Genomic DNA, 69,334 nt, shown 5'->3' with positions numbered 1-69,334 from the left:
AGCATTGGACGAGGCCCTTCCGTGCGCGTAACTTCTCGACTGTCACCGAGAGGTCATAAAACCTGGTGACTTGGTAGATTTGCCTGTTATCAGGCGTATCAGGCAACACGATCTCCATCAAAGGGATGGGGCGCTGGGTACCAGGCATCTTCATCCGGGTGGCTGCAGTGGGCGCGAAACCCATAGTGATGAGGCCGTCCTTAAAGGCGTCCGCCTTCATCTTCAGCGGTATGCCTCGCATGGCAACCTTGAGAACTTTGGGTCGGACAGTGGGGAAGGTGTAGTTTGGGATCCCACGTGCACCAACCATGTCCATGACAGCCACGTAATCTTCAGTAGTGGCGACTGTCAGCTTCAGACGGTCTTCGCCGCAGTGTTTGGCGGTAAAAGCGTTCTTGAGGTTGGCCTGGAGCCAGTCCCGAAGCGTCAGATAATCGTCAGGGTAGTCGATAACAATCGGCGGCAGCTTAGGGCCGGAGCGAGGTGTAGCATCGTCGGCGGCCGCCGGTGGAGGCTCGTCAGGATCTTCAGAGTCGGCGCCATCCTGTAGGGCGTCGTACTGATTGGCAGTAGGCACAGGGACAACGGCCGGGCGCCGTCGTGGAGCCGCCCTCTTCTTAGGTGGCGGTTTCTTGAATCCAGCGTCACTCGTACCAGAAGTGTGTGGGTCGTCACTGGCGGACGTGACAGCCGATCGCTTGCGCTGAAGCACCCTCTGCGGGGCGCCGGCAGCGCAGTCCTCACGGGGAGGGTCGGTAGAGTAGTCCATCTCATCGTCCTGGTCGCGCGTAGTCGTCATATACTCTTGGTCCTCCTGGGGTTGCCGGGTCGTCATAAGTGGAGCGTCCGATGGGGCCGCCGACGGCGCAGGCGCCGCCGGACGGCGATCAGACAGCTCCGGCGCGGCGGCGGCAGCTGCCGCGACCGCGCGCGCGTCACAAACGTCTTGCTCGCTCGCCATCTCGAACACGAGTGCGCGTGCGTGCGTGCGTGCGTGCGTGCGTGCGTGCGTGCCGGCGCAGCCGGGGTGGGGGTGCTTTATGGGCTCGGGTGCGGCGGCCGGTTGCGCGCGCGCCCCATTGGTCGGCGGCCGCAACAGGGCGAGCTGGTAAAGGTGCGGCGGCGGCTGGCGGCGGGTGCCACTGTGTGGGGAGACGCTGACTAGAGCGGAGCGCTTGCTACTGGTGTTGCTGCTGCCGTACGTTGGTTCGAGATGCCGCCCAAGACTAGCGGGAAGGCCGCCAAGAAGGCTGGCAAGGCGCAGAAGAACATTTCGAAGGGCGACAAGAAGAAGAAGCGCAAGAGGAAGGAGAGCTATGCCATCTACATCTACAAGGTGCTGAAGCAGGTGCACCCTGACACGGGCATCTCGTCGAAGGCGATGAGCATCATGAACAGCTTCGTGAACGACATTTTCGAGCGCATTGCGGCCGAGGCTTCTCGCCTGGCGCACTACAACAAGCGCTCGACCATCACGTCCCGCGAGATCCAGACCGCTGTGCGGCTGTTGCTGCCTGGCGAGCTGGCCAAGCACGCCGTGAGCGAGGGCACGAAGGCGGTGACCAAGTACACGAGCTCCAAGTAAGGAGGTGGCTCTGGAATGGAAGGAAGGAAGGATGGAGAAGGCTCCTCCGTTACGAGAGCGGCAAAACGGCCCTTTTCAGGGCCACCAACTTGCCTTTTGCGGGAAGGGCGGAATTGTTGTTGTTGTTGTTGTTGTTGTTGTTGTTTGTGTGGACGGCTGTGATGTGTGTGTGTGCATTTTGATTGTGGGTGGGGGGGGCGCGTCAAAGGGTGTTGCGGGGTACGGCCACGAGGTTGGTCGCCGTGGCGTGGTTTTTTGACCCATTGGTGTTGGTGTGTGTGTGTTACCTGTCTGCGAGGGGGGACAGTGCGATCGCCGACTTTTTGTTGTCACCGTAACGACGGCCGTTTGCGGGTTTGTTTTTGCACATCCATACATGGCGAGGGTGAAATGTGAAATGTTTTTATTTGTTTTGTTTTTTTTTTGTTTTTTTTTTTTTTTTTGTTTTTTTGCCGCCCACTATTCCCTTTGCTGTACGCCGAGTTTTGACAATGGTGCGACGTAACTGCAGCGTGGAGGTGTGTGAGTGACGTTGAAATGAACGTGCCACTAAGACGCATTGTTGTTGTATTGTACTGTACGTGTACGGCGACACGCACGATGATGTACCATTCGACTCTGATTTTTGATAGCCGTGTCTGACTGATTGCGTACGACGCACGCACACCGATGTCGTCATTCAAGATGCACGCGTGTCCAGTGCAGTACAGTAAGCGCGACGCTAGACGGCGGCGGCGGCGGTCGTTTTTGGCGAATGTCTGTACACGTGTTTGTCTGTGTCCATCCGGTGTGTATGTATTTGTTTGTTTGGAAGTGTTTTGTGTGTCGGTGACGTGGTCCGATCCGTCGCCCCCTGAGTAACTGTCGATCGGCGCGATAGACCGGCGTCACGCAACTGAACCGAAGTCTTGGGCACACCCGTCATACTGTTGTACGCCGTCGCGCTGAGAACGGTAACGAAAGGTTGACTTTGATCGGTCGAATGTCTGGGCAGAACGTGAGGAATGAGGCAAGAGTGCAGGAGGAAAGGACAGAGGGAGAGGGGGGGGGCAAAAGAGAGAGGAAGGGAAAAAGGGAGAAACGCATTCGCAGAGCAACGGAACGTTCCCGTGTCGGAGGCGTATTGGAGCCGCACTGAAATGCGTTTAACGGCGGCGCGGCTGCAAGTGTCTGCCGTGGTGAACGTTACCTTTGACGGCTGCATTGGGCTTTGCTTTTGCTTTCGCTTTCGCTTTCCCGGGTGTACGTAACGTTTGTTGATATGGTTCTGAGGAAGAGTGTATGACAGTGCCGTGCCGTCCATGTTCGTGTGCCCTCCCATTGTGTGTATGCTATTGTCTGTGTACTTGAATGATGTATGTAGGTGTTGGTGGACATGTTTTACCAGTGGGGGGAAATGGATCGTCGATAGTTGCCGTCACTCTGTCACGGTCGAGATGACGCCACCCTCCGTACAGAAAGGTGTCGAGAAAGTGTGTGTGTGTGTGTGTGTTTAGCGAATTGCGTCCGTGAATTGGCAGTGTTTGGAGGTGGGCTTGCCCTGCATGTGGCCCGGAAGGCTGTTCGTTTGGCTGGCGGTAGTGTTGTGTGGACAGGGGAGGGGCATGCGTAACGCTGCTGGCATGGCATTTCGGGAGATGGGAGGGGGCAAACGAGGAAACGAGGAGCGGCGGCCAAAGACACGGGGAGGGGCGCGGTGTGGGTGGCTTGCGCCTGTGCTCGGCGTTGTGGTTTGTGCAAAAGAGGAGGAGAAAAACAATGAGTTGCCAGGGAGGGGAGCGGTGTTGTGTTGTGGTTGTCGTGGTGTAGCCGCAGACGCGGCTGTCAGTGAACGTGGCGAGACGGACGGATGCGCGGAGGGGCGGGGGCGGGGGCGGGGGCGGGGGCGGGGGCGGGGGCGGGGCATTTCGCCGGTGCCGTGCCATGCCTGAAAGCCGCGTGGTCGCCGTGTTGTTGGTGGCGTGGGGGCGAGGAGAGTACCGTACGGGTGTGCTTGTGCGCCGGAAATGGCACACTGCGGCTGCCCGTCTTGGAGGCTGATGGCTGTGGTGTGGAAATGGGGCGCGGTGATGTTGAAGCAGTTGAAGAACAGAAAAGAAACCAAAAAAAAAAAAACGGAAGGGGGGAGGCATGGCGTGATGCGGCGGTGGTGGTGAGAGCGGGAAAAACAAAACAAAAAAAAAAAGAAGGAAAAAAAGAAAGAACAAGAAACAAAAAAGAAAACAAAAAGTCTATCAATATTGAAATGTAAATGGACCCAGGTATAACCTCCCCGCACAAATAGGCAGAGAGACCGATGATAATAAAAATGTGCCAGAATGTTAAGGTCCCTACAAAAGAAACCCAACGATAATATTAATGAAAGAATGAACCGTATGTAACATTGCAACAGACATAATGAAACCTGATGAATTGTATAAGGGCAGCAGCGTTGACCTTTGGCCCTGTATTCAGAATAAAAAGAGCCAAAGATCGTTACCCCAATGAAAAAGACACACGAAAGAAACAAAAAATTGCATTTATATCTGCTCCTCAATTGTAGATACCCCCCCTTACACAGCTGTGTGCAATGAATGAGTGCTGGCTGGTAATTAATTGCACTCCTTGGAGGGAAATGCCATAGGAAGTAGTCTTTAAAAAGTGAATGTTTTTCGTTAAAAGAAAGAAGTTACTTTAGAAAAAAGTAATAGTGGGGCTTGTGTTGTTGAACAAAATAAGTACAATTAACACACGTTATCAGATTTGCGCAATGCAGCTTCACACTACCTTTTTATTGCAACACAATATACTGTACATCGTCCCGAACCGTGACCAGAGTCGCGAGACGAGCAGAGCACGCCGCCGACGCCCGCTCAGTACAACCGTCCACCCGCTACTACTGTCGACTGACTACTACCTCTCCCGACTCGCGCTACAATAAATATATATAACAACTGTTCCTGGCGACTCGCTGCGTGCCACTACTGTCGTCTGGCGCGGTCCAAGCGCCGACCAGCAACGATAAATAACCCTCTGGTCAGACGGAGATGCTGTCATGCCTCGCCATCGCTCTGGTAATGAATACATACGTGTTGCAGCGTGCGTACCACCGGAACACGCAGTGGCGGAGCCCAAAGACTGTGTTGTCGAGGTCGAGTGCGTGCGGGAAGAGAGGCAGCGTCGGCACGGAGATGCAAGCGAGCGAGACGCACGGGGGCTGCGGCGTGGCGCGTTTGCGGTCGGCGCCTTTGGTGGCAACGGCCGGGACAAGCAGCGGTGTATGGTGTGGTGCGGGGCGGACAGGGGCGGCGGTGGACGGGGCGGAGGAGGAGGAGGAGGAGGAGGAGGAGGAGGAGGAGGAGGAGGCGGCGCGACGACGGCATGGGGGCGAAAACGGGACGGGGGACGGCGGATGTTGAGAGGCGTCACGCGCGGACAGGACACAGACACAGAGACACACCGATTGGAAAGGGAGGGTGCGCGGTAGTAGTTGGGAATGTGCGTACCGTGCGGGATGGGAGTGGGCGAGGAACACGGTCGTGGCCCCTGTTTTGGGTGCGTGTGATGACGTCGGTGTGTTGTGGGAAGGGAAGGGAAGGGAGAATATGCTGTGGCGGCGGCGCGTAATGGGCGTAGGCCGAAAAGAGAAAGGAACGTGGGCAGTGTGTTGGCAAGCGTCGGTTCGACTGCGACGTTGTGATGGGCAGGGCAGGGCAGGGCAGGGCAGGGCAGGGCAAGGCAAGGTAATGGTGGTAGGAGTAGGCGTGTGGGCGCAAAAAAAAAAAAAAAAAATCTGCTGCTGCAGGCGGTGCCGTAACCGCCATGGCGGGAAGGAGAGAGGGCCTAAGAAAGAAAGAAAGAAAGAAAGAAAGAAGAAGAAAAAAAAAAAAAACAGGAAGGGGGGGGCGAAAGTGGAGAGGCGGTGGTGTTGAGAAGGGCGGGGGCGGAAGGAAGGCAGGAAGGACAAGAGGCGAGGCGACGGCTTGCTTTGTGTATCGGTCGGTCTCTGGCCATGCTTCGTTTTCTGCAGCAGGGTCGGTGCGCGGCGTGGCTCGCGGCAGTGGGAACGCCTGGCGGCTGGACGGCCAGCAATGCGGTTGGATGGGCGGCCACAGCACCGCACCTGTGCCCGAGGAGGAGACGCTGGCGGCGGGCCCTGAGGTGAGGCCGGCTCGGCTCGGCTCGGCTGGGGCTGTGGATGTGTAGGTGTGCGCCGCTGCTGCAACAACGAGTAAAACGCGAGAAGAAGGGATGGCGGTAGAGAGAAAAAAAGGTCGGCACGGCCATTGCGCGATGTGGCGTGTTGTGTTGATGCGCAGGCAGACGCGTACAGAGAGACGAGCCCGGTCTGCAGCAGGGTGTGGCCGTGCCGAGTGCAGAGCAGCGGCGGCTCGGTTCGGTTCGGCCCGGCCCGGCGGGCCGCGCTGTTGTCGGCGGACGTGAGCGCCCCCTGGCGGGTGGCCGGAGGCGGCGCGGCGTGTTGGACGTGTGGCTGGTGGCAGTGCACAATTTGCGAGTGGCTGGCGGTGTGGTGTGGCGGTTGGCGCGTCGGGCGGCGGAGAGAGAGAGGAGAGGTAAGGTATGTGTTGCGGGCGCCCTTTTGCTGCGCTGCGTCGTTGCGTGCCGTACAGGGCGGGCGCTTGTCGACTGTGTGGGCGGTGTGGTGAATTGGCGTGAAACGGCTGCCGAGAGGTGTGGTAGCGAGCCGGTCGGTGTCAGTGCGAAGGGGAATGTGCGTGCGTTTGGCGTGAGAGTGGGAATTAGTGGGGCCGGCTGTTGTGTTGGGTCCTTGTGTCTTGTGTCGTGTAGGTAGCTTGATGGCAACGTGGAAGGACGCCGGTTTCGTTTCGAGCCTTGCGTGTGGTTGTCGACGTTGACTGGTTGGCGTGTGCATGTGTGGGTCGCGAGTGCGTTTTTGGCTGGCTGTGTGTGTGTTGGGGGGAGGCGGTGGTGAAAGTGCAGTCGTTGCCACGGGCGTCGTCGGGTGGGGCTGGGGCTGTGCGTCGTGGCCGAAAGGTGGTAGGTTGCGGGAAGCGAGCCCGTCGTTGACGGTGTCGCGTGAGTTGTGAATCGAGTGGGGCGCGGGGCGCGGGACAGGAGCAGCGTGCCGCTGCGTCGTGGTCGTCAGCAGAGGCTGTGCGTGTGCTTGTTCGTTTTGTGGGCGGTTCGTGCGAGGCGTTTTTGTTTTGTGTTGCCCTAGTTGTTAGTTTATTTTGTTTGTGTTTTGGTTGTTGTTTGTTATTTTGAGACGACGACTGGTTGGTGGGTGGCGTGCGCGCGAAGTGGCGGTGTGCGCTTCCCGTGTCGTTTGTGTTTTAATTTTTTTTTTATTTTTGTGTGTTTTTGCACTGGGCCCCGGTGGGTGGGTGGGTGCGTGCGTGTCGATTGCCGGCTGGCGAAAGGTGCGCCATCGGCGGGGTGGGTCGCCGGCACAAGTAGAGGCGGCGGCGTTGTTGCTGTTGTTTGTTTTGTTCGGCTGTGTCGGCGAGCTGTGTTGCGGTGCGTGTGAATGGTGGTGCAAAAGTGCTGGCGTTGGGGCTGCGACTGCGACGGCGGCGAGCCGCGGGCGCGCATGATAGTGATGTTGTGTACGGTAGTGGTGGTGTTGTAGCACGACGTGCGTCCGGGCCGGCGCGGAAAGCGCAGTTGCGGGCGGTTGCCCTTCGGTGCCAGCCATGTCGCGTGAGCGGCGGGTTGCTCTGGTGTCGACACGTGGTGCTCTGGGTTGTTGTGTGGTGCCCTTTGGCCGGTGGGGGTGGTTCGCGTGTGTCTCGTTCGCGCTCGGTATCTGGTCGTGGTCGTGCTGCTCCCCGTCTGTACGTTTTGTTTGTTTGTTTGCGGCGTGCCTGCCGACGTCGTCCCGTCGCGACCTTTCAACCGAAAGTAGTGTGGCGCCCGAAGGTGAACGAACGTAACCCTGACCTCGGCGCTTTACGCTGAGCCGAGCGGAACCGAACCGAACCTAACCTAACCTGTGGTGTGGTGAGGTGAGGTCAGCTCAGCCTGAGCCCCTACCGTCTACGTAAGGTAAGCTGTCCGGCTCACGCCTCACGTTTGAACGCTTTCTTAACCTACGTTTGACGCTTCTTCTTAACCTAGCACTGACCCCTTAACCTAACCTAACGTGTAACCTAACCTAACGTCTGACGACTGACGTGTTTGAATGCTTAACCTAAGTTTGGACGCTTAACCTAACCCAAGTCCCCTTAACCTAACCCACGTCCACCTAACCTAACCTACCCTAGACGTGTAAGAACGTAATGTGTAACGCGTAACGTGTAAGGTCGGCTGTCGTGTGTGCTGACGGCAGATTGGGTTGGTCTGTAGATTCGGATTGCGGTTTGCCTCGGGCGAGGGGTTGGGTCGGAAGCGGCGAGGGGCGGCGGTGCCTGTTGCGCAGGCGGCGTCCGTTTGCGGCGGGCAATTGTTGAGAAACGGCTGTGAATGTTGGCGGGCGAGAGGAGGAGGACGGCGCGCGATGTGGCCCGACGGCTGCGGGCCGATCGGGAAACGGCGGGAGGGCGACGGAAGGCGATGGGGCGGCGGAGGCGCGTTTGCACGGCCGTCATCGCCGCACGCCTCGGCTTGTGTGGCTGTGGCGCCGGCCGCGCTGGCCGGGCTGCCGCGGCGACGGTGTGGGAGTTTTGCCGAAGGTTTGGCCATTGTGGCGGGTCGTCGGCTGGGGCTGTGGGGGCGGCATTTGGGCGGGGGCGGCGATTCTCGGCGGGCCGACCCAGGCTGTAGCGCGCGGTAGCTGCAGTTTGGCCGTGGTTTGCGGCGCTGCCGCGGCGACTGGTTGGCGACTGTGGTGTGGCTGTGTGTAGCCCCATCCTCGGTGGTTTGAAAGGCGCGGGCGGTTGTGGCGCAGGTTTGGGGCTGCTCCGCACAGGCTGTCGGACGTTGGGCGGTAGCAAGCGCGGGAGGCGCGGCGCGGCGGCGCGCAGAGTGGCGGCCGCTCTCTCGGCCGTCCGCGCCCGCCCGCGACACTGGCTGGGCCTCGTGATTCTCTGCTCCGCTGTGCTGTGCTGTGCTTGCGTGCCTGCCGTCCCGCTCGCTCTCGCTCTCGCTCTCGCTGTGTGTTAGGCGCGTCGTCGAAATGGCAGATCAGGCGGCTACGAACGAGACTGCTGCGGCACCCGCCGCCACCGGCACTACGAAGAAGGCCAAGTCTGCGTCGTCTGCGAAGAAGCCGCGCGCCAAGCCTGCGCACCCGCGCACCTCTGAGATGGTGACGGCCGCCATCAAGAGTCTGAAGGAGCGCGGCGGGTCGTCGCTGCAGGCGATCAAGAAGTACATTGCCGCGCACTACAAGCTGGACGCGGAGAAGCTGGCGCCGTTTATCAAGAAGTACCTCAAGTCGGCCGTCGTGGCGGGCGAGCTGGTGCAGACGAAGGGGAAGGGCGCGTCCGGCTCGTTCAAGCTTGCCGGCGCCGGCGGCGGGGGGGCGGCCGAGGGCGGCAAGGCTCGTGCTGGCGGTGCCAAGAAGAAGCGCGCCGCTCCGGCCAGCAAGGAGAAGAAGGGCGCCCGTGCGGCCGGCGCAAAGAAGGCTGGTGGCGTGAAGGCGGCGACCGGTCGGAAGGCGGGCGCCGCCAAGAAGGCGTCTGCGGCGTCGGCCGCTCCCGCGGGTGCGAAGAAGGCGGCTGCGGCCAAGCCGGCCAAGGCCAAGTCGCCGTCGAAGGCGAAGAAGGCCGCCAAGGTTCCGACGAAGAAGCCGAAGGCGCCGCGCCCGAAGAAGGCGACGACGCCGTCTAAGGCGAAGGCTTCGCCCAAGAAGAAGAAGTAGAGTAGAGTAGAGGAGAAAGAGAAAGAGGATGGGAAAGGAAGGGTTTGGCGCTTGACTCCGTCGTCCCCAGCCCCCGTCGTCGTCTAGTGGCGCGCAAGAGACGCGCGGCCCAAAACGGCCCTTCTCAGGGCCATCAAAGCACGTCGGGGAAGGTTTTGATTGTCGTGTTGCGGTGTGGGTGTGTGTCTGTCTGTCTGGCGTTTTCTGTATGCCCGTGGGGATGCTGTTTGCGTGCCGTGGTGGTTGGATTGCGGGGGTCGGTGGCGGGTGTGGGCGGCGGTAGCGGTAAGCGGTGTTGTTGTCGTGGTTGATTGTCGCCGTGTTTTTGGCGGCGGCCGACGGTTGGTTTTCTGTCACGTTGTTTTTTTGAATACGTTGGTTGGCTTGCCTGCGTTCGTTCTTCTCGGATGTCTGTCTTGTCTAGTCGTGTCTGGTCTTTGTTTGTTTCTTTGTGTGTGTGTGTGTGTTATGTTTTGCAACGGGGGGCACGTTGAGATGAGATGTCGGCGGGGATTTCGGTGGCGCGCCTGCCTGGCCGTTGGCCGTCGGAGTGGAGTGCGGGTTGTGTTTTCGAAACGAAAGCGGCGGCCGGCCGGCCAGCCACCCGTGCGGTGTGACGTCGGCCGTTGGGTATTGTGCGCTTTGAGCGCCGGGGAGGGATGATGTGTGATTGTTGCGCGCTGCTAAGCAGGCAGGCAGAGTGAGCGGGTGTGGCGGACGGACGGGAAGTGGTGGTTTTTGTTTTGGGTTGTGGGGCGAGAGGCAGGCGACCGACAAAGTTTGCTCGCGACGGAGAGATGTTAGTGGCCCTGAAAAGGGCCGTTTTTGTTTGTGCGGTGCGGTGCCGCGGCGCGGTTTAGGCGCGCTCGCCGCGGATGCGGCGCGCGAGCTGGATGTCCTTGGGCATGATGGTGACGCGCTTGGCGTGGATTGCGCACAGGTTGGTGTCTTCGAAGAGGCCGACGAGGTAGGCCTCGCTGGCCTCCTGCAGGGCCATGACTGCGGAGCTCTGGAAGCGCAGGTCGGTCTTGAAGTCCTGGGCGATCTCGCGCACTAGGCGCTGGAATGGCAGCTTGCGGATGAGCAGCTCTGTGCTCTTCTGGTAGCGCCTGATTTCTCGCAGGGCGACGGTGCCCGGCCTGTAGCGGTGGGGCTTCTTGACGCCTCCGGTGGCGGGCGCGCTCTTCCTCGCCGCCTTGGTGGCGAGCTGTTTGCGCGGCGCCTTTCCGCCGGTGGACTTGCGGGCCGTTTGCTTTGTGCGGGCCATAGCGGTAGCGGAGCGGCGTGCGTGGAGGTTAGGTGCGGCGCGGCGTCCGGTGCTGCCTTGACAACGGGCCCGCGCGCCTCCGTGCTGCGCTTATATGCCCTCGGTTGCGCGTGGTGGGGGGAGGGCGGGCCAGAGTCTATATAGGGGGGCGGCGGGCGCGCTGGGCGCAGACCGTAGCCGACTCGCCAGCCGCTGCAGCTGCTGTTTGTGCACGTTTTGCTTTGCCCGAGGAAGGAAGGAAGGATGACAGGCCGCGGCAAGGGAGGAAAGGGGCTCGGCAAGGGTGGCGCCAAGCGGCACCGCAAGGTGTTGCGCGACAACATCCAGGGCATCACGAAGCCCGCCATCCGCCGCCTGGCTCGCAGGGGCGGCGTGAAGCGCATCTCTGGTCTGATCTACGAGGAGACCCGCGGGGTGCTGAAGGTGTTCCTGGAGAACGTGATCCGCGACGCGGTGACGTACACTGAGCACGCCAAGCGCAAGACTGTGACGGCCATGGACGTGGTGTACGCCCTGAAGAGGCAGGGGCGCACCCTGTACGGTTTCGGCGGTTAGGCTGCGTCGCAGCGGGCGCTGGCCTTCCCGCGGCCGTGCTTGTGGGTGGGAGAGACTAGAAAACGGCCCTTTTCAGGGCCACCACACTGTTCGGAAGTTGAAAAGTGCGAAAGAGTCTGTGTTGTTGCTGCGTGTGTGCGCTGTGTTGTTTGTTTGTTTCTTTCTGTCCGTTTGAGCGACGTGATGTGACTGGGAGGGGAGAAGGAAAGGAAGCGTGTCATGTGGCTGGCTGTGTGTGTGAGAGTGGAGCTGCTTCGTTTGTGTTTGTTATTGTGTGTCTTTGTATCGATCGCGATGGAGATGGCGGGCTGTGTGTTGTTGTGCGAGAGGCGGTGATTATTTGCTTGCGTGGTTTGGCTCTGTGTGTTTGCGGCGGCGTTGGGGTTTCCGAGGCAAGGCGTGTGGGCATAGGCGGCCGGATCAGCTGTTTCGTTCGTGTCGACGGCCGTTGCGCGCGGGAGCGGAGGGCGGTGTGTCGACACGCCTCCCTTTTTAACAATGGTCATTATTGCTGCCGTTGTCGTTTGGAAGGCGACTGCGACCGTGCAAAATGTGTGTGTGTGTGTGTGTGTTGGGCCACACGGGCTGTGTGGACGACAAGATGGCGGACGTGCGCCGCCGGCGGCGGCTGTGCTGTGAAAGTGCAAAGTTAAAACAAAACAAGGACGACTGAAATTTTGCTTTGGACGTAGGTTTGTGTGGTGGCCCTGAAAAGGGCCGATTGTTGTGGGCCGGGCCGAGCCGAGCCGGCAAAGCGCGTTGCGCGCAGGGGAGCACGCGGCGCTGCGATTGCCTGGCCTCCTTTAGGCCTTCTTCTCGGTCTTCTTTGGCAGCAGGACGGCCTGGATGTTGGGCAGGACACCACCCTGTGCGATGGTGACGCCCGACAGGAGCTTGTTGAGCTCCTCGTCGTTGCGGATGGCAAGCTGCAGGTGGCGCGGGATGATGCGCGTCTTCTTGTTGTCGCGGGCCGCGTTTCCGGCCAGCTCGAGCACCTCAGCCGCGAGGTACTCCATGACGGCGGCGAGGTAGACGGGCGCCCCGGCGCCGACGCGCTCTGCGTAGTTTCCCTTGCGCAGGAGGCGGTGGATTCTGCCGACCGGGAACTGGAGCCCAGCCCTGCTTGAGCGGGACTTTGACTTGCCCTTGACTTTGCCTCCCTTTCCGCGTCCGGACATGGCGATGGGCTAGCGACGGTGCACACGAAACGGAAACGAAAACGAAAACGACCGGTGCGAGCGGCAGCGAGTCGAGCAGCGGAGTGCTTTTTTTTTTTTTTTTTTTTTTTTTTTTTTTTTTTTTTTTTTTTTTAAGGATTGCCATACCCTTTCGGGTAGTGGCGGCTGCTGAGGACTCAGGTCCTTCTCAGCCTGGGGTTGTTTGGTGCTGTTGGGACTCTGTTTATTAGTTTCAGTGGGGAAACCTGCCTACTTGGATTTTCTGTATGTTTTGGCTCATGCCATTTTGTAGTCAGTTTTCTTATGTCTAAGTGGTGGAATTCCACATCCCGGCATTCGCCTTACAGCTGGGGGAAACCACCAAAACCCCAGTCGGGATGGCACTGGGTTATCATCTGTTGAAATGTGTTAATTATGCTAGGTTTATACTAAATATTGATCTATTGGTAGATTGTTTCATCTCTGTTTAGAGTTTTGTTCTAGAGTTATTTATATCGTCTAACCTACTGCTCTATTTTAGAGTGTGTCTGACTAATAGTTTAAATGGTTACTTCTATTCCTAACTTATTCTGAGTTGTGGGTTCGACGGTTTGTGGAGGGTCATTGCACTTCACTTCACTGGGGTGGTTGGGGAGAGATGGGGGGAGATAGTGGGCCACTTCACTTCACTGTATTTACTACACTCTTCTTTTCCTAATTTTATCTATGAGTTCTTTGTTGTTCGGGAATGTTCGTTGAATTGCATGGGCAATGAAGTCTGGAGGGTAAGGGTATCTGAATAGGGTGATCCTGTATTCGTGAATTGGGTTGCATATTACGTCTTTCATTATCCCATCTGTTCTCACTCTGTTCCGGCCGTATTTGGCTACCTCAGGAGTGATCTTGTCTAATATAGGGCAGGTGTTGGTGCCCGCATAGACTAGGTCGTTGGCGGTTGTGTAGTGCAGCTTTCCCGCTCGTCTCAAGCTGTGGCGGTCAAATGCGGCAACTCTTTCATACTGCGCCCTGGAGGCCGTCCACAGACAGGCACCGTACTCTAGGATCGGTCGGACAAATGTTCTGTAGGTGTGTAGCACTGCCTCTGGGCTGGCGCCCCCGAATCTTGAGCTGATTAGCTTCACAAGGTTCATTCTTTGTTTAGATTTGCTGATGATGTTATCGGTGTGGTGCTTCCATGATAGAGTAGAGTCGAGAGTCATCCCTAGATATTTTGCACTCTGTACAGGGTTGACTCTCTTTTGCCATAGGGTTATGTGGAGGTCGTCTTGTTTTAGTCTGGCACTTTGTGTTTGGTTGCGGTGTCTGAAAAGTAGCAGCTGGCTCTTTGCTGGATTGGGTTTGATGCGCCATTTGGCCATCCACTGTTCTAGCTGGGGTGTGTAGGAGGTTATTACATTCTTCGCTTCCTCTACCGAGTGTGCCGTGCACCAGTAGGCGGTGTCGTCTGCGTAGAGGGCGAAGTGTTCGTTCCACTTGTTGGGGCGAGGGATGTCGGCGGTGTATAAGCTGTAGAGCGTGGGTGAGAGGACAGCACCTTGCGCTACTCCAGCAGCAGGAGAGAATTTTTCGGAGAGTTGGTTACCGACCGATACTGTTGCAGTTCTATTGGAAATTATGTCGAGAATGAGGCGTACATATTGAGGTGGGAAATTTTGCTTGGCCATTTTATACGCCAGCCCGCAGTGCCACACCTTATCGAAAGCTCGCTCGATATCTAGGAACAGTGCCAATACGCAGTCACCTCTGTTTAGGGCTTCTGTTGTTGTGCTGACTAGTCTGATGATAGGGTCCATGGTTGAATGTTCCTGCCTAAAACCGGCTTGTTCTGGAGGGAGGATCTTTAGTTTGTTTATGAATTTGTGGGTCCTGTTATTTAGAATGGATTCAAATATTTTGCCTATTACCGGTAGAAGCGAGATTGGGCGATATGAGGTGGGTTTATTAATCGGCTTTCCAGGTTTGTGTATCATGATAACGTTTGCGTTTTTCCATTGCTTTGGCACTATCCCTAGACAGAGCGCAGCGTTGTAAAGACGGCTTAGAGTTGGAAGGAGTATGTGGCGAGGCGTGGCCGAGAGCATTTTTCTGGTAATTTTGTCCCTGCCAGGTGCAGCATTTTGTTTGCCGGATAAGAGGGCTAGTGTAATTTCCTCTTCGGAAATTGGCACCAGGAGTTTTGCCTGTTCCTCTGTGAGGGCTGTCTGGGTGTTGAGTAGGTCCTTCAGGCCTTCTTCTATTTCTTCTGCGAACATGTCATCAAATAGAGGATCAGAGGGGTGACTGTGGATTTCTTCTAGGACCTCACTAAACACTTGCGCTTTATGATGGTCGTCAGCCGTGATGCCTTGTGGGGTAACGAGAGCAGCACTGGGGGAGTTGTTACTCGGGGCTCCTGTTATCTGTTTGAACGTCTTCCAAAACTTAGCCGGTTCCCTGGGGTTAAGCTTGCTGCATTCTTTTTGCCAGCATTCCGCCCTCCATTGTTTTAGGTTCTCTTTGACTGTGGTGTTCAGTCTATTCCACTCCGTTTTTAAGGTGGGGTCGCCTGTCCTCTTATATTGCCTTAATAATTGTCTTTTGAGTTTTATTGTAGAGAGGATGCTTTGTGGAATTGCTTCCGTTCTATTACGGATCGTTCTGGTGGGGACGGCTTCTTTTATGGCCAGGTCGTATGCTGCAACTATTTGCTCGTTGTAATTGTCTAATTCGGCTGCTGAGCTGATGTTTGCGGTTGGGAGTTTTTCATGCAGGATGTTGGTGAATTTTTCCCAGTTTGTTTTCTTGTAGAGCTTGATGCTCTTTGGGGGTCCTGGGGCGTATTTTTTGGGGCCAAGTGCCGTGGTGTCGAAGAGAAGGGGGATGTGGTCACTCCCTATGCTTGGGCCAACTCTGCAGGCGGTGCAGTGTATCGCCAGGGTGTCACTGCAGAAGATGTGGTCCGGAATGGAAGAGCCAACATGGTTAATAAGGGTAGGGGTGTCGTTTTGGAGCCAGACTAGGGGTGAATCGTCTATGAGGTCTTCCAGAGCTCTGCCTTTTGTTGTCGTAAGTCTGTCTCCGAAGGCTCGGCTTCTGGCGTTAAAGTCGCCCATTATGACGCAATTACCGCGTGATATTAGGTATCTCATGAGGTCTTCTGGGAGGTGATCGTGAGGGGGGCAGTATATGGTGGCTACAGTTATTGTGCCCATTTTTGGGGAGTCTATTTCTATTGCCACCACGTGCAGGTGCTGGAAGTTCTGCGGGAGTTCTAGGCGCACTGCTGGGACGTCCTTGTGGTGAAAGATAGCGGCTCCTCCGATGCTTGGATTGGTTTGCTGTGATCTGTGGCAGATCATGTTCTTTAATTGTTGGATCTGCTGGCCTGCTCTGACCTCTGTGATTCCTAGTATATCCACCCTTTCTTCGTCTACCAGGCTTTGTATAAGGGGATGCTTCCTGTTAAACCCACAGGCATTCACGACAGCCACAGTGGCTGGTGCGGATCTTGTGCTAGTCGCCATCTTGTCTAACCGATCCTAGGCTTGTGGGGGCTGGGGGCGTCGCATTACGGTAGATCTTAGTGAAGAGTATATGCGACTTGTTGTTCGTGACGCTGACGACCATTTTTCTGGCAAAGAATTGTTCAGTGACTGTGGCCATGGCTTTCGTTATGATCTCGCGTCTATCTGGGAGGATATTGTGGAGAGCAGTTGTTATCGCTCGCACTACATCCTCCACATGGATTGGCTCTTCGTCTGAGGTTTCTGGGCCGTTGGTCATTGGCTCTTCTATTTTGGGGGCATCTACGCATTTGATCGGCTCAGCCGGGGTGGGGGTGCTTTATGGGCTCGGGTGCGGCGGCCGGTTGCGCGCGCGCCCCATTGGTCGGCGGCCGCAACAGGGCGAGCTGGTAAAGGTGCGGCGGCGGCTGGCGGCGGGTGCCACTGTGTGGGGAGACGCTGACTAGAGCGGAGCGCTTGCTACTGGTGTTGCTGCTGCCGTGCGTTGGTTCGAGATGCCGCCCAAGACTAGCGGGAAGGCCGCCAAGAAGGCTGGCAAGGCGCAGAAGAACATTTCGAAGGGCGACAAGAAGAAGAAGCGCAAGAGGAAGGAGAGCTATGCCATCTACATCTACAAGGTGCTGAAGCAGGTGCACCCTGACACGGGCATCTCGTCGAAGGCGATGAGCATCATGAACAGCTTCGTGAACGACATTTTCGAGCGCATTGCGGCCGAGGCTTCTCGCCTGGCGCACTACAACAAGCGCTCGACCATCACGTCCCGCGAGATCCAGACCGCTGTGCGGCTGTTGCTGCCTGGCGAGCTGGCCAAGCACGCCGTGAGCGAGGGCACGAAGGCGGTGACCAAGTACACGAGCTCCAAGTAAGGAGGTGGCTCTGGAATGGAAGGAAGGAAGGATGGAGAAGGCTCCTCCGTTGCGAGAGCGGCAAAACGGCCCTTTTCAGGGCCACCAACTTGCCTTTTGCGGGAAGGGCGGAATTGTTGTTGTTGTTGTTGTTGTTGTTGTTGTTTGTGTGGACGGCTGTGATGTGTGTGTGTGCATTTTGATTGTGGGTGGGGGGGGGCGCGTCAAAGGGTGTTGCGGGGTACGGCCACGAGGTTGGTCGCCGTGGCGTGGTTTTTTGACCCATTGGTGTTGGTGTGTGTGTGTTACCTGTCTGCGAGGGGGGACAGTGCGATCGCCGACTTTTTGTTGTCACCGTAACGACGGCCGTTTGCGGGTTTGTTTTTGCACATCCATACATGGCGAGGGTGAAATGTGAAATGTTTTTATTTGTTTTGTTTTTTTTTGTTTTTTTTTTTTTTTTGTTTTTTTGCCGCCCACTATTCCCTTTGCTGTACGCCGAGTTTTGACAATGGTGCGACGTAACTGCAGCGTGGAGGTGTGTGAGTGACGTTGAAATGAACGTGCCACTAAGACGCATTGTTGTTGTATTGTACTGTACGTGTACGGCGACACGCACGATGATGTACCATTCGACTCTGATTTTTGATAGCCGTGTCTGACTGATTGCGTACGACGCACGCACACCGATGTCGTCATTCAAGATGCACGCGTGTCCAGTGCAGTACAGTAAGCGCGACGCTAGACGGCGGCGGCGGCGGTCGTTTTTGGCGAATGTCTGTACACGTGTTTGTCTGTGTCCATCCGGTGTGTATGTATTTGTTTGTTTGGAAGTGTTTTGTGTGTCGGTGACGTGGTCCGATCCGTCGCCCCCTGAGTAACTGTCGATCGGCGCGATAGACCGGCGTCACGCAACTGAACCGAAGTCTTGGGCACACCCGTCATACTGTTGTACGCCGTCGCGCTGAGAACGGTAACGAAAGGTTGACTTTGATCGGTCGAATGTCTGGGCAGAACGTGAGGAATGAGGCAAGAGTGCAGGAGGAAAGGACAGAGGGAGAGGGGGGGGCAAAAGAGAGAGGAAGGGAAAAAGGGAGAAACGCATTCGCAGAGCAACGGAACGTTCCCGTGTCGGAGGCGTATTGGAGCCGCACTGAAATGCGTTTAACGGCGGCGCGGCTGCAAGTGTCTGCCGTGGTGAACGTTACCTTTGACGGCTGCATTGGGCTTTGCTTTTGCTTTCGCTTTCGCTTTCCCGGGTGTACGTAACGTTTGTTGATATGGTTCTGAGGAAGAGTGTATGACAGTGCCGTGCCGTCCATGTTCGTGTGCCCTCCCATTGTGTGTATGCTATTGTCTGTGTACTTGAATGATGTATGTAGGTGTTGGTGGACATGTTTTACCAGTGGGGGGAAATGGATCGTCGATAGTTGCCGTCACTCTGTCACGGTCGAGATGACGCCACCCTCCGTACAGAAAGGTGTCGAGAAAGTGTGTGTGTGTGTGTGTGTGTTTAGCGAATTGCGTCCGTGAATTGGCAGTGTTTGGAGGTGGGCTTGCCCTGCATGTGGCCCGGAAGGCTGTTCGTTTGGCTGGCGGTAGTGTTGTGTGGACAGGGGAGGGGCATGCGTAACGCTGCTGGCATGGCATTTCGGGAGATGGGAGGGGGCAAACGAGGAAACGAGGAGCGGCGGCCAAAGACACGGGGAGGGGCGCGGTGTGGGTGGCTTGCGCCTGTGCTCGGCGTTGTGGTTTGTGCAAAAGAGGAGGAGAAAAACAATGAGTTGCCAGGGAGGGGAGCGGTGTTGTGTTGTGGTTGTCGTGGTGTAGCCGCAGACGCGGCTGTCAGTGAACGTGGCGAGACGGACGGATGCGCGGAGGGGCGGGGGCGGGGGCGGGGGCGGGGGCGGGGGCGGGGGCGGGGCATTTCGCCGGTGCCGTGCCATGCCTGAAAGCCGCGTGGTCGCCGTGTTGTTGGTGGCGTGGGGGCGAGGAGAGTACCGTACGGGTGTGCTTGTGCGCCGGAAATGGCACACTGCGGCTGCCCGTCTTGGAGGCTGATGGCTGTGGTGTGGAAATGGGGCGCGGTGATGTTGAAGCAGTTGAAGAACAGAAAAGAAACCAAAAAAAAAAAAAAACGGAAGGGGGGAGGCATGGCGTGATGCGGCGGTGGTGGTGAGAGCGGGAAAAACAAAACAAAAAAAAAAAGAAGGAAAAAAAGAAAGAACAAGAAACAAAAAAGAAAACAAAAAGTCTATCAATATTGAAATGTAAATGGACCCAGGTATAACCTCCCCGCACAAATAGGCAGAGAGACCGATGATAATAAAAATGTGCCAGAATGTTAAGGTCCCTACAAAAGAAACCCAACGATAATATTAATGAAAGAATGAACCGTATGTAACATTGCAACAGACATAATGAAACCTGATGAATTGTATAAGGGCAGCAGCGTTGACCTTTGGCCCTGTATTCAGAATAAAAAGAGCCAAAGATCGTTACCCCAATGAAAAAGACACACGAAAGAAACAAAAAATTGCATTTATATCTGCTCCTCAATTGTAGATACCCCCCCTTACACAGCTGTGTGCAATGAATGAGTGCTGGCTGGTAATTAATTGCACTCCTTGGAGGGAAATGCCATAGGAAGTAGTCTTTAAAAAGTGAATGTTTTTCGTTAAAAGAAAGAAGTTACTTTAGAAAAAAGTAATAGTGGGGCTTGTGTTGTTGAACAAAATAAGTACAATTAACACACGTTATCAGATTTGCGCAATGCAGCTTCACACTACCTTTTTATTGCAACACAATATACTGTACATCGTCCCGAACCGTGACCAGAGTCGCGAGACGAGCAGAGCACGCCGCCGACGCCCGCTCAGTACAACCGTCCACCCGCTACTACTGTCGACTGACTACTACCTCTCCCGACTCGCGCTACAATAAATATATATAACAACTGTTCCTGGCGACTCGCTGCGTGCCACTACTGTCGTCTGGCGCGGTCCAAGCGCCGACCAGCAACGATAAATAACCCTCTGGTCAGACGGAGATGCTGTCATGCCTCGCCATCGCTCTGGTAATGAATACATACGTGTTGCAGCGTGCGTACCACCGGAACACGCAGTGGCGGAGCCCAAAGACTGTGTTGTCGAGGTCGAGTGCGTGCGGGAAGAGAGGCAGCGTCGGCACGGAGATGCAAGCGAGCGAGACGCACGGGGGCTGCGGCGTGGCGCGTTTGCGGTCGGCGCCTTTGGTGGCAACGGCCGGGACAAGCAGCGGTGTATGGTGTGGTGCGGGGCGGACAGGGGCGGCGGTGGACGGGGCGGAGGAGGAGGAGGAGGAGGAGGAGGAGGAGGAGGAGGAGGAGGCGGCGCGACGACGGCATGGGGGCGAAAACGGGACGGGGGACGGCGGATGTTGAGAGGCGTCACGCGCGGACAGGACACAGACACAGAGACACACCGATTGGAAAGGGAGGGTGCGCGGTAGTAGTTGGGAATGTGCGTACCGTGCGGGATGGGAGTGGGCGAGGAACACGGTCGTGGCCCCTGTTTTGGGTGCGTGTGATGACGTCGGTGTGTTGTGGGAAGGGAAGGGAAGGGAGAATATGCTGTGGCGGCGGCGCGTAATGGGCGTAGGCCGAAAAGAGAAAGGAACGTGGGCAGTGTGTTGGCAAGCGTCGGTTCGACTGCGACGTTGTGATGGGCAGGGCAGGGCAGGGCAGGGCAGGGCAGGGCAAGGCAAGGTAATGGTGGTAGGAGTAGGCGTGTGGGCGCAAAAAAAAAAAAAAAAAATCTGCTGCTGCAGGCGGTGCCGTAACCGCCATGGCGGGAAGGAGAGAGGGCCTAAGAAAGAAAGAAAGAAAGAAAGAAGAAGAAAAAAAAAAAAAACAGGAAGGGGGGGGCGAAAGTGGAGAGGCGGTGGTGTTGAGAAGGGCGGGGGCGGAAGGAAGGCAGGAAGGACAAGAGGCGAGGCGACGGCTTGCTTTGTGTATCGGTCGGTCTCTGGCCATGCTTCGTTTTCTGCAGCAGGGTCGGTGCGCGGCGTGGCTCGCGGCAGTGGGAACGCCTGGCGGCTGGACGGCCAGCAATGCGGTTGGATGGGCGGCCACAGCACCGCACCTGTGCCCGAGGAGGAGACGCTGGCGGCGGGCCCTGAGGTGAGGCCGGCTCGGCTCGGCTCGGCTGGGGCTGTGGATGTGTAGGTGTGCGCCGCTGCTGCAACAACGAGTAAAACGCGAGAAGAAGGGATGGCGGTAGAGAGAAAAAAAGGTCGGCACGGCCATTGCGCGATGTGGCGTGTTGTGTTGATGCGCAGGCAGACGCGTACAGAGAGACGAGCCCGGTCTGCAGCAGGGTGTGGCCGTGCCGAGTGCAGAGCAGCGGCGGCTCGGTTCGGTTCGGCCCGGCCCGGCGGGCCGCGCTGTTGTCGGCGGACGTGAGCGCCCCCTGGCGGGTGGCCGGAGGCGGCGCGGCGTGTTGGACGTGTGGCTGGTGGCAGTGCACAATTTGCGAGTGGCTGGCGGTGTGGTGTGGCGGTTGGCGCGTCGGGCGGCGGAGAGAGAGAGGAGAGGTAAGGTATGTGTTGCGGGCGCCCTTTTGCTGCGCTGCGTCGTTGCGTGCCGTACAGGGCGGGCGCTTGTCGACTGTGTGGGCGGTGTGGTGAATTGGCGTGAAACGGCTGCCGAGAGGTGTGGTAGCGAGCCGGTCGGTGTCAGTGCGAAGGGGAATGTGCGTGCGTTTGGCGTGAGAGTGGGAATTAGTGGGGCCGGCTGTTGTGTTGGGTCCTTGTGTCTTGTGTCGTGTAGGTAGCTTGATGGCAACGTGGAAGGACGCCGGTTTCGTTTCGAGCCTTGCGTGTGGTTGTCGACGTTGACTGGTTGGCGTGTGCATGTGTGGGTCGCGAGTGCGTTTTTGGCTGGCTGTGTGTGTGTTGGGGGGAGGCGGTGGTGAAAGTGCAGTCGTTGCCACGGGCGTCGTCGGGTGGGGCTGGGGCTGTGCGTCGTGGCCGAAAGGTGGTAGGTTGCGGGAAGCGAGCCCGTCGTTGACGGTGTCGCGTGAGTTGTGAATCGAGTGGGGCGCGGGGCGCGGGACAGGAGCAGCGTGCCGCTGCGTCGTGGTCGTCAGCAGAGGCTGTGCGTGTGCTTGTTCGTTTTGTGGGCGGTTCGTGCGAGGCGTTTTTGTTTTGTGTTGCCCTAGTTGTTAGTTTATTTTGTTTGTGTTTTGGTTGTTGTTTGTTATTTTGAGACGACGACTGGTTGGTGGGTGGCGTGCGCGCGAAGTGGCGGTGTGCGCTTCCCGTGTCGTTTGTGTTTTAATTTTTTTTTTATTTTTGTGTGTTTTTGCACTGGGCCCCGGTGGGTGGGTGGGTGCGTGCGTGTCGATTGCCGGCTGGCGAAAGGTGCGCCATCGGCGGGGTGGGTCGCCGGCACAAGTAGAGGCGGCGGCGTTGTTGCTGTTGTTTGTTTTGTTCGGCTGTGTCGGCGAGCTGTGTTGCGGTGCGTGTGAATGGTGGTGCAAAAGTGCTGGCGTTGGGGCTGCGACTGCGACGGCGGCGAGCCGCGGGCGCGCATGATAGTGATGTTGTGTACGGTAGTGGTGGTGTTGTAGCACGACGTGCGTCCGGGCCGGCGCGGAAAGCGCAGTTGCGGGCGGTTGCCCTTCGGTGCCAGCCATGTCGCGTGAGCGGCGGGTTGCTCTGGTGTCGACACGTGGTGCTCTGGGTTGTTGTGTGGTGCCCTTTGGCCGGTGGGGGTGGTTCGCGTGTGTCTCGTTCGCGCTCGGTATCTGGTCGTGGTCGTGCTGCTCCCCGTCTGTACGTTTTGTTTGTTTGTTTGCGGCGTGCCTGCCGACGTCGTCCCGTCGCGACCTTTCAACCGAAAGTAGTGTGGCGCCCGAAGGTGAACGAACGTAACCCTGACCTCGGCGCTTTACGCTGAGCCGAGCGGAACCGAACCGAACCTAACCTAACCTGTGGTGTGGTGAGGTGAGGTCAGCTCAGCCTGAGCCCCTACCGTCTACGTAAGGTAAGCTGTCCGGCTCACGCCTCACGTTTGAACGCTTTCTTAACCTACGTTTGACGCTTCTTCTTAACCTAGCACTGACCCCTTAACCTAACCTAACGTGTAACCTAACCTAACGTCTGACGACTGACGTGTTTGAATGCTTAACCTAAGTTTGGACGCTTAACCTAACCCAAGTCCCCTTAACCTAACCCACGTCCACCTAACCTAACCTACCCTAGACGTGTAAGAACGTAATGTGTAACGCGTAACGTGTAAGGTCGGCTGTCGTGTGTGCTGACGGCAGATTGGGTTGGTCTGTAGATTCGGATTGCGGTTTGCCTCGGGCGAGGGGTTGGGTCGGAAGCGGCGAGGGGCGGCGGTGCCTGTTGCGCAGGCGGCGTCCGTTTGCGGCGGGCAATTGTTGAGAAACGGCTGTGAATGTTGGCGGGCGAGAGGAGGAGGACGGCGCGCGATGTGGCCCGACGGCTGCGGGCCGATCGGGAAACGGCGGGAGGGCGACGGAAGGCGATGGGGCGGCGGAGGCGCGTTTGCACGGCCGTCATCGCCGCACGCCTCGGCTTGTGTGGCTGTGGCGCCGGCCGCGCTGGCCGGGCTGCCGCGGCGACGGTGTGGGAGTTTTGCCGAAGGTTTGGCCATTGTGGCGGGTCGTCGGCTGGGGCTGTGGGGGCGGCATTTGGGCGGGGGCGGCGATTCTCGGCGGGCCGACCCAGGCTGTAGCGCGCGGTAGCTGCAGTTTGGCCGTGGTTTGCGGCGCTGCCGCGGCGACTGGTTGGCGACTGTGGTGTGGCTGTGTGTAGCCCCATCCTCGGTGGTTTGAAAGGCGCGGGCGGTTGTGGCGCAGGTTTGGGGCTGCTCCGCACAGGCTGTCGGACGTTGGGCGGTAGCAAGCGCGGGAGGCGCGGCGCGGCGGCGCGCAGAGTGGCGGCCGCTCTCTCGGCCGTCCGCGCCCGCCCGCGACACTGGCTGGGCCTCGTGATTCTCTGCTCCGCTGTGCTGTGCTGTGCTTGCGTGCCTGCCGTCCCGCTCGCTCTCGCTCTCGCTCTCGCTGTGTGTTAGGCGCGTCGTCGAAATGGCAGATCAGGCGGCTACGAACGAGACTGCTGCGGCACCCGCCGCCACCGGCACTACGAAGAAGGCCAAGTCTGCGTCGTCTGCGAAGAAGCCGCGCGCCAAGCCTGCGCACCCGCGCACCTCTGAGATGGTGACGGCCGCCATCAAGAGTCTGAAGGAGCGCGGCGGGTCGTCGCTGCAGGCGATCAAGAAGTACATTGCCGCGCACTACAAGCTGGACGCGGAGAAGCTGGCGCCGTTTATCAAGAAGTACCTCAAGTCGGCCGTCGTGGCGGGCGAGCTGGTGCAGACGAAGGGGAAGGGCGCGTCCGGCTCGTTCAAGCTTGCCGGCGCCGGCGGCGGGGGGGCGGCCGAGGGCGGCAAGGCTCGTGCTGGCGGTGCCAAGAAGAAGCGCGCCGCTCCGGCCAGCAAGGAGAAGAAGGGCGCCCGTGCGGCCGGCGCAAAGAAGGCTGGTGGCGTGAAGGCGGCGACCGGTCGGAAGGCGGGCGCCGCCAAGAAGGCGTCTGCGGCGTCGGCCGCTCCCGCGGGTGCGAAGAAGGCGGCTGCGGCCAAGCCGGCCAAGGCCAAGTCGCCGTCGAAGGCGAAGAAGGCCGCCAAGGTTCCGACGAAGAAGCCGAAGGCGCCGCGCCCGAAGAAGGCGACGACGCCGTCTAAGGCGAAGGCTTCGCCCAAGAAGAAGAAGTAGAGTAGAGTAGAGGAGAAAGAGAAAGAGGATGGGAAAGGAAGGGTTTGGCGCTTGACTCCGTCGTCCCCAGCCCCCGTCGTCGTCTAGTGGCGCGCAAGAGACGCGCGGCCCAAAACGGCCCTTCTCAGGGCCATCAAAGCACGTCGGGGAAGGTTTTGATTGTCGTGTTGCGGTGTGGGTGTGTGTCTGTCTGTCTGGCGTTTTCTGTATGCCCGTGGGGATGCTGTTTGCGTGCCGTGGTGGTTGGATTGCGGGGGTCGGTGGCGGGTGTGGGCGGCGGTAGCGGTAAGCGGTGTTGTTGTCGTGGTTGATTGTCGCCGTGTTTTTGGCGGCGGCCGACGGTTGGTTTTCTGTCACGTTGTTTTTTTGAATACGTTGGTTGGCTTGCCTGCGTTCGTTCTTCTCGGATGTCTGTCTTGTCTAGTCGTGTCTGGTCTTTGTTTGTTTCTTTGTGTGTGTGTGTGTGTTATGTTTTGCAACGGGGGGCACGTTGAGATGAGATGTCGGCGGGGATTTCGGTGGCGCGCCTGCCTGGCCGTTGGCCGTCGGAGTGGAGTGCGGGTTGTGTTTTCGAAACGAAAGCGGCGGCCGGCCGGCCAGCCACCCGTGCGGTGTGACGTCGGCCGTTGGGTATTGTGCGCTTTGAGCGCCGGGGAGGGATGATGTGTGATTGTTGCGCGCTGCTAAGCAGGCAGGCAGAGTGAGCGGGTGTGGCGGACGGACGGGAAGTGGTGGTTTTTGTTTTGGGTTGTGGGGCGAGAGGCAGGCGACCGACAAAGTTTGCTCGCGACGGAGAGATGTTAGTGGCCCTGAAAAGGGCCGTTTTTGTTTGTGCGGTGCGGTGCCGCGGCGCGGTTTAGGCGCGCTCGCCGCGGATGCGGCGCGCGAGCTGGATGTCCTTGGGCATGATGGTGACGCGCTTGGCGTGGATTGCGCACAGGTTGGTGTCTTCGAAGAGGCCGACGAGGTAGGCCTCGCTGGCCTCCTGCAGGGCCATGACTGCGGAGCTCTGGAAGCGCAGGTCGGTCTTGAAGTCCTGGGCGATCTCGCGCACTAGGCGCTGGAATGGCAGCTTGCGGATGAGCAGCTCTGTGCTCTTCTGGTAGCGCCTGATTTCTCGCAGGGCGACGGTGCCCGGCCTGTAGCGGTGGGGCTTCTTGACGCCTCCGGTGGCGGGCGCGCTCTTCCTCGCCGCCTTGGTGGCGAGCTGTTTGCGCGGCGCCTTTCCGCCGGTGGACTTGCGGGCCGTTTGCTTTGTGCGGGCCATAGCGGTAGCGGAGCGGCGTGCGTGGAGGTTAGGTGCGGCGCGGCGTCCGGTGCTGCCTTGACAACGGGCCCGCGCGCCTCCGTGCTGCGCTTATATGCCCTCGGTTGCGCGTGGTGGGGGGAGGGCGGGCCAGAGTCTATATAGGGGGGCGGCGGGCGCGCTGGGCGCAGACCGTAGCCGACTCGCCAGCCGCTGCAGCTGCTGTTTGTGCACGTTTTGCTTTGCCCGAGGAAGGAAGGAAGGATGACAGGCCGCGGCAAGGGAGGAAAGGGGCTCGGCAAGGGTGGCGCCAAGCGGCACCGCAAGGTGTTGCGCGACAACATCCAGGGCATCACGAAGCCCGCCATCCGCCGCCTGGCTCGCAGGGGCGGCGTGAAGCGCATCTCTGGTCTGATCTACGAGGAGACCCGCGGGGTGCTGAAGGTGTTCCTGGAGAACGTGATCCGCGACGCGGTGACGTACACTGAGCACGCCAAGCGCAAGACTGTGACGGCCATGGACGTGGTGTACGCCCTGAAGAGGCAGGGGCGCACCCTGTACGGTTTCGGCGGTTAGGCTGCGTCGCAGCGGGCGCTGGCCTTCCCGCGGCCGTGCTTGTGGGTGGGAGAGACTAGAAAACGGCCCTTTTCAGGGCCACCACACTGTTCGGAAGTTGAAAAGTGCGAAAGAGTCTGTGTTGTTGCTGCGTGTGTGCGCTGTGTTGTTTGTTTGTTTCTTTCTGTCCGTTTGAGCGACGTGATGTGACTGGGAGGGGAGAAGGAAAGGAAGCGTGTCATGTGGCTGGCTGTGTGTGTGAGAGTGGAGCTGCTTCGTTTGTGTTTGTTATTGTGTGTCTTTGTATCGATCGCGATGGAGATGGCGGGCTGTGTGTTGTTGTGCGAGAGGCGGTGATTATTTGCTTGCGTGGTTTGGCTCTGTGTGTTTGCGGCGGCGTTGGGGTTTCCGAGGCAAGGCGTGTGGGCATAGGCGGCCGGATCAGCTGTTTCGTTCGTGTCGACGGCCGTTGCGCGCGGGAGCGGAGGGCGGTGTGTCGACACGCCTCCCTTTTTAACAATGGTCATTATTGCTGCCGTTGTCGTTTGGAAGGCGACTGCGACCGTGCAAAATGTGTGTGTGTGTGTGTGTGTTGGGCCACACGGGCTGTGTGGACGACAAGATGGCGGACGTGCGCCGCCGGCGGCGGCTGTGCTGTGAAAGTGCAAAGTTAAAACAAAACAAGGACGACTGAAATTTTGCTTTGGACGTAGGTTTGTGTGGTGGCCCTGAAAAGGGCCGATTGTTGTGGGCCGGGCCGAGCCGAGCCGGCAAAGCGCGTTGCGCGCAGGGGAGCACGCGGCGCTGCGATTGCCTGGCCTCCTTTAGGCCTTCTTCTCGGTCTTCTTTGGCAGCAGGACGGCCTGGATGTTGGGCAGGACACCACCCTGTGCGATGGTGACGCCCGACAGGAGCTTGTTGAGCTCCTCGTCGTTGCGGATGGCAAGCTGCAGGTGGCGCGGGATGATGCGCGTCTTCTTGTTGTCGCGGGCCGCGTTTCCGGCCAGCTCGAGCACCTCAGCCGCGAGGTACTCCATGACGGCGGCGAGGTAGACGGGCGCCCCGGCGCCGACGCGCTCTGCGTAGTTTCCCTTGCGCAGGAGGCGGTGGATTCTGCCGACCGGGAACTGGAGCCCAGCCCTGCTTGAGCGGGACTTTGACTTGCCCTTGACTTTGCCTCCCTTTCCGCGTCCGGACATGGCGATGGGCTAGCGACGGTGCACACGAAACGGAAACGAAAACGAAAACGACCGGTGCGAGCGGCAGCGAGTCGAGCAGCGGAGTGCGTGCCGGCGCAGCCGGGGTGGGGGTGCTTTATGGGCTCGGGTGCGGCGGCCGGTTGCGCGCGCGCCCCATTGGTCGGCGGCCGCAACAGGGCGAGCTGGTAAAGGTGCGGCGGCGGCTGGCGGCGGGTGCCACTGTGTGGGGAGACGCTGACTAGAGCGGAGCGCTTGCTACTGGTGTTGCTGCTGCCGTACGTTGGTTCGAGATGCCGCCCAAGACTAGCGGGAAGGCCGCCAAGAAGGCTGGCAAGGCGCAGAAGAACATTTCGAAGGGCGACAAGAAGAAGAAGCGCAAGAGGAAGGAGAGCTATGCCATCTACATCTACAAGGTGCTGAAGCAGGTGCACCCTGACACGGGCATCTCGTCGAAGGCGATGAGCATCATGAACAGCTTCGTGAACGACATTTTCGAGCGCATTGCGGCCGAGGCTTCTCGCCTGGCGCACTACAACAAGCGCTCGACCATCACGTCCCGCGAGATCCAGACCGCTGTGCGGCTGTTGCTGCCTGGCGAGCTGGCCAAGCACGCCGTGAGCGAGGGCACGAAGGCGGTGACCAAGTACACGAGCTCCAAGTAAGGAGGTGGCTCTGGAATGGAAGGAAGGAAGGATGGAGAAGGCTCCTCCGTTGCGAGAGCGGCAAAACGGCCCTTTTCAGGGCCACCAACTTGCCTTTTGCGGGAAGGGCGGAATTGTTGTTGTTGTTGTTGTTGTTTGTGTGGACGGCTGTGATGTGTGTGTGTGCATTTTGATTGTGGGTGGGGGGGGCGCGTCAAAGGGTGTTGCGGGGTACGGCCACGAGGTTGGTCGCCGTGGCGTGGTTTTTTGACCCATTGGTGTTGGTGTGTGTGTGTTACCTGTCTGCGAGGGGGGACAGTGCGATCGCCGACTTTTTGTTGTCACCGTAACGACGGCCGTTTGCGGGTTTGTTTTTGCACATCCATACATGGCGAGGGTGAAATGTGAAATGTTTTTATTTGTTTTGTTTTTTTTTGTTTTTTTTTTTTTTTGTTTTTTTGCCGCCCACTATTCCCTTTGCTGTACGCCGAGTTTTGACAATGGTGCGACGTAACTGCAGCGTGGAGGTGTGTGAGTGACGTTGAAATGAACGTGCCACTAAGACGCATTGTTGTTGTATTGTACTGTACGTGTACGGCGACACGCACGATGATGTACCATTCGACTCTGATTTTTGATAGCCGTGTCTGACTGATTGCGTACGACGCACGCACACCGATGTCGTCATTCAAGATGCACGCGTGTCCAGTGCAGTACAGTAAGCGCGACGCTAGACGGCGGCGGCGGCGGTCGTTTTTGGCGAATGTCTGTACACGTGTTTGTCTGTGTCCATCCGGTGTGTATGTATTTGTTTGTTTGGAAGTGTTTTGTGTGTCGGTGACGTGGTCCGATCCGTCGCCCCCTGAGTAACTGTCGATCGGCGCGATAGACCGGCGTCACGCAACTGAACCGAAGTCTTGGGCACACCCGTCATACTGTTGTACGCCGTCGCGCTGAGAACGGTAACGAAAGGTTGACTTTGATCGGTCGAATGTCTGGGCAGAACGTGAGGAATGAGGCAAGAGTGCAGGAGGAAAGGACAGAGGGAGAGGGGGGGGCAAAAGAGAGAGGAAGGGAAAAAGGGAGAAACGCATTCGCAGAGCAACGGAACGTTCCCGTGTCGGAGGCGTATTGGAGCCGCACTGAAATGCGTTTAACGGCGGCGCGGCTGCAAGTGTCTGCCGTGGTGAACGTTACCTTTGACGGCTGCATTGGGCTTTGCTTTTGCTTTCGCTTTCGCTTTCCCGGGTGTACGTAACGTTTGTTGATATGGTTCTGAGGAAGAGTGTATGACAGTGCCGTGCCGTCCATGTTCGTGTGCCCTCCCATTGTGTGTATGCTATTGTCTGTGTACTTGAATGATGTATGTAGGTGTTGGTGGACATGTTTTACCAGTGGGGGGAAATGGATCGTCGATAGTTGCCGTCACTCTGTCACGGTCGAGATGACGCCACCCTCCGTACAGAAAGGTGTCGAGAAAGTGTGTGTGTGTGTGTGTGTGTTTAGCGAATTGCGTCCGTGAATTGGCAGTGTTTGGAGGTGGGCTTGCCCTGCATGTGGCCCGGAAGGCTGTTCGTTTGGCTGGCGGTAGTGTTGTGTGGACAGGGGAGGGGCATGCGTAACGCTGCTGGCATGGCATTTCGGGAGATGGGAGGGGGCAAACGAGGAAACGAGGAGCGGCGGCCAAAGACACGGGGAGGGGCGCGGTGTGGGTGGCTTGCGCCTGTGCTCGGCGTTGTGGTTTGTGCAAAAGAGGAGGAGAAAAACAATGAGTTGCCAGGGAGGGGAGCGGTGTTGTGTTGTGGTTGTCGTGGTGTAGCCGCAGACGCGGCTGTCAGTGAACGTGGCGAGACGGACGGATGCGCGGAGGGGCGGGGGCGGGGGCGGGGGCGGGGGCGGGGCATTTCGCCGGTGCCGTGCCATGCCTGAAAGCCGCGTGGTCGCCGTGTTGTTGGTGGCGTGGGGGCGAGGAGAGTACCGTACGGGTGTGCTTGTGCGCCGGAAATGGCACACTGCGGCTGCCCGTCTTGGAGGCTGATGGCTGTGGTGTGGAAATGGGGCGCGGTGATGTTGAAGCAGTTGAAGAACAGAAAAGAAACCAAAAAAAAAAAAAACGGAAGGGGGGAGGCATGGCGTGATGCGGCGGTGGTGGTGAGAGCGGGAAAAACAAAACAAAAAAAAAAAAGAAGGAAAAAAAGAAAGAACAAGAAACAAAAAAGAAAACAAAAAGTCTATCAATATTGAAATGTAAATGGACCCAGGTATAACCTCCCCGCACAAATAGGCAGAGAGACCGATGATAATAAAAATGTGCCAGAATGTTAAGGTCCCTACAAAAGAAACCCAACGATAATATTAATGAAAGAATGAACCGTATGTAACATTGCAACAGACATAATGAAACCTGATGAATTGTATAAGGGCAGCAGCGTTGACCTTTGGCCCTGTATTCAGAATAAAAAGAGCCAAAGATCGTTACCCCAATGAAAAAGACACACGAAAGAAACAAAAAATTGCATTTATATCTGCTCCTCAATTGTAGATACCCCCCCTTACACAGCTGTGTGCAATGAATGAGTGCTGGCTGGTAATTAATTGCACTCCTTGGAGGGAAATGCCATAGGAAGTAGTCTTTAAAAAGTGAATGTTTTTCGTTAAAAGAAAGAAGTTACTTTAGAAAAAAGTAATAGTGGGGCTTGTGTTGTTGAACAAAATAAGTACAATTAACACACGTTATCAGATTTGCGCAATGCAGCTTCACACTACCTTTTTATTGCAACACAATATACTGTACATCGTCCCGAACCGTGACCAGAGTCGCGAGACGAGCAGAGCACGCCGCCGACGCCCGCTCAGTACAACCGTCCACCCGCTACTACTGTCGACTGACTACTACCTCTCCCGACTCGCGCTACAATAAATATATATAACAACTGTTCCTGGCGACTCGCTGCGTGCCACTACTGTCGTCTGGCGCGGTCCAAGCGCCGACCAGCAACGATAAATAACCCTCTGGTCAGACGGAGATGCTGTCATGCCTCGCCATCGCTCTGGTAATGAATACATACGTGTTGCAGCGTGCGTACCACCGGAACACGCAGTGGCGGAGCCCAAAGACTGTGTTGTCGAGGTCGAGTGCGTGCGGGAAGAGAGGCAGCGTCGGCACGGAGATGCAAGCGAGCGAGACGCACGGGGGCTGCGGCGTGGCGCGTTTGCGGTCGGCGCCTTTGGTGGCAACGGCCGGGACAAGCAGCGGTGTATGGTGTGGTGCGGGGCGGACAGGGGCGGCGGTGGACGGGGCGGAGGAGGAGGAGGAGGAGGAGGAGGAGGAGGAGGAGGAGGAGGAGGCGGCGCGACGACGGCATGGGGGCGAAAACGGGACGGGGGACGGCGGATGTTGAGAGGCGTCACGCGCGGACAGGACACAGACACAGAGACACACCGATTGGAAAGGGAGGGTGCGCGGTAGTAGTTGGGAATGTGCGTACCGTGCGGGATGGGAGTGGGCGAGGAACACGGTCGTGGCCCCTGTTTTGGGTGCGTGTGATGACGTCGGTGTGTTGTGGGAAGGGAAGGGAAGGGAGAATATGCTGTGGCGGCGGCGCGTAATGGGCGTAGGCCGAAAAGAGAAAGGAACGTGGGCAGTGTGTTGGCAAGCGTCGGTTCGACTGCGACGTTGTGATGGGCAGGGCAGGGCAGGGCAGGGCAGGGCAGGGCAAGGCAAGGTAATGGTGGTAGGAGTAGGCGTGTGGGCGCAAAAAAAAAAAAAAAAAATCTGCTGCTGCAGGCGGTGCCGTAACCGCCATGGCGGGAAGGAGAGAGGGCCTAAGAAAGAAAGAAAGAAAGAAAGAAGAAGAAAAAAAAAAAAACAGGAAGGGGGGGGCGAAAGTGGAGAGGCGGTGGTGTTGAGAAGGGCGGGGGCGGAAGGAAGGCAGGAAGGACAAGAGGCGAGGCGACGGCTTGCTTTGTGTATCGGTCGGTCTCTGGCCATGCTTCGTTTTCTGCAGCAGGGTCGGTGCGCGGCGTGGCTCGCGGCAGTGGGAACGCCTGGCGGCTGGACGGCCAGCAATGCGGTTGGATGGGCGGCCACAGCACCGCACCTGTGCCCGAGGAGGAGACGCTGGCGGCGGGCCCTGAGGTGAGGCCGGCTCGGCTCGGCTCGGCTGGGGCTGTGGATGTGTAGGTGTGCGCCGCTGCTGCAACAACGAGTAAAACGCGAGAAGAAGGGATGGCGGTAGAGAGAAAAAAAGGTCGGCACGGCCATTGCGCGATGTGGCGTGTTGTGTTGATGCGCAGGCAGACGCGTACAGAGAGACGAGCCCGGTCTGCAGCAGGGTGTGGCCGTGCCGAGTGCAGAGCAGCGGCGGCTCGGTTCGGTTCGGCCCGGCCCGGCGGGCCGCGCTGTTGTCGGCGGACGTGAGCGCCCCCTGGCGGGTGGCCGGAGGCGGCGCGGCGTGTTGGACGTGTGGCTGGTGGCAGTGCACAATTTGCGAGTGGCTGGCGGTGTGGTGTGGCGGTTGGCGCGTCGGGCGGCGGAGAGAGAGAGGAGAGGTAAGGTATGTGTTGCGGGCGCCCTTTTGCTGCGCTGCGTCGTTGCGTGCCGTACAGGGCGGGCGCTTGTCGACTGTGTGGGCGGTGTGGTGAATTGGCGTGAAACGGCTGCCGAGAGGTGTGGTAGCGAGCCGGTCGGTGTCAGTGCGAAGGGGAATGTGCGTGCGTTTGGCGTGAGAGTGGGAATTAGTGGGGCCGGCTGTTGTGTTGGGTCCTTGTGTCTTGTGTCGTGTAGGTAGCTTGATGGCAACGTGGAAGGACGCCGGTTTCGTTTCGAGCCTTGCGTGTGGTTGTCGACGTTGACTGGTTGGCGTGTGCATGTGTGGGTCGCGAGTGCGTTTTTGGCTGGCTGTGTGTGTGTTGGGGGGAGGCGGTGGTGAAAGTGCAGTCGTTGCCACGGGCGTCGTCGGGTGGGGCTGGGGCTGTGCGTCGTGGCCGAAAGGTGGTAGGTTGCGGGAAGCGAGCCCGTCGTTGACGGTGTCGCGTGAGTTGTGAATCGAGTGGGGCGCGGGGCGCGGGACAGGAGCAGCGTGCCGCTGCGTCGTGGTCGTCAGCAGAGGCTGTGCGTGTGCTTGTTCGTTTTGTGGGCGGTTCGTGCGAGGCGTTTTTGTTTTGTGTTGCCCTAGTTGTTAGTTTATTTTGTTTGTGTTTTGGTTGTTGTTTGTTATTTTGAGACGACGACTGGTTGGTGGGTGGCGTGCGCGCGAAGTGGCGGTGTGCGCTTCCCGTGTCGTTTGTGTTTTAATTTTTTTTTTATTTTTGTGTGTTTTTGCACTGGGCCCCGGTGGGTGGGTGGGTGCGTGCGTGTCGATTGCCGGCTGGCGAAAGGTGCGCCATCGGCGGGGTGGGTCGCCGGCACAAGTAGAGGCGGCGGCGTTGTTGCTGTTGTTTGTTTTGTTCGGCTGTGTCGGCGAGCTGTGTTGCGGTGCGTGTGAATGGTGGTGCAAAAGTGCTGGCGTTGGGGCTGCGACTGCGACGGCGGCGAGCCGCGGGCGCGCATGATAGTGATGTTGTGTACGGTAGTGGTGGTGTTGTAGCACGACGTGCGTCCGGGCCGGCGCGGAAAGCGCAGTTGCGGGCGGTTGCCCTTCGGTGCCAGCCATGTCGCGTGAGCGGCGGGTTGCTCTGGTGTCGACACGTGGTGCTCTGGGTTGTTGTGTGGTGCCCTTTGGCCGGTGGGGGTGGTTCGCGTGTGTCTCGTTCGCGCTCGGTATCTGGTCGTGGTCGTGCTGCTCCCCGTCTGTACGTTTTGTTTGTTTGTTTGCGGCGTGCCTGCCGACGTCGTCCCGTCGCGACCTTTCAACCGAAAGTAGTGTGGCGCCCGAAGGTGAACGAACGTAACCCTGACCTCGGCGCTTTACGCTGAGCCGAGCGGAACCGAACCGAACCTAACCTAACCTGTGGTGTGGTGAGGTGAGGTCAGCTCAGCCTGAGCCCCTACCGTCTACGTAAGGTAAGCTGTCCGGCTCACGCCTCACGTTTGAACGCTTTCTTAACCTACGTTTGACGCTTCTTCTTAACCTAGCACTGACCCCTTAACCTAACCTAACGTGTAACCTAACCTAACGTCTGACGACTGACGTGTTTGAATGCTTAACCTAAGTTTGGACGCTTAACCTAACCCAAGTCCCCTTAACCTAACCCACGTCCACCTAACCTAACCTACCCTAGACGTGTAAGAACGTAATGTGTAACGCGTAACGTGTAAGGTCGGCTGTCGTGTGTGCTGACGGCAGATTGGGTTGGTCTGTAGATTCGGATTGCGGTTTGCCTCGGGCGAGGGGTTGGGTCGGAAGCGGCGAGGGGCGGCGGTGCCTGTTGCGCAGGCGGCGTCCGTTTGCGGCGGGCAATTGTTGAGAAACGGCTGTGAATGTTGGCGGGCGAGAGGAGGAGGACGGCGCGCGATGTGGCCCGACGGCTGCGGGCCGATCGGGAAACGGCGGGAGGGCGACGGAAGGCGATGGGGCGGCGGAGGCGCGTTTGCACGGCCGTCATCGCCGCACGCCTCGGCTTGTGTGGCTGTGGCGCCGGCCGCGCTGGCCGGGCTGCCGCGGCGACGGTGTGGGAGTTTTGCCGAAGGTTTGGCCATTGTGGCGGGTCGTCGGCTGGGGCTGTGGGGGCGGCATTTGGGCGGGGGCGGCGATTCTCGGCGGGCCGACCCAGGCTGTAGCGCGCGGTAGCTGCAGTTTGGCCGTGGTTTGCGGCGCTGCCGCGGCGACTGGTTGGCGACTGTGGTGTGGCTGTGTGTAGCCCCATCCTCGGTGGTTTGAAAGGCGCGGGCGGTTGTGGCGCAGGTTTGGGGCTGCTCCGCACAGGCTGTCGGACGTTGGGCGGTAGCAAGCGCGGGAGGCGCGGCGCGGCGGCGCGCAGAGTGGCGGCCGCTCTCTCGGCCGTCCGCGCCCGCCCGCGACACTGGCTGGGCCTCGTGATTCTCTGCTCCGCTGTGCTGTGCTGTGCTTGCGTGCCTGCCGTCCCGCTCGCTCTCGCTCTCGCTCTCGCTGTGTGTTAGGCGCGTCGTCGAAATGGCAGATCAGGCGGCTACGAACGAGACTGCTGCGGCACCCGCCGCCACCGGCACTACGAAGAAGGCCAAGTCTGCGTCGTCTGCGAAGAAGCCGCGCGCCAAGCCTGCGCACCCGCGCACCTCTGAGATGGTGACGGCCGCCATCAAGAGTCTGAAGGAGCGCGGCGGGTCGTCGCTGCAGGCGATCAAGAAGTACATTGCCGCGCACTACAAGCTGGACGCGGAGAAGCTGGCGCCGTTTATCAAGAAGTACCTCAAGTCGGCCGTCGTGGCGGGCGAGCTGGTGCAGACGAAGGGGAAGGGCGCGTCCGGCTCGTTCAAGCTTGCCGGCGCCGGCGGCGGGGGGGCGGCCGAGGGCGGCAAGGCTCGTGCTGGCGGTGCCAAGAAGAAGCGCGCCGCTCCGGCCAGCAAGGAGAAGAAGGGCGCCCGTGCGGCCGGCGCAAAGAAGGCTGGTGGCGTGAAGGCGGCGACCGGTCGGAAGGCGGGCGCCGCCAAGAAGGCGTCTGCGGCGTCGGCCGCTCCCGCGGGTGCGAAGAAGGCGGCTGCGGCCAAGCCGGCCAAGGCCAAGTCGCCGTCGAAGGCGAAGAAGGCCGCCAAGGTTCCGACGAAGAAGCCGAAGGCGCCGCGCCCGAAGAAGGCGACGACGCCGTCTAAGGCGAAGGCTTCGCCCAAGAAGAAGAAGTAGAGTAGAGTAGAGGAGAAAGAGAAAGAGGATGGGAAAGGAAGGGTTTGGCGCTTGACTCCGTCGTCCCCAGCCCCCGTCGTCGTCTAGTGGCGCGCAAGAGACGCGCGGCCCAAAACGGCCCTTCTCAGGGCCATCAAAGCACGTCGGGGAAGGTTTTGATTGTCGTGTTGCGGTGTGGGTGTGTGTCTGTCTGTCTGGCGTTTTCTGTATGCCCGTGGGGATGCTGTTTGCGTGCCGTGGTGGTTGGATTGCGGGGGTCGGTGGCGGGTGTGGGCGGCGGTAGCGGTAAGCGGTGTTGTTGTCGTGGTTGATTGTCGCCGTGTTTTTGGCGGCGGCCGACGGTTGGTTTTCTGTCACGTTGTTTTTTTGAATACGTTGGTTGGCTTGCCTGCGTTCGTTCTTCTCGGATGTCTGTCTTGTCTAGTCGTGTCTGGTCTTTGTTTGTTTCTTTGTGTGTGTGTGTGTGTTATGTTTTGCAACGGGGGGCACGTTGAGATGAGATGTCGGCGGGGATTTCGGTGGCGCGCCTGCCTGGCCGTTGGCCGTCGGAGTGGAGTGCGGGTTGTGTTTTCGAAACGAAAGCGGCGGCCGGCCGGCCAGCCACCCGTGCGGTGTGACGTCGGCCGTTGGGTATTGTGCGCTTTGAGCGCCGGGGAGGGATGATGTGTGATTGTTGCGCGCTGCTAAGCAGGCAGGCAGAGTGAGCGGGTGTGGCGGACGGACGGGAAGTGGTGGTTTTTGTTTTGGGTTGTGGGGCGAGAGGCAGGCGACCGACAAAGTTTGCTCGCGACGGAGAGATGTTAGTGGCCCTGAAAAGGGCCGTTTTTGTTTGTGCGGTGCGGTGCCGCGGCGCGGTTTAGGCGCGCTCGCCGCGGATGCGGCGCGCGAGCTGGATGTCCTTGGGCATGATGGTGACGCGCTTGGCGTGGATTGCGCACAGGTTGGTGTCTTCGAAGAGGCCGACGAGGTAGGCCTCGCTGGCCTCCTGCAGGGCCATGACTGCGGAGCTCTGGAAGCGCAGGTCGGTCTTGAAGTCCTGGGCGATCTCGCGCACTAGGCGCTGGAATGGCAGCTTGCGGATGAGCAGCTCTGTGCTCTTCTGGTAGCGCCTGATTTCTCGCAGGGCGACGGTGCCCGGCCTGTAGCGGTGGGGCTTCTTGACGCCTCCGGTGGCGGGCGCGCTCTTCCTCGCCGCCTTGGTGGCGAGCTGTTTGCGCGGCGCCTTTCCGCCGGTGGACTTGCGGGCCGTTTGCTTTGTGCGGGCCATAGCGGTAGCGGAGCGGCGTGCGTGGAGGTTAGGTGCGGCGCGGCGTCCGGTGCTGCCTTGACAACGGGCCCGCGCGCCTCCGTGCTGCGCTTATATGCCCTCGGTTGCGCGTGGTGGGGGGAGGGCGGGCCAGAGTCTATATAGGGGGGCGGCGGGCGCGCTGGGCGCAGACCGTAGCCGACTCGCCAGCCGCTGCAGCTGCTGTTTGTGCACGTTTTGCTTTGCCCGAGGAAGGAAGGAAGGATGACAGGCCGCGGCAAGGGAGGAAAGGGGCTCGGCAAGGGTGGCGCCAAGCGGCACCGCAAGGTGTTGCGCGACAACATCCAGGGCATCACGAAGCCCGCCATCCGCCGCCTGGCTCGCAGGGGCGGCGTGAAGCGCATCTCTGGTCTGATCTACGAGGAGACCCGCGGGGTGCTGAAGGTGTTCCTGGAGAACGTGATCCGCGACGCGGTGACGTACACTGAGCACGCCAAGCGCAAGACTGTGACGGCCATGGACGTGGTGTACGCCCTGAAGAGGCAGGGGCGCACCCTGTACGGTTTCGGCGGTTAGGCTGCGTCGCAGCGGGCGCTGGCCTTCCCGCGGCCGTGCTTGTGGGTGGGAGAGACTAGAAAACGGCCCTTTTCAGGGCCACCACACTGTTCGGAAGTTGAAAAGTGCGAAAGAGTCTGTGTTGTTGCTGCGTGTGTGCGCTGTGTTGTTTGTTTGTTTCTTTCTGTCCGTTTGAGCGACGTGATGTGACTGGGAGGGGAGAAGGAAAGGAAGCGTGTCATGTGGCTGGCTGTGTGTGTGAGAGTGGAGCTGCTTCGTTTGTGTTTGTTATTGTGTGTCTTTGTATCGATCGCGATGGAGATGGCGGGCTGTGTGTTGTTGTGCGAGAGGCGGTGATTATTTGCTTGCGTGGTTTGGCTCTGTGTGTTTGCGGCGGCGTTGGGGTTTCCGAGGCAAGGCGTGTGGGCATAGGCGGCCGGATCAGCTGTTTCGTTCGTGTCGACGGCCGTTGCGCGCGGGAGCGGAGGGCGGTGTGTCGACACGCCTCCCTTTTTAACAATGGTCATTATTGCTGCCGTTGTCGTTTGGAAGGCGACTGCGACCGTGCAAAATGTGTGTGTGTGTGTGTGTGTGTGTTGGGCCACACGGGCTGTGTGGACGACAAGATGGCGGACGTGCGCCGCCGGCGGCGGCTGTGCTGTGAAAGTGCAAAGTTAAAACAAAACAAGGACGACTGAAATTTTGCTTTGGACGTAGGTTTGTGTGGTGGCCCTGAAAAGGGCCGATTGTTGTGGGCCGGGCCGAGCCGAGCCGGCAAAGCGCGTTGCGCGCAGGGGAGCACGCGGCGCTGCGATTGCCTGGCCTCCTTTAGGCCTTCTTCTCGGTCTTCTTTGGCAGCAGGACGGCCTGGATGTTGGGCAGGACACCACCCTGTGCGATGGTGACGCCCGACAGGAGCTTGTTGAGCTCCTCGTCGTTGCGGATGGCAAGCTGCAGGTGGCGCGGGATGATGCGCGTCTTCTTGTTGTCGCGGGCCGCGTTTCCGGCCAGCTCGAGCACCTCAGCCGCGAGGTACTCCATGACGGCGGCGAGGTAGACGGGCGCCCCGGCGCCGACGCGCTCTGCGTAGTTTCCCTTGCGCAGGAGGCGGTGGATTCTGCCGACCGGGAACTGGAGCCCAGCCCTGCTTGAGCGGGACTTTGACTTGCCCTTGACTTTGCCTCCCTTTCCGCGTCCGGACATGGCGATGGGCTAGCGACGGTGCACACGAAACGGAAACGAAAACGAAAACAACCGGTGCGAGCGGCAGCGAGTCGAGCAGCGGAGTGCGTGCCGGCGCAGCCGGGGTGGGGGTGCTTTATGGGCTCGGGTGCGGCGGCCGGTTGCGCGCGCGCCCCATTGGTCGGCGGCCGCAACAGGGCGAGCTGGTAAAGGTGCGGCGGCGGCTGGCGGCGGGTGCCACTGTGTGGGGAGACGCTGACTAGAGCGGAGCGCTTGCTACTGGTGTTGCTGCTGCCGTACGTTGGTTCGAGATGCCGCCCAAGACTAGCGGGAAGGCCGCCAAGAAGGCTGGCAAGGCGCAGAAGAACATTTCGAAGGGCGACAAGAAGAAGAAGCGCAAGAGGAAGGAGAGCTATGCCATCTACATCTACAAGGTGCTGAAGCAGGTGCACCCTGACACGGGCATCTCGTCGAAGGCGATGAGCATCATGAACAGCTTCGTGAACGACATTTTCGAGCGCATTGCGGCCGAGGCTTCTCGCCTGGCGCACTACAACAAGCGCTCGACCATCACGTCCCGCGAGATCCAGACCGCTGTGCGGCTGTTGCTGCCTGGCGAGCTGGCCAAGCACGCCGTGAGCGAGGGCACGAAGGCGGTGACCAAGTACACGAGCTCCAAGTAAGGAGGTGGCTCTGGAATGGAAGGAAGGAAGGATGGAGAAGGCTCCTCCGTTGCGAGAGCGGCAAAACGGCCCTTTTCAGGGCCACCAACTTGCCTTTTGCGGGAAGGGCGGAATTGTTGTTGTTGTTGTTGTTGTTGTTGTTGTTTGTGTGGACGGCTGTGATGTGTGTGTGTGCATTTTGATTGTGGGTGGGGGGGGCGCGTCAAAGGGTGTTGCGGGGTACGGCCACGAGGTTGGTCGCCGTGGCGTGGTTTTTTGACCCATTGGTGTTGGTGTGTGTGTGTTACCTGTCTGCGAGGGGGGACAGTGCGATCGCCGACTTTTTGTTGTCACCGTAACGACGGCCGTTTGCGGGTTTGTTTTTGCACATCCATACATGGCGAGGGTGAAATGTGAAATGTTTTTATTTGTTTTGTTTTTTTTTGTTTTTTTTTTTTTTTGTTTTTTTGCCGCCCACTATTCCCTTTGCTGTACGCCGAGTTTTGACAATGGTGCGACGTAACTGCAGCGTGGAGGTGTGTGAGTGACGTTGAAATGAACGTGCCACTAAGACGCATTGTTGTTGTATTGTACTGTACGTGTACGGCGACACGCACGATGATGTACCATTCGACTCTGATTTTTGATAGCCGTGTCTGACTGATTGCGTACGACGCACGCACACCGATGTCGTCATTCAAGATGCACGCGTGTCCAGTGCAGTACAGTAAGCGCGACGCTAGACGGCGGCGGCGGCGGTCGTTTTTGGCGAATGTCTGTACACGTGTTTGTCTGTGTCCATCCGGTGTGTATGTATTTGTTTGTTTGGAAGTGTTTTGTGTGTCGGTGACGTGGTCCGATCCGTCGCCCCCTGAGTAACTGTCGATCGGCGCGATAGACCGGCGTCACGCAACTGAACCGAAGTCTTGGGCACACCCGTCATACTGTTGTACGCCGTCGCGCTGAGAACGGTAACGAAAGGTTGACTTTGATCGGTCGAATGTCTGGGCAGAACGTGAGGAATGAGGCAAGAGTGCAGGAGGAAAGGACAGAGGGAGAGGGGGGGGCAAAAGAGAGAGGAAGGGAAAAAGGGAGAAACGCATTCGCAGAGCAACGGAACGTTCCCGTGTCGGAGGCGTATTGGAGCCGCACTGAAATGCGTTTAACGGCGGCGCGGCTGCAAGTGTCTGCCGTGGTGAACGTTACCTTTGACGGCTGCATTGGGCTTTGCTTTTGCTTTCGCTTTCGCTTTCCCGGGTGTACGTAACGTTTGTTGATATGGTTCTGAGGAAGAGTGTATGACAGTGCCGTGCCGTCCATGTTCGTGTGCCCTCCCATTGTGTGTATGCTATTGTCTGTGTACTTGAATGATGTATGTAGGTGTTGGTGGACATGTTTTACCAGTGGGGGGAAATGGATCGTCGATAGTTGCCGTCACTCTGTCACGGTCGAGATGACGCCACCCTCCGTACAGAAAGGTGTCGAGAAAGTGTGTGTGTGTGTGTGTGTTTAGCGAATTGCGTCCGTGAATTGGCAGTGTTTGGAGGTGGGCTTGCCCTGCATGTGGCCCGGAAGGCTGTTCGTTTGGCTGGCGGTAGTGTTGTGTGGACAGGGGAGGGGCATGCGTAACGCTGCTGGCATGGCATTTCGGGAGATGGGAGGGGGCAAACGAGGAAACGAGGAGCGGCGGCCAAAGACACGGGGAGGGGCGCGGTGTGGGTGGCTTGCGCCTGTGCTCGGCGTTGTGGTTTGTGCAAAAGAGGAGGAGAAAAACAATGAGTTGCCAGGGAGGGGAGCGGTGTTGTGTTGTGGTTGTCGTGGTGTAGCCGCAGACGCGGCTGTCAGTGAACGTGGCGAGACGGACGGATGCGCGGAGGGGCGGGGGCGGGGGCGGGGGCGGGGGCGGGGGCGGGGCATTTCGCCGGTGCCGTGCCATGCCTGAAAGCCGCGTGGTCGCCGTGTTGTTGGTGGCGTGGGGGCGAGGAGAGTACCGTACGGGTGTGCTTGTGCGCCGGAAATGGCACACTGCGGCTGCCCGTCTTGGAGGCTGATGGCTGTGGTGTGGAAATGGGGCGCGGTGATGTTGAAGCAGTTGAAGAACAGAAAAGAAACCAAAAAAAAAAAAAACGGAAGGGGGGAGGCATGGCGTGATGCGGCGGTGGTGGTGAGAGCGGGAAAAACAAAACAAAAAAAAAAAGAAGGAAAAAAAGAAAGAACAAGAAACAAAAAAGAAAACAAAAAGTCTATCAATATTGAAATGTAAATGGACCCAGGTATAACCTCCCCGCACAAATAGGCAGAGAGACCGATGATAATAAAAATGTGCCAGAATGTTAAGGTCCCTACAAAAGAAACCCAACGATAATATTAATGAAAGAATGAACCGTATGTAACATTGCAACAGACATAATGAAACCTGATGAATTGTATAAGGGCAGCAGCGTTGACCTTTGGCCCTGTATTCAGAATAAAAAGAGCCAAAGATCGTTACCCCAATGAAAAAGACACACGAAAGAAACAAAAAATTGCATTTATATCTGCTCCTCAATTGTAGATACCCCCCCTTACACAGCTGTGTGCAATGAATGAGTGCTGGCTGGTAATTAATTGCACTCCTTGGAGGGAAATGCCATAGGAAGTAGTCTTTAAAAAGTGAATGTTTTTCGTTAAAAGAAAGAAGTTACTTTAGAAAAAAGTAATAGTGGGGCTTGTGTTGTTGAACAAAATAAGTACAATTAACACACGTTATCAGATTTGCGCAATGCAGCTTCACACTACCTTTTTATTGCAACACAATATACTGTACATCGTCCCGAACCGTGACCAGAGTCGCGAGACGAGCAGAGCACGCCGCCGACGCCCGCTCAGTACAACCGTCCACCCGCTACTACTGTCGACTGACTACTACCTCTCCCGACTCGCGCTACAATAAATATATATAACAACTGTTCCTGGCGACTCGCTGCGTGCCACTACTGTCGTCTGGCGCGGTCCAAGCGCCGACCAGCAACGATAAATAACCCTCTGGTCAGACGGAGATGCTGTCATGCCTCGCCATCGCTCTGGTAATGAATACATACGTGTTGCAGCGTGCGTACCACCGGAACACGCAGTGGCGGAGCCCAAAGACTGTGTTGTCGAGGTCGAGTGCGTGCGGGAAGAGAGGCAGCGTCGGCACGGAGATGCAAGCGAGCGAGACGCACGGGGGCTGCGGCGTGGCGCGTTTGCGGTCGGCGCCTTTGGTGGCAACGGCCGGGACAAGCAGCGGTGTATGGTGTGGTGCGGGGCGGACAGGGGCGGCGGTGGACGGGGCGGAGGAGGAGGAGGAGGAGGAGGAGGAGGAGGAGGAGGAGGAGGCGGCGCGACGACGGCATGGGGGCGAAAACGGGACGGGGGACGGCGGATGTTGAGAGGCGTCACGCGCGGACAGGACACAGACACAGAGACACACCGATTGGAAAGGGAGGGTGCGCGGTAGTAGTTGGGAATGTGCGTACCGTGCGGGATGGGAGTGGGCGAGGAACACGGTCGTGGCCCCTGTTTTGGGTGCGTGTGATGACGTCGGTGTGTTGTGGGAAGGGAAGGGAAGGGAGAATATGCTGTGGCGGCGGCGCGTAATGGGCGTAGGCCGAAAAGAGAAAGGAACGTGGGCAGTGTGTTGGCAAGCGTCGGTTCGACTGCGACGTTGTGATGGGCAGGGCAGGGCAGGGCAGGGCAGGGCAGGGCAAGGCAAGGTAATGGTGGTAGGAGTAGGCGTGTGGGCGCAAAAAAAAAAAAAAAAATCTGCTGCTGCAGGCGGTGCCGTAACCGCCATGGCGGGAAGGAGAGAGGGCCTAAGAAAGAAAGAAAGAAAGAAAGAAGAAGAAAAAAAAAAAAACAGGAAGGGGGGGGCGAAAGTGGAGAGGCGGTGGTGTTGAGAAGGGCGGGGGCGGAAGGAAGGCAGGAAGGACAAGAGGCGAGGCGACGGCTTGCTTTGTGTATCGGTCGGTCTCTGGCCATGCTTCGTTTTCTGCAGCAGGGTCGGTGCGCGGCGTGGCTCGCGGCAGTGGGAACGCCTGGCGGCTGGACGGCCAGCAATGCGGTTGGATGGGCGGCCACAGCACCGCACCTGTGCCCGAGGAGGAGACGCTGGCGGCGGGCCCTGAGGTGAGGCCGGCTCGGCTCGGCTCGGCTGGGGCTGTGGATGTGTAGGTGTGCGCCGCTGCTGCAACAACGAGTAAAACGCGAGAAGAAGGGATGGCGGTAGAGAGAAAAAAAGGTCGGCACGGCCATTGCGCGATGTGGCGTGTTGTGTTGATGCGCAGGCAGACGCGTACAGAGAGACGAGCCCGGTCTGCAGCAGGGTGTGGCCGTGCCGAGTGCAGAGCAGCGGCGGCTCGGTTCGGTTCGGCCCGGCCCGGCGGGCCGCGCTGTTGTCGGCGGACGTGAGCGCCCCCTGGCGGGTGGCCGGAGGCGGCGCGGCGTGTTGGACGTGTGGCTGGTGGCAGTGCACAATTTGCGAGTGGCTGGCGGTGTGGTGTGGCGGTTGGCGCGTCGGGCGGCGGAGAGAGAGAGGAGAGGTAAGGTATGTGTTGCGGGCGCCCTTTTGCTGCGCTGCGTCGTTGCGTGCCGTACAGGGCGGGCGCTTGTCGACTGTGTGGGCGGTGTGGTGAATTGGCGTGAAACGGCTGCCGAGAGGTGTGGTAGCGAGCCGGTCGGTGTCAGTGCGAAGGGGAATGTGCGTGCGTTTGGCGTGAGAGTGGGAATTAGTGGGGCCGGCTGTTGTGTTGGGTCCTTGTGTCTTGTGTCGTGTAGGTAGCTTGATGGCAACGTGGAAGGACGCCGGTTTCGTTTCGAGCCTTGCGTGTGGTTGTCGACGTTGACTGGTTGGCGTGTGCATGTGTGGGTCGCGAGTGCGTTTTTGGCTGGCTGTGTGTGTGTTGGGGGGAGGCGGTGGTGAAAGTGCAGTCGTTGCCACGGGCGTCGTCGGGTGGGGCTGGGGCTGTGCGTCGTGGCCGAAAGGTGGTAGGTTGCGGGAAGCGAGCCCGTCGTTGACGGTGTCGCGTGAGTTGTGAATCGAGTGGGGCGCGGGGCGCGGGACAGGAGCAGCGTGCCGCTGCGTCGTGGTCGTCAGCAGAGGCTGTGCGTGTGCTTGTTCGTTTTGTGGGCGGTTCGTGCGAGGCGTTTTTGTTTTGTGTTGCCCTAGTTGTTAGTTTATTTTGTTTGTGTTTTGGTTGTTGTTTGTTATTTTGAGACGACGACTGGTTGGTGGGTGGCGTGCGCGCGAAGTGGCGGTGTGCGCTTCCCGTGTCGTTTGTGTTTTAATTTTTTTTTTATTTTTGTGTGTTTTTGCACTGGGCCCCGGTGGGTGGGTGGGTGCGTGCGTGTCGATTGCCGGCTGGCGAAAGGTGCGCCATCGGCGGGGTGGGTCGCCGGCACAAGTAGAGGCGGCGGCGTTGTTGCTGTTGTTTGTTTTGTTCGGCTGTGTCGGCGAGCTGTGTTGCGGTGCGTGTGAATGGTGGTGCAAAAGTGCTGGCGTTGGGGCTGCGACTGCGACGGCGGCGAGCCGCGGGCGCGCATGATAGTGATGTTGTGTACGGTAGTGGTGGTGTTGTAGCACGACGTGCGTCCGGGCCGGCGCGGAAAGCGCAGTTGCGGGCGGTTGCCCTTCGGTGCCAGCCATGTCGCGTGAGCGGCGGGTTGCTCTGGTGTCGACACGTGGTGCTCTGGGTTGTTGTGTGGTGCCCTTTGGCCGGTGGGGGTGGTTCGCGTGTGTCTCGTTCGCGCTCGGTATCTGGTCGTGGTCGTGCTGCTCCCCGTCTGTACGTTTTGTTTGTTTGTTTGCGGCGTGCCTGCCGACGTCGTCCCGTCGCGACCTTTCAACCGAAAGTAGTGTGGCGCCCGAAGGTGAACGAACGTAACCCTGACCTCGGCGCTTTACGCTGAGCCGAGCGGAACCGAACCGAACCTAACCTAACCTGTGGTGTGGTGAGGTGAGGTCAGCTCAGCCTGAGCCCCTACCGTCTACGTAAGGTAAGCTGTCCGGCTCACGCCTCACGTTTGAACGCTTTCTTAACCTACGTTTGACGCTTCTTCTTAACCTAGCACTGACCCCTTAACCTAACCTAACGTGTAACCTAACCTAACGTCTGACGACTGACGTGTTTGAATGCTTAACCTAAGTTTGGACGCTTAACCTAACCCAAGTCCCCTTAACCTAACCCACGTCCACCTAACCTAACCTACCCTAGACGTGTAAGAACGTAATGTGTAACGCGTAACGTGTAAGGTCGGCTGTCGTGTGTGCTGACGGCAGATTGGGTTGGTCTGTAGATTCGGATTGCGGTTTGCCTCGGGCGAGGGGTTGGGTCGGAAGCGGCGAGGGGCGGCGGTGCCTGTTGCGCAGGCGGCGTCCGTTTGCGGCGGGCAATTGTTGAGAAACGGCTGTGAATGTTGGCGGGCGAGAGGAGGAGGACGGCGCGCGATGTGGCCCGACGGCTGCGGGCCGATCGGGAAACGGCGGGAGGGCGACGGAAGGCGATGGGGCGGCGGAGGCGCGTTTGCACGGCCGTCATCGCCGCACGCCTCGGCTTGTGTGGCTGTGGCGCCGGCCGCGCTGGCCGGGCTGCCGCGGCGACGGTGTGGGAGTTTTGCCGAAGGTTTGGCCATTGTGGCGGGTCGTCGGCTGGGGCTGTGGGGGCGGCATTTGGGCGGGGGCGGCGATTCTCGGCGGGCCGACCCAGGCTGTAGCGCGCGGTAGCTGCAGTTTGGCCGTGGTTTGCGGCGCTGCCGCGGCGACTGGTTGGCGACTGTGGTGTGGCTGTGTGTAGCCCCATCCTCGGTGGTTTGAAAGGCGCGGGCGGTTGTGGCGCAGGTTTGGGGCTGCTCCGCACAGGCTGTCGGACGTTGGGCGGTAGCAAGCGCGGGAGGCGCGGCGCGGCGGCGCGCAGAGTGGCGGCCGCTCTCTCGGCCGTCCGCGCCCGCCCGCGACACTGGCTGGGCCTCGTGATTCTCTGCTCCGCTGTGCTGTGCTGTGCTTGCGTGCCTGCCGTCCCGCTCGCTCTCGCTCTCGCTCTCGCTGTGTGTTAGGCGCGTCGTCGAAATGGCAGATCAGGCGGCTACGAACGAGACTGCTGCGGCACCCGCCGCCACCGGCACTACGAAGAAGGCCAAGTCTGCGTCGTCTGCGAAGAAGCCGCGCGCCAAGCCTGCGCACCCGCGCACCTCTGAGATGGTGACGGCCGCCATCAAGAGTCTGAAGGAGCGCGGCGGGTCGTCGCTGCAGGCGATCAAGAAGTACATTGCCGCGCACTACAAGCTGGACGCGGAGAAGCTGGCGCCGTTTATCAAGAAGTACCTCAAGTCGGCCGTCGTGGCGGGCGAGCTGGTGCAGACGAAGGGGAAGGGCGCGTCCGGCTCGTTCAAGCTTGCCGGCGCCGGCGGCGGGGGGGCGGCCGAGGGCGGCAAGGCTCGTGCTGGCGGTGCCAAGAAGAAGCGCGCCGCTCCGGCCAGCAAGGAGAAGAAGGGCGCCCGTGCGGCCGGCGCAAAGAAGGCTGGTGGCGTGAAGGCGGCGACCGGTCGGAAGGCGGGCGCCGCCAAGAAGGCGTCTGCGGCGTCGGCCGCTCCCGCGGGTGCGAAGAAGGCGGCTGCGGCCAAGCCGGCCAAGGCCAAGTCGCCGTCGAAGGCGAAGAAGGCCGCCAAGGTTCCGACGAAGAAGCCGAAGGCGCCGCGCCCGAAGAAGGCGACGACGCCGTCTAAGGCGAAGGCTTCGCCCAAGAAGAAGAAGTAGAGTAGAGTAGAGGAGAAAGAGAAAGAGGATGGGAAAGGAAGGGTTTGGCGCTTGACTCCGTCGTCCCCAGCCCCCGTCGTCGTCTAGTGGCGCGCAAGAGACGCGCGGCCCAAAACGGCCCTTCTCAGGGCCATCAAAGCACGTCGGGGAAGGTTTTGATTGTCGTGTTGCGGTGTGGGTGTGTGTCTGTCTGTCTGGCGTTTTCTGTATGCCCGTGGGGATGCTGTTTGCGTGCCGTGGTGGTTGGATTGCGGGGGTCGGTGGCGGGTGTGGGCGGCGGTAGCGGTAAGCGGTGTTGTTGTCGTGGTTGATTGTCGCCGTGTTTTTGGCGGCGGCCGACGGTTGGTTTTCTGTCACGTTGTTTTTTTGAATACGTTGGTTGGCTTGCCTGCGTTCGTTCTTCTCGGATGTCTGTCTTGTCTAGTCGTGTCTGGTCTTTGTTTGTTTCTTTGTGTGTGTGTGTGTGTTATGTTTTGCAACGGGGGGCACGTTGAGATGAGATGTCGGCGGGGATTTCGGTGGCGCGCCTGCCTGGCCGTTGGCCGTCGGAGTGGAGTGCGGGTTGTGTTTTCGAAACGAAAGCGGCGGCCGGCCGGCCAGCCACCCGTGCGGTGTGACGTCGGCCGTTGGGTATTGTGCGCTTTGAGCGCCGGGGAGGGATGATGTGTGATTGTTGCGCGCTGCTAAGCAGGCAGGCAGAGTGAGCGGGTGTGGCGGACGGACGGGAAGTGGTGGTTTTTGTTTTGGGTTGTGGGGCGAGAGGCAGGCGACCGACAAAGTTTGCTCGCGACGGAGAGATGTTAGTGGCCCTGAAAAGGGCCGTTTTTGTTTGTGCGGTGCGGTGCCGCGGCGCGGTTTAGGCGCGCTCGCCGCGGATGCGGCGCGCGAGCTGGATGTCCTTGGGCATGATGGTGACGCGCTTGGCGTGGATTGCGCACAGGTTGGTGTCTTCGAAGAGGCCGACGAGGTAGGCCTCGCTGGCCTCCTGCAGGGCCATGACTGCGGAGCTCTGGAAGCGCAGGTCGGTCTTGAAGTCCTGGGCGATCTCGCGCACTAGGCGCTGGAATGGCAGCTTGCGGATGAGCAGCTCTGTGCTCTTCTGGTAGCGCCTGATTTCTCGCAGGGCGACGGTGCCCGGCCTGTAGCGGTGGGGCTTCTTGACGCCTCCGGTGGCGGGCGCGCTCTTCCTCGCCGCCTTGGTGGCGAGCTGTTTGCGCGGCGCCTTTCCGCCGGTGGACTTGCGGGCCGTTTGCTTTGTGCGGGCCATAGCGGTAGCGGAGCGGCGTGCGTGGAGGTTAGGTGCGGCGCGGCGTCCGGTGCTGCCTTGACAACGGGCCCGCGCGCCTCCGTGCTGCGCTTATATGCCCTCGGTTGCGCGTGGTGGGGGGAGGGCGGGCCAGAGTCTATATAGGGGGGCGGCGGGCGCGCTGGGCGCAGACCGTAGCCGACTCGCCAGCCGCTGCAGCTGCTGTTTGTGCACGTTTTGCTTTGCCCGAGGAAGGAAGGAAGGATGACAGGCCGCGGCAAGGGAGGAAAGGGGCTCGGCAAGGGTGGCGCCAAGCGGCACCGCAAGGTGTTGCGCGACAACATCCAGGGCATCACGAAGCCCGCCATCCGCCGCCTGGCTCGCAGGGGCGGCGTGAAGCGCATCTCTGGTCTGATCTACGAGGAGACCCGCGGGGTGCTGAAGGTGTTCCTGGAGAACGTGATCCGCGACGCGGTGACGTACACTGAGCACGCCAAGCGCAAGACTGTGACGGCCATGGACGTGGTGTACGCCCTGAAGAGGCAGGGGCGCACCCTGTACGGTTTCGGCGGTTAGGCTGCGTCGCAGCGGGCGCTGGCCTTCCCGCGGCCGTGCTTGTGGGTGGGAGAGACTAGAAAACGGCCCTTTTCAGGGCCACCACACTGTTCGGAAGTTGAAAAGTGCGAAAGAGTCTGTGTTGTTGCTGCGTGTGTGCGCTGTGTTGTTTGTTTGTTTCTTTCTGTCCGTTTGAGCGACGTGATGTGACTGGGAGGGGAGAAGGAAAGGAAGCGTGTCATGTGGCTGGCTGTGTGTGTGAGAGTGGAGCTGCTTCGTTTGTGTTTGTTATTGTGTGTCTTTGTATCGATCGCGATGGAGATGGCGGGCTGTGTGTTGTTGTGCGAGAGGCGGTGATTATTTGCTTGCGTGGTTTGGCTCTGTGTGTTTGCGGCGGCGTTGGGGTTTCCGAGGCAAGGCGTGTGGGCATAGGCGGCCGGATCAGCTGTTTCGTTCGTGTCGACGGCCGTTGCGCGCGGGAGCGGAGGGCGGTGTGTCGACACGCCTCCCTTTTTAACAATGGTCATTATTGCTGCCGTTGTCGTTTGGAAGGCGACTGCGACCGTGCAAAATGTGTGTGTGTGTGTGTGTGTTGGGCCACACGGGCTGTGTGGACGACAAGATGGCGGACGTGCGCCGCCGGCGGCGGCTGTGCTGTGAAAGTGCAAAGTTAAAACAAAACAAGGACGACTGAAATTTTGCTTTGGACGTAGGTTTGTGTGGTGGCCCTGAAAAGGGCCGATTGTTGTGGGCCGGGCCGAGCCGAGCCGGCAAAGCGCGTTGCGCGCAGGGGAGCACGCGGCGCTGCGATTGCCTGGCCTCCTTTAGGCCTTCTTCTCGGTCTTCTTTGGCAGCAGGACGGCCTGGATGTTGGGCAGGACACCACCCTGTGCGATGGTGACGCCCGACAGGAGCTTGTTGAGCTCCTCGTCGTTGCGGATGGCAAGCTGCAGGTGGCGCGGGATGATGCGCGTCTTCTTGTTGTCGCGGGCCGCGTTTCCGGCCAGCTCGAGCACCTCAGCCGCGAGGTACTCCATGACGGCGGCGAGGTAGACGGGCGCCCCGGCGCCGACGCGCTCTGCGTAGTTTCCCTTGCGCAGGAGGCGGTGGATTCTGCCGACCGGGAACTGGAGCCCAGCCCTGCTTGAGCGGGACTTTGACTTGCCCTTGACTTTGCCTCCCTTTCCGCGTCCGGACATGGCGATGGGCTAGCGACGGTGCACACGAAACGGAAACGAAAACGAAAACGACCGGTGCGAGCGGCAGCGAGTCGAGCAGCGGAGTGCGTGCCGGCGCAGCCGGGGTGGGGGTGCTTTATGGGCTCGGGTGCGGCGGCCGGTTGCGCGCGCGCCCCATTGGTCGGCGGCCGCAACAGGGCGAGCTGGTAAAGGTGCGGCGGCGGCTGGCGGCGGGTGCCACTGTGTGGGGAGACGCTGACTAGAGCGGAGCGCTTGCTACTGGTGTTGCTGCTGCCGTACGTTGGTTCGAGATGCCGCCCAAGACTAGCGGGAAGGCCGCCAAGAAGGCTGGCAAGGCGCAGAAGAACATTTCGAAGGGCGACAAGAAGAAGAAGCGCAAGAGGAAGGAGAGCTATGCCATCTACATCTACAAGGTGCTGAAGCAGGTGCACCCTGACACGGGCATCTCGTCGAAGGCGATGAGCATCATGAACAGCTTCGTGAACGACATTTTCGAGCGCATTGCGGCCGAGGCTTCTCGCCTGGCGCACTACAACAAGCGCTCGACCATCACGTCCCGCGAGATCCAGACCGCTGTGCGGCTGTTGCTGCCTGGCGAGCTGGCCAAGCACGCCGTGAGCGAGGGCACGAAGGCGGTGACCAAGTACACGAGCTCCAAGTAAGGAGGTGGCTCTGGAATGGAAGGAAGGAAGGATGGAGAAGGCTCCTCCGTTGCGAGAGCGGCAAAACGGCCCTTTTCAGGGCCACCAACTTGCCTTTTGCGGGAAGGGCGGAATTGTTGTTGTTGTTGTTGTTGTTGTTGTTGTTTGTGTGGACGGCTGTGATGTGTGTGTGTGCATTTTGATTGTGGGTGGGGGGGGCGCGTCAAAGGGTGTTGCGGGGTACGGCCACGAGGTTGGTCGCCGTGGCGTGGTTTTTTGACCCATTGGTGTTGGTGTGTGTGTGTTACCTGTCTGCGAGGGGGGACAGTGCGATCGCCGACTTTTTGTTGTCACCGTAACGACGGCCGTTTGCGGGTTTGTTTTTGCACATCCATACATGGCGAGGGTGAAATGTGAAATGTTTTTATTTGTTTTGTTTTTTTTTGTTTTTTTTTTTTTTTTTGTTTTTTTGCCGCCCACTATTCCCTTTGCTGTACGCCGAGTTTTGACAATGGTGCGACGTAACTGCAGCGTGGAGGTGTGTGAGTGACGTTGAAATGAACGTGCCACTAAGACGCATTGTTGTTGTATTGTACTGTACGTGTACGGCGACACGCACGATGATGTACCATTCGACTCTGATTTTTGATAGCCGTGTCTGACTGATTGCGTACGACGCACGCACACCGATGTCGTCATTCAAGATGCACGCGTGTCCAGTGCAGTACAGTAAGCGCGACGCTAGACGGCGGCGGCGGCGGTCGTTTTTGGCGAATGTCTGTACACGTGTTTGTCTGTGTCCATCCGGTGTGTATGTATTTGTTTGTTTGGAAGTGTTTTGTGTGTCGGTGACGTGGTCCGATCCGTCGCCCCCTGAGTAACTGTCGATCGGCGCGATAGACCGGCGTCACGCAACTGAACCGAAGTCTTGGGCACACCCGTCATACTGTTGTACGCCGTCGCGCTGAGAACGGTAACGAAAGGTTGACTTTGATCGGTCGAATGTCTGGGCAGAACGTGAGGAATGAGGCAAGAGTGCAGGAGGAAAGGACAGAGGGAGAGGGGGGGGCAAAAGAGAGAGGAAGGGAAAAAGGGAGAAACGCATTCGCAGAGCAACGGAACGTTCCCGTGTCGGAGGCGTATTGGAGCCGCACTGAAATGCGTTTAACGGCGGCGCGGCTGCAAGTGTCTGCCGTGGTGAACGTTACCTTTGACGGCTGCATTGGGCTTTGCTTTTGCTTTCGCTTTCGCTTTCCCGGGTGTACGTAACGTTTGTTGATATGGTTCTGAGGAAGAGTGTATGACAGTGCCGTGCCGTCCATGTTCGTGTGCCCTCCCATTGTGTGTATGCTATTGTCTGTGTACTTGAATGATGTATGTAGGTGTTGGTGGACATGTTTTACCAGTGGGGGGAAATGGATCGTCGATAGTTGCCGTCACTCTGTCACGGTCGAGATGACGCCACCCTCCGTACAGAAAGGTGTCGAGAAAGTGTGTGTGTGTGTGTGTGTTTAGCGAATTGCGTCCGTGAATTGGCAGTGTTTGGAGGTGGGCTTGCCCTGCATGTGGCCCGGAAGGCTGTTCGTTTGGCTGGCGGTAGTGTTGTGTGGACAGGGGAGGGGCATGCGTAACGCTGCTGGCATGGCATTTCGGGAGATGGGAGGGGGCAAACGAGGAAACGAGGAGCGGCGGCCAAAGACACGGGGAGGGGCGCGGTGTGGGTGGCTTGCGCCTGTGCTCGGCGTTGTGGTTTGTGCAAAAGAGGAGGAGAAAAACAATGAGTTGCCAGGGAGGGGAGCGGTGTTGTGTTGTGGTTGTCGTGGTGTAGCCGCAGACGCGGCTGTCAGTGAACGTGGCGAGACGGACGGATGCGCGGAGGGGCGGGGGCGGGGGCGGGGGCGGGGGCGGGGGCGGGGCATTTCGCCGGTGCCGTGCCATGCCTGAAAGCCGCGTGGTCGCCGTGTTGTTGGTGGCGTGGGGGCGAGGAGAGTACCGTACGGGTGTGCTTGTGCGCCGGAAATGGCACACTGCGGCTGCCCGTCTTGGAGGCTGATGGCTGTGGTGTGGAAATGGGGCGCGGTGATGTTGAAGCAGTTGAAGAACAGAAAAGAAACCAAAAAAAAAAAAAACGGAAGGGGGGAGGCATGGCGTGATGCGGCGGTGGTGGTGAGAGCGGGAAAAACAAAACAAAAAAAAAAAAGAAGGAAAAAAAGAAAGAACAAGAAACAAAAAAGAAAACAAAAAGTCTATCAATATTGAAATGTAAATGGACCCAGGTATAACCTCCCCGCACAAATAGGCAGAGAGACCGATGATAATAAAAATGTGCCAGAATGTTAAGGTCCCTACAAAAGAAACCCAACGATAATATTAATGAAAGAATGAACCGTATGTAACATTGCAACAGACATAATGAAACCTGATGAATTGTATAAGGGCAGCAGCGTTGACCTTTGGCCCTGTATTCAGAATAAAAAGAGCCAAAGATCGTTACCCCAATGAAAAAGACACACGAAAGAAACAAAAAATTGCATTTATATCTGCTCCTCAATTGTAGATACCCCCCCTTACACAGCTGTGTGCAATGAATGAGTGCTGGCTGGTAATTAATTGCACTCCTTGGAGGGAAATGCCATAGGAAGTAGTCTTTAAAAAGTGAATGTTTTTCGTTAAAAGAAAGAAGTTACTTTAGAAAAAAGTAATAGTGGGGCTTGTGTTGTTGAACAAAATAAGTACAATTAACACACGTTATCAGATTTGCGCAATGCAGCTTCACACTACCTTTTTATTGCAACACAATATACTGTACATCGTCCCGAACCGTGACCAGAGTCGCGAGACGAGCAGAGCACGCCGCCGACGCCCGCTCAGTACAACCGTCCACCCGCTACTACTGTCGACTGACTACTACCTCTCCCGACTCGCGCTACAATAAATATATATAACAACTGTTCCTGGCGACTCGCTGCGTGCCACTACTGTCGTCTGGCGCGGTCCAAGCGCCGACCAGCAACGATAAATAACCCTCTGGTCAGACGGAGATGCTGTCATGCCTCGCCATCGCTCTGGTAATGAATACATACGTGTTGCAGCGTGCGTACCACCGGAACACGCAGTGGCGGAGCCCAAAGACTGTGTTGTCGAGGTCGAGTGCGTGCGGGAAGAGAGGCAGCGTCGGCACGGAGATGCAAGCGAGCGAGACGCACGGGGGCTGCGGCGTGGCGCGTTTGCGGTCGGCGCCTTTGGTGGCAACGGCCGGGACAAGCAGCGGTGTATGGTGTGGTGCGGGGCGGACAGGGGCGGCGGTGGACGGGGCGGAGGAGGAGGAGGAGGAGGAGGAGGAGGCGGCGCGACGACGGCATGGGGGCGAAAACGGGACGGGGGACGGCGGATGTTGAGAGGCGTCACGCGCGGACAGGACACAGACACAGAGACACACCGATTGGAAAGGGAGGGTGCGCGGTAGTAGTTGGGAATGTGCGTACCGTGCGGGATGGGAGTGGGCGAGGAACACGGTCGTGGCCCCTGTTTTGGGTGCGTGTGATGACGTCGGTGTGTTGTGGGAAGGGAAGGGAAGGGAGAATATGCTGTGGCGGCGGCGCGTAATGGGCGTAGGCCGAAAAGAGAAAGGAACGTGGGCAGTGTGTTGGCAAGCGTCGGTTCGACTGCGACGTTGTGATGGGCAGGGCAGGGCAGGGCAGGGCAGGGCAGGGCAAGGCAAGGTAATGGTGGTAGGAGTAGGCGTGTGGGCGCAAAAAAAAAAAAAAAAAATCTGCTGCTGCAGGCGGTGCCGTAACCGCCATGGCGGGAAGGAGAGAGGGCCTAAGAAAGAAAGAAAGAAAGAAAGAAGAAGAAAAAAAAAAAAAACAGGAAGGGGGGGGCGAAAGTGGAGAGGCGGTGGTGTTGAGAAGGGCGGGGGCGGAAGGAAGGCAGGAAGGACAAGAGGCGAGGCGACGGCTTGCTTTGTGTATCGGTCGGTCTCTGGCCATGCTTCGTTTTCTGCAGCAGGGTCGGTGCGCGGCGTGGCTCGCGGCAGTGGGAACGCCTGGCGGCTGGACGGCCAGCAATGCGGTTGGATGGGCGGCCACAGCACCGCACCTGTGCCCGAGGAGGAGACGCTGGCGGCGGGCCCTGAGGTGAGGCCGGCTCGGCTCGGCTCGGCTGGGGCTGTGGATGTGTAGGTGTGCGCCGCTGCTGCAACAACGAGTAAAACGCGAGAAGAAGGGATGGCGGTAGAGAGAAAAAAAGGTCGGCACGGCCATTGCGCGATGTGGCGTGTTGTGTTGATGCGCAGGCAGACGCGTACAGAGAGACGAGCCCGGTCTGCAGCAGGGTGTGGCCGTGCCGAGTGCAGAGCAGCGGCGGCTCGGTTCGGTTCGGCCCGGCCCGGCGGGCCGCGCTGTTGTCGGCGGACGTGAGCGCCCCCTGGCGGGTGGCCGGAGGCGGCGCGGCGTGTTGGACGTGTGGCTGGTGGCAGTGCACAATTTGCGAGTGGCTGGCGGTGTGGTGTGGCGGTTGGCGCGTCGGGCGGCGGAGAGAGAGAGGAGAGGTAAGGTATGTGTTGCGGGCGCCCTTTTGCTGCGCTGCGTCGTTGCGTGCCGTACAGGGCGGGCGCTTGTCGACTGTGTGGGCGGTGTGGTGAATTGGCGTGAAACGGCTGCCGAGAGGTGTGGTAGCGAGCCGGTCGGTGTCAGTGCGAAGGGGAATGTGCGTGCGTTTGGCGTGAGAGTGGGAATTAGTGGGGCCGGCTGTTGTGTTGGGTCCTTGTGTCTTGTGTCGTGTAGGTAGCTTGATGGCAACGTGGAAGGACGCCGGTTTCGTTTCGAGCCTTGCGTGTGGTTGTCGACGTTGACTGGTTGGCGTGTGCATGTGTGGGTCGCGAGTGCGTTTTTGGCTGGCTGTGTGTGTGTTGGGGGGAGGCGGTGGTGAAAGTGCAGTCGTTGCCACGGGCGTCGTCGGGTGGGGCTGGGGCTGTGCGTCGTGGCCGAAAGGTGGTAGGTTGCGGGAAGCGAGCCCGTCGTTGACGGTGTCGCGTGAGTTGTGAATCGAGTGGGGCGCGGGGCGCGGGACAGGAGCAGCGTGCCGCTGCGTCGTGGTCGTCAGCAGAGGCTGTGCGTGTGCTTGTTCGTTTTGTGGGCGGTTCGTGCGAGGCGTTTTTGTTTTGTGTTGCCCTAGTTGTTAGTTTATTTTGTTTGTGTTTTGGTTGTTGTTTGTTATTTTGAGACGACGACTGGTTGGTGGGTGGCGTGCGCGCGAAGTGGCGGTGTGCGCTTCCCGTGTCGTTTGTGTTTTAATTTTTTTTTTATTTTTGTGTGTTTTTGCACTGGGCCCCGGTGGGTGGGTGGGTGCGTGCGTGTCGATTGCCGGCTGGCGAAAGGTGCGCCATCGGCGGGGTGGGTCGCCGGCACAAGTAGAGGCGGCGGCGTTGTTGCTGTTGTTTGTTTTGTTCGGCTGTGTCGGCGAGCTGTGTTGCGGTGCGTGTGAATGGTGGTGCAAAAGTGCTGGCGTTGGGGCTGCGACTGCGACGGCGGCGAGCCGCGGGCGCGCATGATAGTGATGTTGTGTACGGTAGTGGTGGTGTTGTAGCACGACGTGCGTCCGGGCCGGCGCGGAAAGCGCAGTTGCGGGCGGTTGCCCTTCGGTGCCAGCCATGTCGCGTGAGCGGCGGGTTGCTCTGGTGTCGACACGTGGTGCTCTGGGTTGTTGTGTGGTGCCCTTTGGCCGGTGGGGGTGGTTCGCGTGTGTCTCGTTCGCGCTCGGTATCTGGTCGTGGTCGTGCTGCTCCCCGTCTGTACGTTTTGTTTGTTTGTTTGCGGCGTGCCTGCCGACGTCGTCCCGTCGCGACCTTTCAACCGAAAGTAGTGTGGCGCCCGAAGGTGAACGAACGTAACCCTGACCTCGGCGCTTTACGCTGAGCCGAGCGGAACCGAACCGAACCTAACCTAACCTGTGGTGTGGTGAGGTGAGGTCAGCTCAGCCTGAGCCCCTACCGTCTACGTAAGGTAAGCTGTCCGGCTCACGCCTCACGTTTGAACGCTTTCTTAACCTACGTTTGACGCTTCTTCTTAACCTAGCACTGACCCCTTAACCTAACCTAACGTGTAACCTAACCTAACGTCTGACGACTGACGTGTTTGAATGCTTAACCTAAGTTTGGACGCTTAACCTAACCCAAGTCCCCTTAACCTAACCCACGTCCACCTAACCTAACCTACCCTAGACGTGTAAGAACGTAATGTGTAACGCGTAACGTGTAAGGTCGGCTGTCGTGTGTGCTGACGGCAGATTGGGTTGGTCTGTAGATTCGGATTGCGGTTTGCCTCGGGCGAGGGGTTGGGTCGGAAGCGGCGAGGGGCGGCGGTGCCTGTTGCGCAGGCGGCGTCCGTTTGCGGCGGGCAATTGTTGAGAAACGGCTGTGAATGTTGGCGGGCGAGAGGAGGAGGACGGCGCGCGATGTGGCCCGACGGCTGCGGGCCGATCGGGAAACGGCGGGAGGGCGACGGAAGGCGATGGGGCGGCGGAGGCGCGTTTGCACGGCCGTCATCGCCGCACGCCTCGGCTTGTGTGGCTGTGGCGCCGGCCGCGCTGGCCGGGCTGCCGCGGCGACGGTGTGGGAGTTTTGCCGAAGGTTTGGCCATTGTGGCGGGTCGTCGGCTGGGGCTGTGGGGGCGGCATTTGGGCGGGGGCGGCGATTCTCGGCGGGCCGACCCAGGCTGTAGCGCGCGGTAGCTGCAGTTTGGCCGTGGTTTGCGGCGCTGCCGCGGCGACTGGTTGGCGACTGTGGTGTGGCTGTGTGTAGCCCCATCCTCGGTGGTTTGAAAGGCGCGGGCGGTTGTGGCGCAGGTTTGGGGCTGCTCCGCACAGGCTGTCGGACGTTGGGCGGTAGCAAGCGCGGGAGGCGCGGCGCGGCGGCGCGCAGAGTGGCGGCCGCTCTCTCGGCCGTCCGCGCCCGCCCGCGACACTGGCTGGGCCTCGTGATTCTCTGCTCCGCTGTGCTGTGCTGTGCTTGCGTGCCTGCCGTCCCGCTCGCTCTCGCTCTCGCTCTCGCTGTGTGTTAGGCGCGTCGTCGAAATGGCAGATCAGGCGGCTACGAACGAGACTGCTGCGGCACCCGCCGCCACCGGCACTACGAAGAAGGCCAAGTCTGCGTCGTCTGCGAAGAAGCCGCGCGCCAAGCCTGCGCACCCGCGCACCTCTGAGATGGTGACGGCCGCCATCAAGAGTCTGAAGGAGCGCGGCGGGTCGTCGCTGCAGGCGATCAAGAAGTACATTGCCGCGCACTACAAGCTGGACGCGGAGAAGCTGGCGCCGTTTATCAAGAAGTACCTCAAGTCGGCCGTCGTGGCGGGCGAGCTGGTGCAGACGAAGGGGAAGGGCGCGTCCGGCTCGTTCAAGCTTGCCGGCGCCGGCGGCGGGGGGGCGGCCGAGGGCGGCAAGGCTCGTGCTGGCGGTGCCAAGAAGAAGCGCGCCGCTCCGGCCAGCAAGGAGAAGAAGGGCGCCCGTGCGGCCGGCGCAAAGAAGGCTGGTGGCGTGAAGGCGGCGACCGGTCGGAAGGCGGGCGCCGCCAAGAAGGCGTCTGCGGCGTCGGCCGCTCCCGCGGGTGCGAAGAAGGCGGCTGCGGCCAAGCCGGCCAAGGCCAAGTCGCCGTCGAAGGCGAAGAAGGCCGCCAAGGTTCCGACGAAGAAGCCGAAGGCGCCGCGCCCGAAGAAGGCGACGACGCCGTCTAAGGCGAAGGCTTCGCCCAAGAAGAAGAAGTAGAGTAGAGTAGAGGAGAAAGAGAAAGAGGATGGGAAAGGAAGGGTTTGGCGCTTGACTCCGTCGTCCCCAGCCCCCGTCGTCGTCTAGTGGCGCGCAAGAGACGCGCGGCCCAAAACGGCCCTTCTCAGGGCCATCAAAGCACGTCGGGGAAGGTTTTGATTGTCGTGTTGCGGTGTGGGTGTGTGTCTGTCTGTCTGGCGTTTTCTGTATGCCCGTGGGGATGCTGTTTGCGTGCCGTGGTGGTTGGATTGCGGGGGTCGGTGGCGGGTGTGGGCGGCGGTAGCGGTAAGCGGTGTTGTTGTCGTGGTTGATTGTCGCCGTGTTTTTGGCGGCGGCCGACGGTTGGTTTTCTGTCACGTTGTTTTTTTGAATACGTTGGTTGGCTTGCCTGCGTTCGTTCTTCTCGGATGTCTGTCTTGTCTAGTCGTGTCTGGTCTTTGTTTGTTTCTTTGTGTGTGTGTGTGTGTTATGTTTTGCAACGGGGGGCACGTTGAGATGAGATGTCGGCGGGGATTTCGGTGGCGCGCCTGCCTGGCCGTTGGCCGTCGGAGTGGAGTGCGGGTTGTGTTTTCGAAACGAAAGCGGCGGCCGGCCGGCCAGCCACCCGTGCGGTGTGACGTCGGCCGTTGGGTATTGTGCGCTTTGAGCGCCGGGGAGGGATGATGTGTGATTGTTGCGCGCTGCTAAGCAGGCAGGCAGAGTGAGCGGGTGTGGCGGACGGACGGGAAGTGGTGGTTTTTGTTTTGGGTTGTGGGGCGAGAGGCAGGCGACCGACAAAGTTTGCTCGCGACGGAGAGATGTTAGTGGCCCTGAAAAGGGCCGTTTTTGTTTGTGCGGTGCGGTGCCGCGGCGCGGTTTAGGCGCGCTCGCCGCGGATGCGGCGCGCGAGCTGGATGTCCTTGGGCATGATGGTGACGCGCTTGGCGTGGATTGCGCACAGGTTGGTGTCTTCGAAGAGGCCGACGAGGTAGGCCTCGCTGGCCTCCTGCAGGGCCATGACTGCGGAGCTCTGGAAGCGCAGGTCGGTCTTGAAGTCCTGGGCGATCTCGCGCACTAGGCGCTGGAATGGCAGCTTGCGGATGAGCAGCTCTGTGCTCTTCTGGTAGCGCCTGATTTCTCGCAGGGCGACGGTGCCCGGCCTGTAGCGGTGGGGCTTCTTGACGCCTCCGGTGGCGGGCGCGCTCTTCCTCGCCGCCTTGGTGGCGAGCTGTTTGCGCGGCGCCTTTCCGCCGGTGGACTTGCGGGCCGTTTGCTTTGTGCGGGCCATAGCGGTAGCGGAGCGGCGTGCGTGGAGGTTAGGTGCGGCGCGGCGTCCGGTGCTGCCTTGACAACGGGCCCGCGCGCAAAGAGAGATGGGGCCCCTCCACGCCCGCACCAACGTGGTGACCAAACCAAAAGTTCTACTGTCACCTCCGTAAACATGTTAGTTGTCTAGTATGTGGATCACAGGATGCTGGGCTGTGATGTTGTCCGTGCGTCTGGGTAAGGCTACGCATTAACACGGTCCATCAGGTGATAGATAGTGGACGAAACGCGAGTGAGGGTAGCGATTTGAAGAGCAGAGGAAAAAAAAGTGCCATGGCTCGTGCCGTGGGAAAAAAACCTCTGCGACAGTGGGATGGGTAGTAAGAGCAGTAGTGGCTTACTAGCTGCGATAGTTCATGCAAGGTTGGATTTGTTAGTATAGGTATCATGCATCATTACCATGACAAGCGATGGCGATGTGTCCCAGTTGTTGCTGCTGCTGCATTCCTGGAACAATCAAGATCATTATACAGTAGTGGGAGATCGGCCATAGATCATCTCACTGTGTGGGGGATGTGTGGAGCTTGTTTGCATGCAGTGTACGGTACGGCTTCCCTGTGTGGTGCCAGTTATTCGGCAGTGTACTCCAATCCAGCTGGATATCCAGTAATGGGTCTGATTAACAGGGGCTCGCCTGTGCCGTTATGTTTGCGAGTAGGGCCCGCGCGCCTCCGTGCTGCGCTTATATGCCCTCGGTTGCGCGTGGTGGGGGGAGGGCGGGCCAGAGTCTATATAGGGGGGCGGCGGGCGCGCTGGGCGCAGACCGTAGCCGACTCGCCAGCCGCTGCAGCTGCTGTTTGTGCACGTTTTGCTTTGCCCGAGGAAGGAAGGAAGGATGACAGGCCGCGGCAAGGGAGGAAAGGGGCTCGGCAAGGGTGGCGCCAAGCGGCACCGCAAGGTGTTGCGCGACAACATCCAGGGCATCACGAAGCCCGCCATCCGCCGCCTGGCTCGCAGGGGCGGCGTGAAGCGCATCTCTGGTCTGATCTACGAGGAGACCCGCGGGGTGCTGAAGGTGTTCCTGGAGAACGTGATCCGCGACGCGGTGACGTACACTGAGCACGCCAAGCGCAAGACTGTGACGGCCATGGACGTGGTGTACGCCCTGAAGAGGCAGGGGCGCACCCTGTACGGTTTCGGCGGTTAGGCTGCGTCGCAGCGGGCGCTGGCCTTCCCGCGGCCGTGCTTGTGGGTGGGAGAGACTAGAAAACGGCCCTTTTCAGGGCCACCACACTGTTCGGAAGTTGAAAAGTGCGAAAGAGTCTGTGTTGTTGCTGCGTGTGTGCGCTGTGTTGTTTGTTTGTTTCTTTCTGTCCGTTTGAGCGACGTGATGTGACTGGGAGGGGAGAAGGAAAGGAAGCGTGTCATGTGGCTGGCTGTGTGTGTGAGAGTGGAGCTGCTTCGTTTGTGTTTGTTATTGTGTGTCTTTGTATCGATCGCGATGGAGATGGCGGGCTGTGTGTTGTTGTGCGAGAGGCGGTGATTATTTGCTTGCGTGGTTTGGCTCTGTGTGTTTGCGGCGGCGTTGGGGTTTCCGAGGCAAGGCGTGTGGGCATAGGCGGCCGGATCAGCTGTTTCGTTCGTGTCGACGGCCGTTGCGCGCGGGAGCGGAGGGCGGTGTGTCGACACGCCTCCCTTTTTAACAATGGTCATTATTGCTGCCGTTGTCGTTTGGAAGGCGACTGCGACCGTGCAAAATGTGTGTGTGTGTGTGTGTGTGTTGGGCCACACGGGCTGTGTGGACGACAAGATGGCGGACGTGCGCCGCCGGCGGCGGCTGTGCTGTGAAAGTGCAAAGTTAAAACAAAACAAGGACGACTGAAATTTTGCTTTGGACGTAGGTTTGTGTGGTGGCCCTGAAAAGGGCCGATTGTTGTGGGCCGGGCCGAGCCGAGCCGGCAAAGCGCGTTGCGCGCAGGGGAGCACGCGGCGCTGCGATTGCCTGGCCTCCTTTAGGCCTTCTTCTCGGTCTTCTTTGGCAGCAGGACGGCCTGGATGTTGGGCAGGACACCACCCTGTGCGATGGTGACGCCCGACAGGAGCTTGTTGAGCTCCTCGTCGTTGCGGATGGCAAGCTGCAGGTGGCGCGGGATGATGCGCGTCTTCTTGTTGTCGCGGGCCGCGTTTCCGGCCAGCTCGAGCACCTCAGCCGCGAGGTACTCCATGACGGCGGCGAGGTAGACGGGCGCCCCGGCGCCGACGCGCTCTGCGTAGTTTCCCTTGCGCAGGAGGCGGTGGATTCTGCCGACCGGGAACTGGAGCCCAGCCCTGCTTGAGCGGGACTTTGACTTGCCCTTGACTTTGCCTCCCTTTCCGCGTCCGGACATGGCGATGGGCTAGCGACGGTGCACACGAAACGGAAACGAAAACGAAAACGACCGGTGCGAGCGGCAGCGAGTCGAGCAGCGGAGTGCGTGCCGGCGCAGCCGGGGTGGGGGTGCTTTATGGGCTCGGGTGCGGCGGCCGGTTGCGCGCGCGCCCCATTGGTCGGCGGCCGCAACAGGGCGAGCTGGTAAAGGTGCGGCGGCGGCTGGCGGCGGGTGCCACTGTGTGGGGAGACGCTGACTAGAGCGGAGCGCTTGCTACTGGTGTCGCGATAGTTTAGTGTGTTTTCCGCGCGTTTCTGTTTATTCTGCGTTAGTTGTACGTTCTTTTTCTACGTTTTTCCGCGTCGTCTTTCTGTCGGAGCGGTTATTTTCTGAGTTCGTTTGGTCGTCGCGCGCGTTGGTTTCGTCGTTCGCGGCGGAGTCAAAGGCCACGATGGCCAGTTCTTCAGCCGGTTCTCGGGGCTTGTTTCCCTCTTCTGCCAAAAATATCATGTCGTGCGCCGAGTTGCTGTCGTACTCATCAGAGTCATGTCTGCCTCCATCCCGATCAGTTCACCGTCGGCTATCGGATCCTACAATTCAACTTACTCCAGAACATGTCAATCAGGCGACAGATCAGATGCAGCAGGACAGCGTTGAGCTGGGTTCATCCGGCCCAGGGCCGAGTAGCGTGGGGCCAGGCTCCGGCGGGATACCTAACGGTGACAACGATGCCGTCCTGGCCGCCCCTACACCCGGCTCCGCTGACGCTGCACCGCCTGTAACGCGTCGAAAATCGACGAAATCAACGAAGGCGCGGGATGCTCCATACTCGCATGCTTCACGTAAGCATGCACATCCCCCTTCGTTCACCGACTCTGAATCAGCTGAATCCAGGGCGCCCGACAAGAAAAAACAATCCACCGACCGTCAGGACCCTGTTCCGTCTCAGGACGCCTCCGCTTCCCATGCGGCGACCGACTCCAATCTGGTCGACATGGAAAATGATTACGAGGTCACAGTTCCAACATCCAACAGATTTGAAGGTTTAGACGATGTCACACCAGCTGACCAAGACTCTCCTGACAATATGCCGGCTCCTACTCCTCCTACTCCTGTCAAGGCCCCCAAGGTGCCACCTATCATAGTTCACGACACGGTCAACTACCTTGACCGTGTCAGGGAACTGAAGGGGCACCTGAAGGGTTCCTTTTCCTGCCAATATAAAAGAGGTAGTATCCGTTATGAGTTTCAACATCCATCAGACTATCGATACATGATCGATTATCTCAAGACTCGTGCCATTCAGTACCACACATATGATCTTGACCCTTTCAAAATTTTGAAGGTCGTTGTCAGGCACCTTGAGCCCACCACCCCTCCCGCTGACGTTAAGGAAGCGCTGGAGGAGCTGGGCTTCACCGTGCAGTCTGTCGCTGTAATGCACCAGCAAGTGCCAGACGCACAGGGAAAACTTACCGACGTCAAGTGGCCTCTATTCGTAGCTGTACTGCATTGTACACCGAATGTCTACGACGTCTACAAAATTAAATTCCTTCTGCACATGAAAGTGGATGTAGAATCCTACCGAAATGAACCTGGCTTGACTCAATGCTTTAATTGCCAGCGTTTTGGTCACGGCTCCCGCAACTGCGGCCGTCTGCCGCGTTGCGTCAAGTGTGCCGGAGACCATCTCACTCGACTCTGCCAAAAGAAGCCTAATGAACCGCCCAAATGTTGTAATTGCGGTCAGGCTCACCCAGCCAATTATCGTAAATGCTCTGCATATCAAAAAGCACTAGCAAATTCACGCAGTTCCTCCACTCCGGCAGCCTCGGCGCCTTCGACGCCAGCTGCTCCACCAGCTGATACTACCAACTTTCCAAACCTGCGAGCACGTCGTGCCCCTCCCTCACCTTCTTCCTCTGCTGCCGGCCCGGGGCCCTTGCCTCCGCGTCGTCCAGCTTCACGCCCAGAGACAGCTTCCCAATCTGCTTGGGGAAAAACAAACACACCCCCGGAGTCTTCTACACCCCCGCCCCCTACCTTCTCCTTCCCATTTTCAAACCATCTTGCAGATCTTGCTGCCTTACTGCAGCAGTTCAACATCCGCAAAATCATATCTACATTCCGTTCAACTATCCAACAACTCAATTCAGCTTCTGATCCGCTCAGTAAATTAATGATAATTCTGTCTGCCTTCATCTCTTACTTTTCCGATGGACCGTAATCTACACCGCCCATTTCGTATATTCAGTTGGAACGCCGATGGTGTTCTCCGCCAACGTCACTCTCTTGAGGGCTTTCTCGATGACAGGGGGATCGACATAGCCCTTATTTGCGAAACGCACTTAAAACCACATCAACAGTTTTCCGTTCCTAATTATTACGCATACCGATCCGACCGCGCGGATCGGCCACACGGAGGTACTCTTGTCCTAGTCAAACAGTGCCATACGCACAGACTTCGACAGATACCGCAACTACAACACCTGGAGGCCACAGCTATAGATATACAGCTATATGGACAGTCGTTGACTCTTGCCGCAGCTTACAACTCCCCCGCTCGCGCTATACTCCCGGCCGACTTGGATATCCTCTTCCACCTGGGCCCCAAGGTCCTCGTGGGAGGGGACTTCAATTCCAAGCACGGGACGTGGGGATGCCGTTCCACAAATGCAAATGGACGTCGGCTATTCCAGTACCTAGAACTGAATGCCGCTATCCGTGTTATTGCACCAGACTCTCCCACACACTATCACAAAACCGGTCTCTACCGTCCTGACATCCTCGACATTTTCCTGGCGCGGGACATTCCGTGGGTCCACCGGATCTCTGTGATTTCGGAACTTGACTCCGATCACAATCCGGTGACCCTCGAATTCCTAGACGCTCGCCCACAAGACCAGCTCCGTCCGGCTTACGTTATCAACACAGACTGGGAGCGCTACCAACAACTTGTTGACCTTCATGTCCATGAGCTTCCGCCCATTACCCGCCGCAGCCACATCGATCCGTCGGCGGACCGTTTTGCAAAAATCCTCACCGAATGCTACCGCACCTCTTCCCGACGAGTCCTCCAGCCTCCTCGTCGCCTGGACCTTCCGCCAGACGTCCAGGAACTAATTCGTACAAAACGTCGATTTCGTCGCCGGTGGCAACGCCTCCGCGACCCAATCGACAAACGAATTTGGAAGTCACTGGCTCAAGAGCTTCGGGTACGCTTACAAGAGGTCCATGATCAGGCATGGAACCAACGCCTTCGAGAGGCCGCAGACCGCCCTGACCGACTGTGGCGTATAGTCAAGGAGACTACAACCACTCCCCCTCCTTCTCAGCCCCTCCATGGTCCCCAAGGCCTGGTTTACTCGCCTCAGGACAAGGCGGAGGCCCTCGCACACAGCCTTGAGCGGCAATTTCGCCTCAACGAAGTCGACGACGACGAGGCTGACGCCCACGAGACCCGCGTTCATCGTCGGGTCCGTCAGCTTCTTCGCCGTCGTACAGACACCACCTTTCCACCGGTCACTCTCCCGGTGGTGGCGACTTACATTAGCAGTATTCCAGCCCGAAAGGCCCCTGGTCCCGACGGTATCCGGCCGACCCTTCTTCATCACCTCTCTCCAGCAGCGCTCTCGTACCTGGTTAATCTTTACAATAGCTGCCTTTCCTTCAACTACTTCCCTCCCGTATGGAAACTGGCCCGTGTCATTGCCCTCCCGAAACCTCGCAAAGATCCACTCTTCCCACAGAACTACCGTCCCATCTCCCTCCTCAACTTCCTCGGCAAGATTCTAGAACGCATCATCCTCTCCCACCTTCAATCCTTCCTCGATTCTCATTCTACCCTCATTCCCCAACAGTTTGGGTTTCGGGCGGGCCATGGCACGGTCCACCAACTCATCCGCCTCCACGACACCATCCGCAGAGCGCAACTGGAGCGACAAAGCACAGGCATGGTCTTACTAGACATTGAAAAAGCATTTGACCGAGTGTGGCACGAGGGCTTACTATATAAGCTTGACGAATATGGTTGCCCTCTCCACATCATTCACATTCTGCGACGCTTCTTAACTGGGCGCACATTTTATGTCATGCAAGGCCGAAGCCGAAGCTCAATCCGAGCCGTGGAAGCTGGTGTGCCCCAGGGGTCTCTCCTCTCCCCGATTTTGTACGCTATTTACACTAACGATATCCCCTCCCGTGTCCCCAACCATCTGGCCCTCTATGCTGATGATACTGCCGTCTTCACTTCACACCGAAACCTCCAGTTTATCGCTCTGAACCTTACACGCCACCTAGAACAGATCACTCAATGGAGCAACATATGGAAAATAAAAATTAACGCAGACAAGACACAGGCCATCCTCTTTACAAACAAACGAACTCCGCCAGCCCGCCTGGTGGAACTCGAAGGCCGACACATTCCTTGGTCACAGACAGTAACCTACCTAGGTCTCACCTTCGACAGCCGCCTCACGTGGAAACCCCACGTTGATGGTGCCTGCCACAAGGCTTACGGAATGATACACAAACTCTACCCTCTGTTGAAGAGCCCCGGCCTCTCGATACAATCCAAGTTGCTTATCTGGACGTCCTGTGTCCTGTCACTCCTGCTATATGGATGTGAACTATGGGGACTAGCTGCTGACACTCACGTACTCCAGGTCCAAATAGTGCAAAGCAAATCACTCAGGATCATATTAAACGCTCCGCGTTATGTCTCCAACTACGACATCCGCCGTCTTCTCCACATTCCACCCCTTGTCCATCAAATCCGCCTTCGCGCCTCAAATACCCTTACCTTCCTACAAAACTCACCTCATGATCACCTCACAGTTCTTAGTCGTGCTGTTGGAGACACACCTTACGCTCATCCGACGCTGATACTCCAGCGCCGGTACCGTCCCAACTGACGGTTTCACTGCAGTTGCGTATCTACTGATCTTTTTAATCTGTCAAACTTTATCATTTCTATCGACCTAGACATATAACAAAGCCATTTCGAACCTAATACTCAATCTGAAGGCAGGCCTAAGGCGATCCTTCGGCACATAAGTGGACGAAAGTCCCGTCAAGTTTGCGGTGGTGGTGGTGGTGGTGGTGCGGCGGGTGCCACTGTGTGGGGAGACGCTGACTAGAGCGGAGCGCTTGCTACTGGTGTTGCTGCTGCCGTACGTTGGTTCGAGATGCCGCCCAAGACTAGCGGGAAGGCCGCCAAGAAGGCTGGCAAGGCGCAGAAGAACATTTCGAAGGGCGACAAGAAGAAGAAGCGCAAGAGGAAGGAGAGCTATGCCATCTACATCTACAAGGTGCTGAAGCAGGTGCACCCTGACACGGGCATCTCGTCGAAGGCGATGAGCATCATGAACAGCTTCGTGAACGACATTTTCGAGCGCATTGCGGCCGAGGCTTCTCGCCTGGCGCACTACAACAAGCGCTCGACCATCACGTCCCGCGAGATCCAGACCGCTGTGCGGCTGTTGCTGCCTGGCGAGCTGGCCAAGCACGCCGTGAGCGAGGGCACGAAGGCGGTGACCAAGTACACGAGCTCCAAGTAAGGAGGTGGCTCTGGAATGGAAGGAAGGAAGGATGGAGAAGGCTCCTCCGTTGCGAGAGCGGCAAAACGGCCCTTTTCAGGGCCACCAACTTGCCTTTTGCGGGAAGGGCGGAATTGTTGTTGTTGTTGTTGTTGTTGTTGTTGTTGTTTGTGTGGACGGCTGTGATGTGTGTGTGTGCATTTTGATTGTGGGTGGGGGGGGCGCGTCAAAGGGTGTTGCGGGGTACGGCCACGAGGTTGGTCGCCGTGGCGTGGTTTTTTGACCCATTGGTGTTGGTGTGTGTGTGTTACCTGTCTGCGAGGGGGGACAGTGCGATCGCCGACTTTTTGTTGTCACCGTAACGACGGCCGTTTGCGGGTTTGTTTTTGCACATCCATACATGGCGAGGGTGAAATGTGAAATGTTTTTATTTGTTTTGTTTTTTTTTGTTTTTTTTTTTTTTTTGTTTTTTTGCCGCCCACTATTCCCTTTGCTGTACGCCGAGTTTTGACAATGGTGCGACGTAACTGCAGCGTGGAGGTGTGTGAGTGACGTTGAAATGAACGTGCCACTAAGACGCATTGTTGTTGTATTGTACTGTACGTGTACGGCGACACGCACGATGATGTACCATTCGACTCTGATTTTTGATAGCCGTGTCTGACTGATTGCGTACGACGCACGCACACCGATGTCGTCATTCAAGATGCACGCGTGTCCAGTGCAGTACAGTAAGCGCGACGCTAGACGGCGGCGGCGGCGGTCGTTTTTGGCGAATGTCTGTACACGTGTTTGTCTGTGTCCATCCGGTGTGTATGTATTTGTTTGTTTGGAAGTGTTTTGTGTGTCGGTGACGTGGTCCGATCCGTCGCCCCCTGAGTAACTGTCGATCGGCGCGATAGACCGGCGTCACGCAACTGAACCGAAGTCTTGGGCACACCCGTCATACTGTTGTACGCCGTCGCGCTGAGAACGGTAACGAAAGGTTGACTTTGATCGGTCGAATGTCTGGGCAGAACGTGAGGAATGAGGCAAGAGTGCAGGAGGAAAGGACAGAGGGAGAGGGGGGGGCAAAAGAGAGAGGAAGGGAAAAAGGGAGAAACGCATTCGCAGAGCAACGGAACGTTCCCGTGTCGGAGGCGTATTGGAGCCGCACTGAAATGCGTTTAACGGCGGCGCGGCTGCAAGTGTCTGCCGTGGTGAACGTTACCTTTGACGGCTGCATTGGGCTTTGCTTTTGCTTTCGCTTTCGCTTTCCCGGGTGTACGTAACGTTTGTTGATATGGTTCTGAGGAAGAGTGTATGACAGTGCCGTGCCGTCCATGTTCGTGTGCCCTCCCATTGTGTGTATGCTATTGTCTGTGTACTTGAATGATGTATGTAGGTGTTGGTGGACATGTTTTACCAGTGGGGGGAAATGGATCGTCGATAGTTGCCGTCACTCTGTCACGGTCGAGATGACGCCACCCTCCGTACAGAAAGGTGTCGAGAAAG

Source organism: Schistocerca piceifrons, unplaced genomic scaffold (genome assembly GCF_021461385.2).
Source record: "Schistocerca piceifrons isolate TAMUIC-IGC-003096 unplaced genomic scaffold, iqSchPice1.1 HiC_scaffold_913, whole genome shotgun sequence".
Classification (NCBI taxonomy): Eukaryota; Metazoa; Arthropoda; class Insecta; order Orthoptera; family Acrididae; genus Schistocerca; species Schistocerca piceifrons.
Note: the sequence above shows the minus strand (reverse complement) of the source record.